This window comes from Phragmites australis, chromosome 14, assembly GCF_958298935.1.
Source record: "Phragmites australis chromosome 14, lpPhrAust1.1, whole genome shotgun sequence".
NCBI classification, from domain to species: Eukaryota; Viridiplantae; Streptophyta; class Magnoliopsida; order Poales; family Poaceae; genus Phragmites; species Phragmites australis.
In genome coordinates, this window is record NC_084934.1 from 18746819 (window position 1) to 18807766 (window position 60948).

Below are 60948 nucleotides of genomic sequence, written 5' to 3' on the forward strand. Positions count from 1 at the left end.
GGGCGCAAGATTCGGTGCTATGTGGCTGTCTATTGCACCAGCCATCATGGTGGTACCACCTACCACACACATAGCCTGATAATTTGTTCTTCTGGATTCATAGCTAAGAGGCAGTGGGGCATTCACAACATTTAGTCATAGAGATATGCCAGGCAACGAGCACATACAGGTTGTCTTTAGGTTTTACATTTTTTAAATTTATTTATCTCATTTACTTGACAAACATAATAACAAAATGAGGTTGATTTAGTTGATTTGGAGTCACTCTTTTCGTATCTTTTGCTCTAGGACTTATCTATCATCCACATTAAAGATGTCTATTTGGCACCATGTCAAATAAAAAAGCAATTTGAAGAAAAGCAACAGGAAACAAACAGAAAGGAAGAAAATTTTCCAAAATTTATTGGAACTTTTTGCCAAGTGACACCCTAAAGTTCATAGTTCAGAAAAAAACGCATTCAGGGTCTCATTAAGATGGGGCACAGGGCCCACTTGTCATACACATAGAAGATGAGATTCTTCTCAATCACAAATTTTGGGGTGGCATTCAACTAAAAATTCTGAAGTAAAACTATCGGAATGGTGTTTATTATATTTGCATATGATTTTCCTGAATTAACAGGACCAACAATGGTGCAAATAAACAACACGACCAAATTGCCAATGAATTGTGTTACATGGACACGGGTGCGGGTGTCGGAGTCCGACTTGTGTCGGGGCGTCCGATTCGGCAAAAAAATTTAGGACACGTCAAATACCACTTGGAATCCGACACGGGTGTCGGAATCCGACACGGATATGCGAGTGTCCGACTCGGCAAAAAATTTTGGACACGGGTGTCCGGGTAAGCAACAAACCAAAAGACATCAGAAGAACTCCATCTGATAAGTAATATCACACAAAACCAAGGGTTTCAAATGAATCTACTGTGGCTACAGTGCACTCATCATCATTCAACAGATACACAGGACAACAAATAAACCCTACAGAAAACAGGTGTGAATGTAAACGCCATCCACCTCTTGTCGACAAGGTCGGTTTTGTTCCCAACAAGCACAATGATAACATCACTTCCCCTCTCAGTGCGGACTTCCTCAATCCACTTTGAAGTATTTAAGAAAGATTGCCTGCCTACACCATGAAATAAATAAAGATAAGGTGCCATACATTTTCATCCTATTTAATAAAAAATAGTTAAGATGATGTTCCCAGAAAACTTTTCGCATCTGATATCATAAAGTTTTCTTAAGAAAATCACTATGTGCTGCATCCTTGAGAGTTTACAAGCACCGAGGAAGACAACATGGAGGGGGAGAGAGAGATATTACTTGCAACATCAAAAACGATGACAGCAACTGAAGAGTCTCTGATATAGCTTGGAATTAAACTCCTGAATCTTTCCTGACCAGCTGTATCCCTGCAAAGAAAAGAAAAAAGTGCTTATGGTCAGCAGTCAGTAGATCTAAAAGGAACATACCAACTAATTGATGCAGCAATTTTACCATACCAGAGTTGGAGTCTCACAGTTCTGTCTTCAAGGTACATTGTCTTCGACAGGAAGTCAATACCAATGGTAGCCTACATGCAAAAAGAACAAAACTTGAGCACCTCATACTTAACTGACCAAGATTACTATAACAAACCAAACACTTTGCTTCTGTAAAATGGGTCAGAAGAATAAATATCAGTAGAAAGCTCAAGAACATAATCACTCCAACAACCATATAACACAGCGAAACAACCCTCATCGGGAACAACATGGCCAGCCATTGATGATATATATGAAGCTATCAACATTGGTTCATACTAAGATTCTACACTGCCTTGAAGGCCTCAAGTCGTAACTCATAATAGCTTTGTGAAATCAGGCCTCATGCCACACTCACGCTTAGTACAAGGAGCTAAGCCTCAGGATATGGCAGAAGTAGCCTATCAAACAAGCATCCCAGAACAGAAAATTCAATTTGCCTTCCTTACATTCCAAGGACAAAATTCAGAGGCATGCCATTCACATCACAATTGCTATCCCAATACACTCATAAGCTCAGACCTTGGGCATCACTGAACAATGTTGAGAGCCTGCGATCCAATCATACCATCACCAGTGGATCACTTTATCACACTTTAAAGGCTGATGAGGCTCAGATTACTGGTGTTCTAAAAGGCCCTAGGTGCTATGAGGGTGGCAGGTTCAGCTAGAGCCTAATTGCTGCCTGGGCCAGGGCAGGAAGGTTGGGGCGCCTTCTAAAGTGGGAGATTTCAGTATATACCACTAAATTCGCGCCTTTCAGAATTTGCCACTCATATCACAATGAGTCGGAGACATGTGAGGTAGGATGGCAAATTCTAAAAGGCATGCAAATTTAGTGTTATATACTGAAATTTTCCCTTCTAAAGCAGTACAAATTGTGCCCCGCTTCTCATTGCAACAATCTACATGTACCCGCAACATACCAATTCATCCTATTCGATTAGGGATCACGAGCATTCCGCCGTTTTTCGCGAAACAACATCATCGCAAGCAAAAAAAAAAGTAACTCCGCCTAACGACCCAACTGGCACGATCCAATCCAGCGCAGAACAGATCCAATCACCCGTCCCCAGATCAGCCGACCGGCCGGTCCGCGCCGGATCTGGCCCGTCCTATCGGATCCGGCGCACTAACCCAGCCCCGGCGCGGCGAGATCAAATGGAACGAACAACACGCGCGGGGTCGGGAGGGAGGAGGGAAGGCTGGCGAAGCGGGGGAAGAAGGGGAGGCGGGCGGGCGTACCTGGTAGGTGTTGTCGAACTTGTCGTACATGAAGCGGGTGATGATGCTGGTCTTGCCGACGGACTGGTCGCCGAGGAAGACCAGCTTGTACTTGGCCAGCGCCGACACGGGAGCCATATCCTCTTCCTCTTCTCCCTTCTCCGGCCCGGGCGGCGGCGAGATCAGGTCAGATCGCGGTGGCTGGAGAGAGGGGGGAGGGGAGATCTCGCTCGCTCCCGCGGTCGGCGTGTGTGTGTCCGCTCCTTGTAGCTCTCGCTAGCGAGTGATGCGCTCGATCCCCCCTTCCCTTGCTCGTCTGGGCGTTGCCTCCGAGATTGGTGCCTGCGGGGAGGATTGCCGGAGGGCAAATGGCACCAAAGCCTTTTTGTTTTGTTTTCCAAATAAACATATGGTACGGGACCCAGTTTTTCTATTATTTAGCCTCATCTTCGAAGTACTCCTCTAATTACAAATTACAAATGTAGATCGTTTTAACCTTCTCAACTATTTTTTAAATATAAGTTATTCTCAAATTTTTATGTATTTTTTTCTCTTTTGTTACCTTCTTACTCTTGTTTAATAAATGTTATCACTCTCACAAATAAATGAGTTATCTTTCCCAATACAGAATAAATAAGAGACAATAAGGTCATTTGATCTAGTTTCTTAATCCTTATGTATAAATCTAAAACGACCTACATTTGCAATCAGAGGGAGTATAAATCTATACACAATTTAAAATTTACAACCTAATACTAACATCCATGCACCTACTTTGAAGAGATATCTCAAACGTCAGTACCTAGCGCGTGATGAGGCAGCGAAAATTATTTAAGAGCATGCCCTTGTGAGACCTGAGAGCTGATCAGGGATCGATCCCGATGGGTAGCATGCTAACTAGAAACGCTACCATCGAGCCATCAGCTCGTTCTTGGATCCGGTGTTTCTTGGGACAGGCTGGTCATACTGGTCCATACGGCTGTGCGCACGGTGCCGGTAATTTTTCAGCCAAGAGATGCACAATCTGTACCGTACATTCTTTAGCTAGATTAAACGGTTGAATGGTTTGAAACAAGCATGTTGCAGCGAGAAAAGGAATGCTAGGTCAGGTGAATCATCAATGGCTTCACGCTGAGAGACGCCGTCACCAGAGCTTTGGCTTGTCGTCTCCGCTCATCCATCACAACAAGTCTTACAAATTCATAATTGATCTAACTCTGTTATTCTATATCCATCACTTTTTGTGTTACCAACAATCACACCAAATAATAAACAACGATCTCATAAGATAATATAGCGGGCGCTAGGTGGTGGCCATGAGGGAAGCAAATTGGCAGTGCTATATCAACGCAGAGCAGTTTTTGTTGATAATTGGTATTGGATGTTGTCAATAGAGCTAGAAATGAGAGAATGCTAAATAGATTCGGTGATAAATTCAAGCGTAGATGTTGAAGCCATAGAGAGTGGTTGTGTAGATAGGTGGTGAACGGTGAAGTAGTGCATTACTATGCTGAGCGAGTATTTCGGTCCTTAAGATGTATGTTTACTCTAAATTCGTTATCATTAGTATCCCGAACTTCGATATCAAAATATTGGGTAGCAGGGACTAGGAAAATGTTACTGATCGAAAGAGGTGGTGGTCGTGGCTGAATCAAAATTGTAAAGCTATGTCATATGTGAGAAGAGTAGTTCTTGGAGAAGGGCCTTTTTCAGTAGACAAAGAAACAAGAGAGCACTGAAAATTTTTGTAGTTAGCTTCAACATCGACGCTGGAAACAATGACTATAAACGGAAGAGGGATGGAGTGGTTCGGTATGTGACGACTACCCATCAGTATAGCCAGATAGCTCTTTTTTAATGTGAAAATGGTATAGCTAGATGGTCTCGAAAATAGTTTTATAAGATTACAATTTTGCTATATTTTACATATATTTTATACTAATAGTTAATGATTGAACTTTTGAAAATGCTATAGCTAGATGGTCTTGAAAATTAGTTTTATAAGATTACAGTTTTGATATATTTACATATATTTTATACTAATAATTACGAAGTAGTGTATTGGTCAATGTGTCAATGTCCGAAACAACATTTTTCGCGTCTGGAGAGAGTATTACGAGACATTTATTATTATTAGTACTCTTGATAGGCTATCTTATTAACTCACAGAGATCTCGAAAGTCGAAACTTACTATTGGAAACTACTGCTATTGAATAGAGTGATGGGTCTTCGGATCTCAGAGAGATCCAAAGGCTAGAGGGGAAGGTGCACAAAGTGATGAAGCCTTTGTTGAAATTAATGTTACTCGTCCTGTCACTTATAGTTACGGCTTATTTATAGGTCGTACCAACTGCTTGCTGCTACAGTTTATAAGATTACCCAATTGTCATATTTTTGATATATTAATGGGTAATACAGTACTATTCTAAGCACATCCAGATTATTTATAATCTTGTCCTTCATGGATTTCAGTTGCCAACAACGGTCTTCCCTTCACTTGGACCCTAGAGGTCTCTGCTCCGCAGAACCTTTGGCATCACTTTAGTTGACTCCCTTGAGAAGCCAAGTGAAGTCCCTGGGCCAATCTTCGAAGGCCCGATGAAGGCTTCACTCGTCCTAGCTGTTGAAACCGCTCATGCGGCGCCGAGTGTCCGAATGGTATCTTTGGTTTGCTGAAGGGTTCCTGTAACACAACAAATTCACGACAATTATAAGATTTGTTAGTTTGTGGTGGCTGCAGAGGTCTTCAACTCAATGTCTGAAGGGGGTCTGTGAGACCATTCCCTAACAGCAGCCCCCACGGGCAAGGTTCCTCCTCGATGGGTCGAGCTCATGAATTAGATGGTATCATCAAATGTCGTCCCCTTCGGCCTGTCAAAAGCCTCATGCTATATATTTTACCTTCGGTGAATTTAGCCCCCTTTGCATACCCGAAGGATATAACCTTTCTAAAATTGATGGTGTCTAACGAGACGGTTCGATTTCTAAAACATCAGTTACTATTTGTTTGTCTTAGCTGCCATTAATGCAACAGTTTGATTCCCAACACACGTCTTTTCGAGTACCCTTGAGCTAGCGTTCTGACCGCTATATAAGTGTTACCCTGCGATTCATTCCTTTTACTGTAAACATGCTGCCTTCAAGACCCATAATCTGCTTCCATCGCTCTGCCCGAAGCCACTTGACAACCTTCGCACCTTTAACCAAAGATGAGGCATCCTGAGTCGATGGCCCCAAAAAGCAAAACCGTGAAGCCGAAGGCCTACTGGGTTCGGCAGTCTAAGGTTGACGAAGGGGTCCTAGCCGAGCTGAAGAAAGAAGGCCTAATAAGCGATATTTCGAAAGTCTGGCTTCTGAAGGACTAGGAGATCCTGAGCCTAGAAGACGATGAAGCCATTATTTTTGTGGATTACTTCCTTGCGAGACTTTGCCTACCCTACGATGAGATGGTGGCGAAAGTCCTTAAATTGTATAAAGTCTTTCTTCATTAGCTGACATTGAACGCCATTGTCCAGCTCAGCCTTTTTGCATGGGCGACAATGTCAGAAGGAGCAAAGGCCTCCGCCAAAGTTTTCGTTGTCGCTCACCAGCTCCACCACCAATTGAAGCCAATTTTCATGGATAACGTGTAGTGCGAAGCCCACGGCTGCGTTAATTTATCTTACCATGTAGGCTTGGCTACGCCTGCCGCTATCGCAAATGGAACTGGTAGACAAAAAACACGAAAGATAAACTAGCAGAAACTCAATACTTGACCGACACAAAATAAATTGTTGAAGGACTAGACACAGCGGTGATTCTACCATAAAGTAGATAAGAAAGAGTGCCTTGTGTTTAAATGCCAAGATTACAAAGCAATCATACCCCGAATGTGATGCTGAAGCACTCCCAGTGGGCCACCTTCGAGGCATTTATGAGGTGTGCAAAGAACCTGAGAACTCGCGATCTCATCGAAGAGTTCATCGCTGCAGGGATTTGGCCACTGAGCAAAGGGTGGTCTATTCCATCCTTTGGGTTGAAGGGGCTAGAGGGGTTATGCCGCCCACAGCTTATTTTAGGGAAAAGCCTGGTATGTCTATGTCCTAACTCTCATTATACTTCATTTTTCTTGCTATTTTCTTAAGTTTTTCGTACTTTGGAACATCTGTGATGGTCGATGATGCAAAGGCCATTCTACACGCGTAGGAATTGGAGGAGGTAGGCACCCTTCATCAATGTGTAGAGGCGTCCGAAGCACACATGTCAAAACTTGGTGATCTTGAAAAGGACAATTAGGAACTCCATACCGCTTTTGTAGCTGATAAACTTGAAAATCAACGCCTAGTCGAAGCGTTACGCAAGGCAAAGCAACTTGCCCAGGATGTGGTCCAAAAACGTGTTGAAGTTTTGGAGCCAAAGGTGCTGAGGGCCAGTGAAGCTATTGACAAAACTCTTCAAGAGCTAGGTGCTTCGGCCTCAACTCCAGCCTTTGAACACGGCGACCTCGATGGTCATCTTAGATGGATTGCAGAATCATATGAGGGCCTTCGGCAAGCAACCCACTTGTATGATGATTTTTGCGCTATGATTCCTGGCCGCAGCCTTATACAATATTTAGAGATGACAGGTTGTGATCACCACAAGGCGCGTAGCCCTTCGTTCTGCTACCCCCCCCCCCCCCCCCGGAAATGTCGACCAGGGCGGGGTCGAAGGAGTTGAAGGCCGCCACCAAAGCTTTCACCAACAACTATTGGCGCCAGTACAGGTGCGACCTTTCCCTTCAAGAGGTGGAGAAAAACCACCGAAGAGTATGTAACTTTTTTATTTGCTATGCATTATCATTGTTTTATTATTCTCTCTTTCACTTTTTTTCTTGAATGGTTTTGGTTGTAGGCTGTCGCGAAGACTAGGGATGCTTTAGCTACTAAAGGACCCTCTATCCTGCCTACTTCACCGCATGCCCCTTTGCAAAATGTTGACGACGCACGAAATGTGACTGGAGGTTCAGAGCAAGTGTGCGCGTGGAGCAATACATTGTCACTACCTTTTGGAACTGAAACACTTGATGTTACTCAAAATTTTTGTAATATGTTTTTGGCAATCTTTTCTTCCTGCTCAGGTCCTCCCTTTCAGACTCTACGTAGGTAGTCGAAGATGTTGCCCCCATAATTACGATGCAAGATAACTTTTTTGTGTCATAGACTTGCTGGGACTCATTCCATCACCACCACCTTGACATGGAATTTGATAAATATTGGCGATTGAAGGCTAGGGTCTATGACGCTAGAAATGTTAAGTCAAAAGAATTTTGGGAGTCATTTCGCCCTTTAGACTTGGAGCTTTGAAGGGCCGAGTTGAAAATCCATAGGATAGAAGGAGAAGACTCTGACCCTCTATTAGGGCTCCTTGCGTCGAAGCTTGAGTTGATTGACAAAGAGTATATCCCAACCTCTCTATTGCACTTTTATTTATCGGTGACAACCTTAGCCTTTTCAAGGAGCACCATTTGTTGAAGGTCATGGTGACCCGACGGAGCCTTTTCCCGCAAGACGAGATATCGCTTTCCAACTTGGTCGTAGTCAAATGTATAAAAATTTTGTTGCATTTTTTCGTTGAGCCTTCCGCCACCAACTTTTTAGTCGTAGGGACCTTTGGTAGAAATGTGTGCGAATCATCGATAAAAAAAAAACACCACCCCAAACTTTTAAACCATAAGGATCTTCGGTAGCAACTTGCATGAAGCATCGATAAAAAAAATGCCACCCCCCCCCCAATTTTTAAGTTGTATAGACCTTCGGTAGCAATGTGTGCAAAGCATCGATCGAAAAACACCGTCGTCCCTGACTTTTAAGCCGTAGGAACCTTTGGCAGCAATGTATAGGAATCGTCAATCGAAAAAATGCCACCCCGACTTTTAAGTCATAGGGACCTTCCGCATGGGCCATCTAGTCGAGTGTTGCTTCGATAAATTCTTAGTGCATTTGCTCATATATTTTGATTTGAAGACCAATTGTATATTGGATGAAAGGTGTGTTCATCTTTGTTTTTGCGATCAAAGTTGAATTTTTTCTTTTGTCATGTGCATTATTATCATTTCTAATTCGAGTAATGCTTTAATTTCGTTCATACCAAAGTGTGTAGCCCCCACCTAGGTTTGGCGACATAAGTTATTTCTTCTTCGAAGCCGGAGGTTTGCTACCTTTGATTCAAGGCTGAGCAAGACTTCGGCCTTTTCCTTTTAAGTCAAGCGGTGTGCTATCTTTATTTTAAGATTTAACAATAATTAGGTTTTTTTCTTTTTAAGTCGAGAGGTGTGATGCCTTTGTTTTACGGTTTAGCAACACTTTGACCTTTTCCTTTTAAGTCAAGAGGTGTCCTGCCTTTGTTTTAAGGTTTAGCAACACTTCGGCTTTTCATGCGGGTGTGTACCCATCTTTAAGTCGAAGGGTAAGGTGTCAGACACACTTTGAAATTCCTTACATCGACTTTTTTCTGGCTGGCTTCGGCCCATCTTATTTTGTCGATTGGTGTGCATCCTTCAAGCGAAGGCTTGCATCACTCTGACGATGAATCATGCATGAATTCCATAGAAGCACATGCTTTCTTGGGGGTAATTTCATATAGTCATAAGGGTTTACAAAGGTGGCTACCTTGTTAAAAACCTAACGCCCTAATATGGGGTTCCCCCTATCAGGAAAAGAGTACAACACATCTGCATTTCTTGAATTGAAATGCTAAACTTAAAATTGCATAAAAGTAAATCTATTGCAGGTGCATTGCCGATTACTACGAAGCCCCCTTTTGACTTATTCGATTACACATAATACTTGCGAAGGTTGTCTACATTCCAAGTGTGTAGAAGCTCTTCTCCTTCAAGAGTAGCCAAGTGATAAGACCCATGCCTCTTTGAACTCTTCACCAAAAAAGGTCTACCTCATTTGCTTTGTAGTTTTCCCACAGTCGAAGTATTGGGAAGCCTTCGAAGCCCAAGGTCCTCCAAAGTGAACTCCTTCGGAGACACAATCTTGTCCCTCCATCTTTTTGTTTTCTCTTGGTACTTCGCCAAGTTTTCAATGGCCTAAACTCTGATTTCTTCCAGTGCATCTTTCGTTACTAGCTCTTCCTTCTGAGTTGTCTCAATGTGACACAAAAGTACAGGTTTTTACATTCCTCTAGAGTCATAACCTCTTTACCGAAGAGTAATCGAAACAAAGTGAAACCCGTTGGTCTGGTTGTAGTTGTCCTGAGTGACCACATGACTTTTGGCAACTCTTTGACCCACTTTCCTTTTAGGAAACCTTGCAGTTGCCTTGCCACACCAACCAAGATGTTGTCATTCGCCCTCCTCACAGCTCCATTGAATTGAGGATGGTATACCAAAGCAAAACGAATTTTGATTCCCATATCTTCACAAATTTTTTTGAAGCATTCGCTGTTAAATTGTGTGCCATTGTCAACTATTACTTCATGTGGAACGCCGAAGTGATAGATGATGTTTTGCCACAAAAACTTTTGAACATTTTTTGACATGATCTTCGCCATTGGAATTGTCTCCACCCATTTAGGGAAGTATTCAACTACCACTACAACATAGCAAAGGTCTTCCAGAGTGGTTGGCAACTGTCCTATAATGTCAATCCCCCACCGAGTTAAGGGCCAAATTAGTGGGATAAGTTGTATCACTGATGAAGGCATGTTAGAGTTCTTGGCCATGCACTAGCATTTCATGTAGCTACGGACTATGGCCTTCACATCGGGGATGGCCTTCGGCCAATAGAATCCTTGTCTGAATGCTTTTTCGATGAGTGCTTAAGTGCCAATGTGCGAGCCACACAACCCTTCGTGTATTTCTTTAAGCAATCTTTGCCCTTGTATCTAGGATATGCATCGAAGCATCGGTGCACAAACTCCCATCTTGTACAAATCAACCGCCACAATATTGTAGTTTCTTGCTCTTTGCACCATATGCTTTTCCTCTACTTGGTCTTCGAGCTCGTAATGGCCCCGAATGTAGGCCATTATGGAAGATCGCCAGTCGTTGCTCTTAACTATGGTGACATGACGAGCCACCTGCTGTGGGGCTTTGACAGCTAATATTTCATATTCTGATAAAAAAAACATCCGGAGGCATCATTAGTTATTGTGCCGTAGCTTTTGTGAGGTCATCAACCTTAGAATTGTTGTTTCTTGAGATTCTCTTGACAAGGAAACTCAAAAAATCTTTTCCCCTGCTTCACACGACTTGCATGTACTTAGCCAGCTCCGACTCTTTCGCCTGAAATGTCTTGTCAATCTAGCCTACGACTACCTGGGAATTTGTCTTGACTAGCACCCTTCATGCACCAGGCTCATGTCTTATGAAGGCCGAGGAGGACTGCTTCATATTCTGCAATATTGTTGGTTGATCGAAAATTGAGTCTGGCCGCGTATCACAATTTAATGCCCGAGGGCGAAGATATAACTACTGCGACACTAGCCCTTGAAGCCCCCCAAGCTCCATCATAATATATGATCCACACTGGGTCTAATGATACTTCTTCTTAGCCTTCGACCTGTGATGTTCAATCTGCCAAAAATTTTGCCAAGGCTTGAGATTTTATCACCATCTACGCGATGAAGGACAATATAAACGGTGCTATCTTCGTGTCCCATTTTCCAATTCTTTGCATCGCCTTGCGGTTTTCAAAACACCGTGAAGGGGAAAGAAAGTTGGTACCGTTATCTTGTGTGCCATGAAATAATGCCGAAGCTTTTGCGAGGCTATCACCACTGCATATGCCATTTTTTACATCTCAGAATAGAACCTCTTCAGACCCACCAATGCCTCTGAAACATAATATACTGAAAATTGTTGCAATTTTTTGTTGGTTTGCATTTGTTGCACAAGTACTGCACTTACTGCCGAAGGAGAAACCGCAGTGTACAATAATAACTTGGCCTTCAAACTTGGGCTAGTCAATGTTATGAGCTTTGTCAAATACTTTTTCAACTCATCAAAAGCATTTTGTTGCTCTGTGCTCCACCTAAACGGGTAGGAGCCTTTCAGAGTTTTGAAGAAGGGCAAGCTTCTCTCAGCTAACCTGGCAACGAATCGGCTCTGAGTCGCCAATCTTCCAGCCAATCATTGTATCTCTTTCCTATTCTACGGAGGCCTCATATCAAGTATTGGTTGTATCTTTTCTTGATTTACTTCGATGCCCCTTTTTGACACCAAGATTCCTAACAACCTCCCGGAGCACATACCGAATACACACTTTTTTGGATTCAACTTTAAACCCACACTTTAGAGTTTACCGAAAATCTCATGAAGGTCATCCTGATGATTGCCTTCTTTGATGCTCTTAATGACTCTGTCATCGATGTATGCAGATATGTTCCTTCCCAACTGCGACTGCATTCTAATCTGGATCAATCTAGAGAAGGTGGCCCCAGCATTCTGAAGGCCAAAGGCCATTCGTATAAAAACAGTATATTCCGAAATAGGTTTTGAAGCTTGTTTTCACCTCCTCCCCCCTTGCCATCCAAACTTGATGGTATCCCGAGTATGTGTCCAGAAAGCTTAACATTTCACAGCCAACTATAGAGTATACTAACTAGTCAATGTGCGGCAAAGGGAAGTCATCCTTCGGACATGCTATGTTCAAGTCTATGAAATCAACATATATTCTCCACTTGCCATTACTTTTCTTGAATAACACCAGGTTGGCCAGCCATTTCAGAGTGTAATGCTTCACGTATGACCCTAGCTTCGAGCAATTTGTGCACCTCACACTTCGCTATGTCTTCTCTTTCTTTTGACGTTTTTTGAAGCCTTTGTTTCTTTGGCTTTGCCTTCGTATCAAAAATCAGAGTGTGTTTGATGACATCTCTGCTAACCCCATGCAAATCCTTCGACAACCATGCGAAGACATCTTCGTTGTTGCGAAGGAATTCCATCATTCTTCGCTCATCTTCTTGTGTCATTTCAGCTCCTATGATCATAGCTCTTTCTGGTCTATCCTGACACAACAACACTTTCTTGGCTTGACCTTCGGGTGTAGCCTTCAGTACTCGCTGTGTCTAGAGTAGATTTTCGGCTTCTAAAGGCTTCGACAAAGGTCCTGTCATGGCATGAACGTTGCGCTGGCCTGGAGTAGTTCCCACTTCAATTATTCGCGCTATTTTTTGAACTCCCAACACCGAGATGACGCCTCCGAGGAAGTGCATTTTTCATGCACAAATAATCGTGGTGTGGTATTATCCCAAACTTGTTTAGTACCCCTCTTCCGAAGATGACATTATATGGGTAGTGTTGGTGTATCAGGAACCGGGGGTCCCTGAGGTCTGAGACCAGGCCAGCTGTCTGCCACGTGTCACCATCCCGCGAGGTCCTTCCCGCGGGATGAGGAAAATCTAAGTTCCGGGAGAAGGTGCTCGGGGCCACAGCCTCTGGTCCCCGAGCACCCCAGTCCCCCGACGACTCGCAAAATCTAAGTTTCGCGAGAAGGCGCTCGGGGCCACAGTCTCTGGTCCCCGAGCACCCCAGTTCCCCGAGGACCGGCAGAGTCCAAGTACCGGGAAGAAAGTGCTCGGGGAGGTGCCCGGTCACCCCGAGCACCCTAGTCCCCTGACGATCAGAAGAGCCAAGTTCCGGGAGAGAGTGCTCAGGGGGCTACGTGCGGCAGCCCCCGAGCGCCCGGTTCCCCGAGGGTCAGTGCAAAAGTGCTCGGGAGAGAGTGCTCGGGGTTGCACGTGGCAGCCCCCGAGCACTCGGTTCCCCGAAGGTTCGTGCAAGAGTTCTCGGGAGAGGGCGCTCGGGGAGGTGAATAGTACCCCCGAGCACTCGGTGCCCCGACGACCCAGAAGGGCCCCCGAGGGGCCCACCGATGAGGTGTCAACCAGTCAGAGGTCCGAGGCCGCATTTAATGGGCGTGCGCGGCCTGACATCCCCAACTGCTCCCGCCGCAGTGTCAGTCCCTGCCATGTTTTGGCAGAAAAGCGTGGGGCCATTAATTGCACGGGTCCCGTCCCGTATCATCCGGTGTGTCTCGGGATAACGTCGCCAGGATCAAGGCGTTCCGCCTGCCGCCCTACCGTGGCAGCGGAACAAGACAGGGCGGGCACGCCGGGTGCCTCTGTGGCTGCCCGGTGGGCCCTCTCAACGGCGCCCGTCGCCAGGGCGTCCACAGTGACGAGTGACCGGACGCGGGCCGCGTTTTTCCACCGCCCCTGTCACTTCGCCCAGAGGAAATGATGACGCCTTTCTCAGTCGTGGCGTCTTGGAACTTGTGCCCCTTCCTTCCCATTCGGGGTATGTCGCGGCAGGCGAGTGCATAAAAGGATCGGCATACAAAGAGAAGAAAAGAATCATAGAACAATTGAATTGAACACAAGCCCAAGCAGTCGACCGGGCCACACTCAGACGAAGAAGACGAACCCCACAACGAACCAAGCCAACAGACGAAAACATTGCAAGCAAGCCTGAGCAGAGCTCATGCCGAAGAACAAGGAGCCTCAAGCTCTTAGTTAGACACTATATTCTTGTAACCAGATATATCCCTGAGGGATCCCCCTCAGGATAAGTTATTGCATCCATACAGGAGTAGGGTATTATGCCCCCGTGCGGCCCGAACCTGTCTAAACTCCGGTGCATTTGCTTCCCTTTGCACTAGGTCGATCATCCCCCACCACCGGCCGTTGCATTTACTTTCACTTCCATTTATTTCTCCGGCGAACTTATTCAGGATCATCCCCCCGGCTGAATCTCTAAAAAGAGGTCTCTCGGGATCCCTGCGATAGGAGTTAATCCTCCGACAGCTGGCGCGCCAGGTTGGGGGGAACATCCCTGAATCTGTTCGTTTGTTTTCTTCCGTAGGAAAAATGGCCGGTGGACACCATCTCCAGCGTTCCGGCTCCACTTCCAGTGAGGAAATGCTGCCCGACGTCCAGGAGGCCCCAGTCGCTGCTGCGTATCAGCAGCAGCCACTATCTGCACGCACGGCTTTCCCCTCCCAAGGGGACCAGGGTGCTGGGCCCAGCAGGGCCGCCGCCGCCGCCGCGGGTGCACCGTCCGACCCCCAGCAGGTGGTCGAAACCCCGGCCGCCAGGTCCGCCTCTGGGCAGCGCTGGGTGCCTCTACGGCGTAGGCTTGCCTTCGGCGAGGCTGGCCCCAGAAGTGCGCTACTTGCGGCGCACGCTCTCCTCAGGCATCCGCCTGTCCAGGCAACGCCGAACACTCCGGAAGGCCGGTGTTTCCAAGACGTCGTCGCCCTGGTCGGCACTGCTCGCCGCCAGGTGCTGGCCGGGAGTTCTCGCGCCACCACCCCGCGTGGCGCTGCCAGAACTGGCTCATCAACGGGCAACGTTCGCCCGGGCCGGGGGGCCTCCAGGCGGAGCGCCACCCCCCTGGCCGCGTCCGAAGCCCAGGACCTCCGCTTGCGTCTCAACGAGCGGAGGGGCCACGAAGATGCGTGCGTCACTCTCGAGCGCCAGCGGGAAACCCGGCAGGAGGCCGAGGCAGAGGATCAGGCTTCCTCTTTCCCGGCCCACGATCGCCAGGAATCCCCGGCTCACCGGCATTCGCCACCAAGGACTACCGCCCGCGCCACGGGGTACGGCACCGGTTGCCGTGCCTTTACCACTCAGCTCCGTCGGGTCAAATGGCCCTCCAAGTTCCGCCCTGAGCTACTGGAGAAGTACGACGGGTCCATCGACCCCGTCGAGTTCCTCCAGATCTACACTACGGCCGTCCAAGCGGCCGGGGCAGTGAAAAGGTAATGGCAAATTATTTCCATGTTGCCTTGAGGGGCTCTGCCCGTTCTTGGCTCATGAACTTACCCCCAGGGTCTATTAGCTCCTGGGATGACCTCTGCCACCAGTTTGTGGCTAATTTTCAGGGCACATTCACGCGCCCCGGTTTGGAGTGCGACCTCCACGCCGTCAAGCAACAGGAGGGGGAGACGCTGCGGCGCTTTATTCAGCGCTTCAGCCAGGTCCGCAACACCATCCCGCGGGTAGCCCCCCACACTGTCATCGTCGCCTTCCGGCAGGGCATCCGCGATGAGCGGATGCTCGAAAAGCTAGGTACGCACGAAATTGAAACCACTGCGGAGCTCTTCGCACTGGCCGATAAGTGCGCCAAAGCGGCGGAGGCCCGGGCATGGCATGCTCCGCGCCCCACCGCCGACCAGCCAAGTTCTTCCCGTTCCGACAGGCGGGAAAAGAAGAAGAGAAGAAAACGCGAAGCCGCTCCTGTCGAACCGACCCAGGGCCCCCCATAGGCCGGCCCAAGAGCCCGACCGCCGGCAAGAACGCCGGGCGGCCGTCGACAGACGGCCCGCGCCCGCAAGGGCCCCTGCCAGGGCCCCGGCCCCCGCGAGGGCCCCGGCACCAGCTAGGGCATCGGCTCCCGCAAGAGCCCCGGCACCTGGCCTGGCTCCTGCTCCAGCGAGGGTCCCCGCTCCCGTGGGGCCCGAGCTAGGCAAATGGTGCCCCATACACCAGACCAGATGGCACGATCTCACAGAGTGTCGTACGGTCAAAGGTCTCGTCGAGCAATGCCAGAGGGAGCATGACGAGTCTCGCGGGGGAGGCGATGCTGAGGCCGCCCCCGGCAACACCGAGCTCGGCTTCCAGGAGCCCGAGCATACTGTCGCCTTCATCGACGGAGGCTCCTACACGCCTTCCTCGCGACGTGGCATCAAGGTCATGCGGCGCGAGATGTGCTCGGCAACCCCGAGCGAGGAAACCGCTAGGCCCCTAAGGTGGTCGGATGCCCCGATCACGTTCAGCATGGCTGACCACCCCGCGAGTACTATAGCCCTGGGGCGACTGCCCCTGGTAGTGTCCCCCACCATCTACAATGTCAAGATCGACAGGGTGCTGATTGATGCTGGTGCAGGCCTCAACCTCCTCTCCAAGGAGGCTTTTGAAAAGCTGCAGGTGTCCTCCAGGTGCCTAAGGCCGTCGCTCCCATTCTGCGGAGTGACACCCGGGCACTCCCTGCCCCTCGGGCAGGTCGAGCTACCCGTGACCTTTGGGAGTCGGGACAACTTCCGCACGGAGAACGTCCTCTTCGACGTCGCGGAGCTCCCCCTCCCCTACAACGCCATCCTCGGGCGTCCGGCGCTCGCCAAATTCATGATGGCCGCGCATTATGTGTATCTCACGGTTAAGATGCCGGGCCCAGCAGGCCCCATCTCCGTGATTGCCGACTCCGGCGGCGCCGTCTCTTGCGCCGAGCAGTATTACATGGCTCTGGTTTCAGCACGGGCCGAAGTTGAAGGCTGCACAGGGGGCCCGGGACCCTCTTCATCCAAACCCCGACTCGCCGCCGACGCCTCTGTTCCTACGAAGGAGGTCGTGGTGGGCGAAGGCGCTACCCAGGTCGTCCGGATCGGCGGTGACCTGGGTAGCAAATAGGAAAGCGCGCTCGTCACCTTCCTTCGGGCCAACGCAGACGTGTTTGCATGGCAACCGTTCGACATGCCCGGGATCCCCAGGGAGGTGATCGAGCATCACTTGGCGGTGCGCCCGGACGCCCGCCCGGTGAAGCAGAAGATCCGGCGGCAGGCGCCTGGGCGCCAGGAGTTCATCCGGGAGCAGGTCAGCAAGCTCCTTGATGCCAGATTTATCTGAGAGGTCCTCCACCCCGACTGGCTGGCAAATCCAGTCATCGTCCCGAAGGCCAACGGCAAGCTCCGCATGTGTGTGGACTACACCAACCTAAATAAGGCTTGCCCTAAAGATCCTTTTCCCTTGCTCCGCATTGATCAAATTGTAGATGCAACCGCAGGATGCGATCTTTTATGTTTTTTAGATGCGAACTCCGGGTATCACCAGATTCGCATGGCTGTTGAGGACGAAGAAAAAACTACTTTTACCACTCCGGTGGGGACTTACTGTTATATGTCAATGCCTTTTGGTTTGCGCAATGCTGGGTCTTCTTTCCAGCGCGCCATTCGCATTACCCTTGATTCGTAGGTTGGCCGCAACGTCGAGGCCTACATCGACGATCTCGTGGTCAAGTCCCGAGACCGCGCCACCCTGCTCGAGGACCTTGCCGAGACTTTCAACAGTCTCCGCACCACCCGCCTCAAGCTCAACCCCGAGAAGTGTGTCTTCAGGGTGCCGGCGGGCAAGCTCCTCGATTTCTTGGTTTCCGGCTGAGGAATCGAGGCCAATCCAGAGAAGATCCGGGCCATCGAGCAGATGCAACCCCCGGCTTGACTCAAAGAGGTCCAGCGTCTCGCCAGCTGCATGGCAGCCCTCGGGCGCTTCATCTCCAAGCTCGGGGAGCGAGGGCTCCCCCTCTTCAAGCTTCTGAAGAAGACCGGTCGTTTCGACTGGACGCCGGAGGCCGAACAGGCCCTCCGCGATCTGAAGAAGTACCTCACCTCACCACCCGTGCTGGTGGCTCCCTCCGAAGGCGAAACCCTACTGCTCTACGTATCGGCCACTCCTCAGGTCATAAGCATGGTGTTGGTGGTGGAGCGCAACGAGTGCGCGGGGCCAGGTGCTGGGTCCCAGCTCCCGGCCGCCCCCAGGCACTCCCTAGTCCTCGCGGCTCCCCCCGGGCTGGGGGTCGAGCCCGAGCACTTGGCTCCCCCCCCCGGGCAGGGGGTCGAGCCCGAGCACTTGGCTCCCCCTGAGCAAGGGGTCGAGTCCGAGCACTCTACTCCTCCCGACCAGGGAGTCGAGCCCGGGCACCCGGCCAACCCCGACCACGCCGCCGAGCCTGGGGGCTGTAACAGCCCCTCGGGTAAAGCCACCGCGAGGTCCCATCGGGTACAACGACCGGTGTATTTCGTCAGTGAAGTCCTCCGGGAGGCCAAAGCAAGGTATCCCCAGGCTCAGAAGCTGCTCTACGCCGTGCTCATCGCTTCCCGGAAGCTGCGCCATTACTTTCAAGCGCACAAGGTCTCGGTGGTTACCGCGTATCCGCTGGGACCCATCCTCCGGAACCGAGAAGGCACCGGGCGAGTTGTCAAGTGGGCGGTGAAGCTGGCGGAGTTCGACCTGCACTTTGTCAGTCGCCAGGCGATCAAAAGCCAGGCGCTCTCCGACTTCGTGGCAGAGTGGACACCCGTCCCCGAGGTCATCCCAGAAGAGATTTCTGCGTATCCCGGGCACGGCGCGCCCGGATACTGGGTCATGCACTTCGACGGTTCCCTCACGCTGAAAGGCGCGGGGGCCGGAGTGGTTCTCACCTCCCCAACGGGTGAAGAACTCCAGTACGTTGTGCAGCTGCAGTTCCGCGCATCCAACAACATGGCGGAATATGAAGGCCTCATCGCCGGCCTCCGAGCTGCAGTGGGGCTCGGGATTCGTCGCCTCCTGGTCAAAGGAGACTCCCAGCTGGTGATCAACCAGGTGTCCAAAGAGTACCAGTGCACGAATCCTCATATGGCGGCGTACGTGGCAGCAGTCAGGAAGCTGGAGAGGCGCTTCGATGGCCTTGAGTTGCGGTACATCCCTCGCCGCGACAACGCTCTGGCCGACGAGCTCTCCCGCCTGGCCTCCTCCCGTGCGCGCGTCCCTGTCAGAGTCTTTGAAGAAAGACTCGCACGGCCTTCCGTCCTGCCTGCTGAACAGGATGAAGGGGAAACCTCGAACCCAATTCAAGGGACCCCGGCGGTGCCTTCAGTGGGAAGCCCCGTCAGGGTGCCGCCGTCCGGCGAGTGTGCTGCACTCGCTGAATGTTCTAAAGATGCCTCGTGGATGTCCGACATCCGAGGGTACTTGAAGGAAAAGTCCCTCCCCGGGGATGAGGTGTCTGCCGAAAGAGTTGCTCGGCAGTCCAGACGCTATGCCATAGTAGATATGGATCTCTACCGGCGTAGCGCAGGAGGTGTCCTCTTGAAATGCATCTCCCGGGCAGAAGGCGGTGAGCTTCTCGCTGAGATCCATGAGGGCGAGTGCGGTGGCCATTCATCATTCCGCACGCTGGTCGGGAAGGCCTTCCGGCAAGGTTTCTACTAGCCTACAGCTCTCCAGGATGCTTCCGAGCTGGTTCGGCGCTACAGGGCGTGCCAGTTCCACGCAAAGCAGATTCACTAGCTAGTTCAGGCTCTTCACACCATCCCCCTGTCATGGCCTTTCGCGGTCTGGGGGTTGGACATTCTGGGTCCATTCCCCCGAGCAATCGGGGGCTATGAGTACCTCTACGTCACCATCAACAAGTTCACCAAGTGGCCGGAGGCGGTCCCAATCATCAACGTGACCAAGAACACGGCGCTCCAGTTTATCCACGGCATCACCAGCCGCGCCACCGGGGAGACTCCATTCTTCTTAGTGTACGGCACTGAGGCAGTCCTCCCCTCTAAGCTCACTCTAGGCTTCCCTCGGGTGCATGCATATTTTGAGGGTAAGCAAGAGCAGCAAAGGCGCGACGATGTCGACTACCTGGAAGAGCACCGGCGGCGTGCCGCCGTCCGGGCGACTCGGTACTAGCAAAGCTTGCGGTGCTACCACCAATGCCATGTCCGGGCACGGTCCTTTGAGGTGGGGGATCTAGTTCTCTGATGCGTCTAGTCGCGCGAAGGAAAGAATAAGCTATCCCCTGTGTGGGAGGGTCCCTTCACCGTGATCGGGGTCCCGCGAGAAGGTTCTTTCAGGCTGGCGGCAGAAGACTGGCGACCGCTTCCCAACCCGTGGAACATCGAGCACCTGCGCAGGTTCTACCCGTAGATGGCTATGCTCACGGCTCAGGTCAACCAAGTCGGGGGCTCCCCCCCCCCCGCCCAAGTTGACCAGGGGCTACCGCTAGCTGGGTAGGTAAGTCACCCAACCTTGTAAAATTTGTCAATTCAATGTAAATATTAATGTGCAGTCGTATGTCAGTTTCTTTTTTCCGGATTCCATATGTTTAAGCTGTCTGGTGAGGTGCTCGGTTGTGCGAGAAAAGTTCGCTCTCTTATTTTCCCCGCTGATAAAAGAATCCCGATCGGTATGCGCGCGGGCAGCTGCCACTGACTTACGTCCGATGTGGTAGGCTGTGGTGTTCGGTATCGTGGCTGATCTCCGGGCACTACCGAGTCCCTGGGTGCTCTGAGTAATCCTATCGCCCGAGCCGCTCGGGTAGTCCGAAGCTCAGGCCCCAGGGGCGGGCTGTCGGTGCTCGGTCTGGTCTGTCATACCCGGGCGCCACCGAACCATAGGACCTCTGGGTTATGCCTCTGCCTGCTCTTGCCCACCGGTCTGGGTATTCGAGAGGTCTCGGGTCAAAAACGAGAGCAGTCTATAATAAGTACCGCACTGATAGAGCGCACCAAGCAAAGAAATTCCCTATTCTCTCTTAAGTCACGGGTCGACAATCAAAGCAAAAGCAGCTCGACCACGGGGGCCTCGATGCCCAGGTCGCTAATCGGCCCCAAGGGTCCTTGGGTGGTCCTACCGCTTAGGCATGAGTGGTCGAGATCACCCGACCCCGGGATCCTCGGGTGCCCCTTGACGCTCGGGCACCCCGGCTGAAGGAACCAAGCCCCCGGGCACCCCGAGAAGGAGCGCACGCTCCTCCTGGATCGGCCGGCCGAAAGGCCGACAGCTGTCCGGTGAGTGATTAAATTAAGATAAATTTACGTTCAATAGTATTCTGTTCCCGAGTCATCCTCGGGGGCTCTCGTATTCTAATCTGCTCGGTGAGATGATCTCCTCGCGCACAAAACCCTACCGTGTGTCTACTTTTTTCTAGAACGACAGAACGGTCCGTAGAAAGGTGTACCGTATGTGCGGTAATGTCCGACCGAAGTCCTTCGTGGTGGTCGTGGTGTTCGGTCTGCTTTTAAGGGCCCCGAGCACTACCGAGTCCCTGGGTGCCCTGGGTAATCCTATCGCTCGAGCCACTTGAGTAGTCCGGAGCCTAGGCCTCAGGGGCAGGCTGTCGGTGCTCGGTTCGGTCCGTCTTAAGCCCGGGCACCACCAAACCATGGGGACTCTTGGTCGCATTCCCGCCCGTGCGTGTCTCCGGTCTGCTGACTGAGTGGTCGCGAGGTGAAAAAGTATTCACTGGTCATGGCGTGTTCCGTGCTGGATCGATCCATCTCCCGAGCAAGGAAGTTCGTGTCTTTGTCTCTTGACTCAGTCGATGCGGACTCGCGAGGGCTCGGGGGCTGAACGCACCAAGAAAGACAATCGGGACGACTTCGTTCTCGGGGATGGAAAGGTGGGGAACAGTCCGACTGAGTACTCCCCGGGGCTTCAAGGCAAAACATCGGAAGAAACACTAAGTACTCAAGAACACTGGAGTTGCAAGCCCAAAGAAAAACGCAAATTATATTCACAAGGAAAATACAAGCATTTCTAAGGGATCGCTCCCATATTTACATCCAGCCAAGACAAAAATAAAGAAGAGGAAACTACTACAAAAGCCTAATCGGAGGCAGAGTCGGCATCGGAGTCGTCTTGGCCATCCCCGGGGGCTGGCGGCGGCGGCACTTCCCGCCTGAAGCCGGCCGCCACCTCGGCAACGGTGCTCCGAACTGCTTCCCGGGCGGCCTCTCCCTCAGCTTCGACCACTCCTTCCCGCGCTGGCTCCAACGGGAAGTTCGAGTCTCTGCTCCGGTAGCAGGCCAGGACGTGCTCGGCCACTGCTTGGGCCAAGCCGCGTCCTTCCCGGGCGGTGAGCTCCTGGACGGCCCAGGGCAGCGCCTCCAGGCGCTCGCAGACTTGTTGAAGCCCCAGGACTTGTCGTGCGGGGCCATTGCTCTTCTTGTCCGCGACGAGTCGCCCAAGGCCGGCCCTCTCCACGGCCCGCCGCATCCACCCGAGTACGTCCTCCAACATCTACTGCAAGTTGACCCGCGAGACAAAGGCAGCCTCGAGCTTCTCCTTCGCGGCCCGCAGCTGCTCCTCGAGTCCCTGGCCCTCGGCCACGCCAGAAGAGCCGGCGTCGGTTGCCGGGCCAGCGGCTTGCTTCGTCCGCGCCACCAGTTCGGACAAAGCGCGCTCATGGGCGGTTAGCTCCACCTCGTGGTTAGCGTTCTCCTCCTCCCTGGCGGCAATGGTCGCCGCCGCCGCTGCAGCCTCCCCCTCCCGGCGGGTCAGCGAGTCTTCCCGGGCGCCCAGCTCCGCCGCCGTAATCTCGTTGTCGACCTCCCGGATGGAGACGTCCTCCTCCCACCGTCGGACATCTCCGTCCGTTCTCTGGAGCTCCTCCTTCCAACGTTGGAGGCACGCGCGCGTCCGCTCGGCCTCGCCCTCTCGTCGGGTTAGCTTAGCCCGGAGGTCATCCGCCGCCTTCTCGCGGCCGGCGACCGCCTCCTCCTGTTCCCAAGCCCGCGCCTCCCTGGCAAGGGCCTCGGCAGCCTGCTGCCGTGACGCCTCAGCCAGGCGGGCGGCGTCTTCTTGCTCCCGCGCGAATTCGGCGCAGGCGGTCTTCAAAATCTCCCGTTCCCGCACGACCTCCGCGCGGGTATCTTCCAACAGCTTCTGCTCTCGCCCAGCCGCTGCGCGGGCCTCTTCCTGGGCGTTCGCAAGCTGCGCCCTCTCCAAGTCCAGCCGGGCGCGCTCCGCTTCGAGCTGCCCCTCCTTCGCGTCCACCGCCGCGCTCAGCCGCTCGACCGCCACCTGGACGCCCTCGATCGCGGCCAGGAAGGGGTCGGCAGGCCGGCCGAGCGCCGGTGGAGCGCTGGTTTCCCCGTGATCCGCCTCCGAGGGGTTCGGGGTCCCCAAGGGTTGCCACACGATCATCCTTCCCGGGCTCGGCACGCCCGGGGTAGGTTGGACCGGCGCCGGGCGCTCGGGCGACGGCCGCGTTCCTGCCTCGGCCGCCGCATCCGCCCGCCCCGACAAGGCCGCTGCTTCCGCCACCATCCGCCCCGGGCTCTGCACGCCCGGGGTAGGTTCCACCGGCGCCGAGGGTTCGGGCGACTTCTCCATCCTCCCCTCGGCCGCCGCATCCGCTGGCCCCCCTGCCATCGCTGCGTCCGCCTGCCTCGGCTCGGCTGGCGGGCTTGGCTCTGGTGCCAGCGCCGGTGTTCCTTCGCCCTGGGCGGCGCCCGTGGGTGGCCTGCAGGAGATAGGCGAAGGTCAAAACTGAAGTCTAGTTCGGGTGAAGAGCGCCCAAGAAAAAGCAAAGAATGAAACTTACGCAGTCGTAGTTCCCCGATACTGCCATTTGGCCGCCAAGAGCCTGAACTCCGGGTCCAGCAGTGCCGGCCCGGAATCCTCCCGCCGCCTCTTTCACCGGGGGCTCGGCGGGCCGCTGCGCGGTCTCCAGGTGCCGAGTCAGGCCCCATCCTCACAAGGCGTGGCTCTAGGGCCGGGAACGCCGCCACCGCAGATGGCGACGGCGGGGAATCCGGCACGGGGATGTAGATTCGGGGGCGCTTCCCCCGGTCTCCCGGCGCCACCGTCGCTGCGATTTCGGTGGTGCCCTCTTCTCTGGTGCGGCGGCTGCTCCCCGCAGCGGCTCTACCGCTGGCTTGCGGCTCGCTGCACCCGGCACCCAGGCCACCGGCCCGCACCGGGCTGCTCGCAGCCTCCTCGATGGCCACCTCGTCCAACCCAGGGAGCTCGGGGGCCTCGGGGCTCCGGCTCCTCGGCTGGTCGACGAGCCCCTAGGCGTCGAACTCCGGAAACTTCGCCAAGATCGCCGCGCGCTCGGGGTTAGCGCAGAGCGCCATCTCCGGCCACGGGAGCACCGCCCGGCTCATGTCCTCCACGCCGGTCACCACTCGGGTCATGCCCCTCAGCTCTGCTGGGCCCAGATCCCAGCTTGCGCCGATTTGGGTCCGGGTGATATCTTCGGGCGCGGTGTAGAGCCACCACGGTCGGGCCCGCTCCCGCAGGGGCGCCAGGCGACGGCGCAAGAAGTCCGCCACCACCATTACCGAGGTTAGCCCGGAGTCGCGCAGGAATCTGATGCGCTCGAACACCGGCTCCAACCTCGCGTCCTCCGGCGGCGGCACCTCCCATGTCGACTTCCGGGGCTCCGCCGCCACTTCCGGTAGAGCGAGACGATCATGGGGGTCGACGTCGACGAAGAACCAGTCCCGCCACCACTTCTCCCATTTGCTGCGCAGCACCTGGCGGATGTACTGCTCCTCCAAGCCGTCTCGCAGCCGAAGATTGCAGCACCCTGCGACGTCCGCCATGCTTTGGCAGAGAAGCGTGGGGCCATTAATTGCACGGGTCCCGTCCCGTATCATCCGGTGTGTCTCGGGATAACATCGCCAGGATCAAGGCATTCCGCCTGCCGCCCTGCCGTGGCAGCGGAACAAGACAGGGCGGGCACGCCGGGTGCCTCTGTGGCTGCCCGGTGGGCCCTCTCAACGGCGCCCATCGCCAGGGCGTCCACAGTGACGAGTGACCAGACGCGCGCTGCGTTTTTCCACTGCCCCTGTCACTTCGCCCAGAGGAAATGATGACGCCTTTCTCAGTCGTGGCGTCTTGGAACTTGTGCCCCTTCCTTCCCATTCGGGGTATGTCGCGGCAGGCGAGTGCATAAAAGGATCGGCATAAAGAGAGAAGAAAAGAATCATAGAACAATTGGATTGAACACAAGCCCAAGCAGTCGACCGGGCCACACTCAGACGAAGAAGACGAACCCCACAACGAACCAAGCCAACAGACGAAAACATTGCAAGCAAGCCTGAGCAGAGCTCCTGTCGAAGAACAAGGAGCCTCAAGCTCTTAGTTAGACACTATATTCTTGTAACCAGATATATCCCTGAGGGATGCCCCTCAGGATAAGTTATTGCATCCATACAGGAGTAGGGTATTACGCCCCCGTGCGGCCCGAACCTGTCTAAACTCCGGTGCATTTGCTTCCCTTTGCACTAGGTCGATCATCCCCCACCACCGATCGTTGCATTTACTTCCACTTCCATTTATTTCTCCGGCGAACTTATTCAGGATCATCCCCCCGGCCGAATCTCTAAAAAGGGGTCTCTCGGGATCCCTGCGACAGGAGTTAGTCCTCCAACAGGTAGGGTATATCAACAACATCGAAGACAATATTTTCAGTCCGAAAATTTGACCCTTCGCCAAAAGAGACCGATATTTCCATCTTGCCCAAAGCAGTGGTTTCTTTGCTGTAGGGATCGGTGGCGTCCTAAGAGGGGGGGGGGGTGAATTAAGACATCTAAATCTAATTGCCTCCAATAAAGACACTTTCCACCAGAATTGAAGCTTTCATATCATAAATGAGGTATAATTGCATCTACATTGTCTCAAAACATCATGGTCATAGATTCATCTCCATCATTTCAAAATCTAGAGCAATTTAGCAAATAAAATTCAAATAGAAATGGATTGGAGAGCAAGTTATACACCTTGGAACACCTAGGGCATGAGGATTCCTCAAAATTTTGAAGCTACCAATATCCTAGTGAGCAAAAATGGCCACCACCGAGCAAGAACAGAGCTCCTCTCTATTGTGCTCGAGCTTGCGGAAGGAGAGGGCGACTTTTATATAGCTGGGACATCAGTGCTGGCTCATTTAACCAGCCAACAGTGATGTTATGCTATCACTACCGGTTGGTGGATTAAGCCGGCAATGATGAGGGAGCAAGGCATCACTGCCGGCTCAATCCATCAACCGGCAGTGATGCCCCTTATCACTGCCGGTTCATAAGTCATGATGATTGATTCTTCCCGCGCGGCTTATGAACCGGCAGTGATACCCCATCACTGCCGACCCATTAGAAACCGGTAGTGATGGGCTGGCATATAAGGCCAGTTCTGTAGTAGTGAATGGACGTGTGTTAAGTGTCTTGCACACCGCTGACGTGTGTTAAGTGTCTTGCAAATATGGTAACGTGTAAATCACGACTCATGGAGAAAGTTGGACAACCTCTGCAGAGTATAAAATCTAATATATCAGTCGTGCTCACGATCATGAGAGATTTGGATCCTCACATAATTAGTTGGTTTGGGTTATGGTGATGGATATGGTTTTGGTGACAGTATAGTCATGGTTATGGTTTGCAAGATGGTTAGCCTTAGGTGATGTTTAATGGTTAGATTAATTGAGTCACATTCACTTAATGAGAAACCAAGTTAAAATGTGATTTGGTTTATACGTGATGAGTGATTGACAAGGTTGTCGATTTGGTTTGTTGCATTTTGGATTGTTTGAGCTTGGTTTGAGAATTTTGATTATGGACTAACTGGAGTTGGAGTTGGACAAATGTGTTTGCTTGTCTCATGGTGTGTAGGTGATGGATGCAACTTGACGGTTGATGGCGAGTGATTAGGGCTAAGCGGGTGTTTGGTGTCGGACGATCAAGGAGGCCGGGCAGAGTCAATGGTGATCTTAGTTGTACATGTAGAGGTCAAGAAAAGCATGAAACAGAGGATGAAGACGACGTGTTGATAAAGTCAAGAAAAAGGGATGCCGGTGCAAACAAGGTGGCCTGAGGGATCTGGAGTGGGAGAGACTTGCTAGCTGTTATGATCGCAAGATAGAGTACACGTGTCGATATCAGAGCACTTGCTTAAGGTGTAAGTAAATGGCGAGTCACGCTTTAAGAAGCATGTAGAAGGTTTCACAGTTGGGACTCAAAACTGTGGGAGGATTGGAGGAGTATGTGACACCATCGTGAAGCTTGCATCGATATGAAGCTAAGTTGTGAAGGCACCGAGGCCGTTCGATGGCCGGAACAAAAAATGGATCAAAATGCCCTCAGTGGTAGGTAGGAGTGTACTACAAGAGAGAGGTATTTTGGTAAGAAGCTAAGAAAACTTAGGGGTCAAATTTCCTAGGCCTAAAAATAGAGGGCTGGGCTATGGGAGAGTTTGAACTAGGCACTTGAACCCCTTGTGCCACCCATTTAAGAGCCTAGTGCTAGGGTTTTAGATGAGAGGAAGGATGAGTGTTTAGCCTATATAATAGGTGTGAGTTTCGAGAGGAAAATCATTGTTATTTTTCTAAAATAGGGCTGACCTCTTTGAGTAATAAAGTTTATGTTTTTGCATATGCTTGAATTTCCTTCTTTCTAGTTTCCCTCTATTAGTTCCTCTTTTTTTTGCAACTTTTCAATCTCGGTTGTGATTTTTGTTTTTGTGCTTGAGCTGAATTTTGTCATCTTGTTGGAGTTAATCTTCTATTTGCTAGAGGCACAAAATTCACGTACAAAAGTACACAATTGGGTATTGAATCCTTTGCCTCTAATCCATCAACTTGGAGGTTTTCTTCACCCGGTGATTATCTCCTTGAGTTTTTGGTGTTTCTCCTAAAGATCTAATTTTTGTGTGAGGTTGAGTCATAGATTAGTTTGCTGTGGAACCTAGGGTATGATTCTAACCATGAGACCCACCTTTTGTTAGATTTTTAATTTTGGTTTTTGAATCAGAACCTCCAGGTTGAGCCTAAAATTCTGCTGCGTTGCTCTTTGAGGTGGTTTCTTCTTGAGACGCGTTGGGTGAACAATGAGTAGGCCATATATTTTGCAAGAAATTTATAAGGCACATATTCACCTCTCTCTAGTCACCTATCTTGGTCCTATAATTGGTATCAGAGCTGATTTGATCACTTGTTTACTTTGACCAACTTTGTGATCATTAGGCGACAATGGGGAGAAGTGGGAAAATTCTGTTCTTCGATAATTGAGATTTTTTGTACTGGAAGGTGTGCATGGAGGCTTATCTCCTAAGCCAAGGAAGTGCAATATGGGATATTATAGACTCCAACTATTTTATTCTTATTGCTCGGTCTTCTCCGGCTCAGATTGAACAATATGAGGCCAGCAACAAGGCTCGTAATATATTGTTCACTAGCCTAAGTCGTAATGAGTTTGACAGAGTTCAGCACCTCCGTACTGCTCGCGAGATCAGGCCGACTCTTAGTGTCTTTCATGAGAGCACTAACCAGATCAAGGCCAGACGCCAGAGTATGTACAGCCAGGAATACCAGATGTTCGTATAGAACCCTGGAAGTATTTGGATGTTATATTTGCTCATTTTGATGGAATTGTTAGCAACCTTAGATCTACTGGTATTTTTCCCTATTCTGACCATGATAGTGATCAAGCTTCTCTATGCTCTTGACCATAGCATATGGGAAGTTAAGATCTCGAGCATTGAAGAGTCACCAAGTGATGACAAGTTAACTTGTGATAAACTCTTCAGCAAGCTCAAGTCCACTGAGATAGCCAATGTGGCTCAGATCGGTCTCGAAAACTCCCTATCTCAGAACATGGCGTTGGTTTCTGAACCTAGTGGTGGCAATCAGACTAGAGCTAGTTTTTCTTGTGCTAACACTTCACAGAGTGGATTTGCATTGTCTTCTTTGGTTTCTATCATAAAGGAGTAGGTGGTCGCACTGGATGATGAGGACCTTACACTCATTGTGAAGAAGTTCACTCATTTCTACAACAATATAAAAGACCAAAGGAGAGAGGGTTCTCACACTTGTTTTGAGTGTGGTGAAACCAATCACTTCAAGGCAGAGTACCCTAATCACAAGAACAAAGAGGACAACGACCACAACTACAACAAGAACAAGAAGCCCTTCTTCAAAAAGAACCGTGACAAGATGGCCAAGAAGGTGGCTAAGATGGCTTCTAGGGCGTTCGTGGTGGCTCTCAACGATATTGACACCTCTTCAAGCGAGGAGGAGAGCTCCGAGGAGGAGGAACCACAAGTGAAGAGCAAGAAGAAGGCCAAGAACTTCACCGGCCTTTGTTTCATGGCGGATGACAACGACAACGACAACGACCCCGAGCTTGATCCTTCCAAGGTATTGCCTTCCTACGACCAGTTTTTCATCCAAGTTGATACCTTGAATAATGCTCTTGTTAGCCAAGATAGGTTACTTAAGAAAGCTATGCGTGAATTGAAGGATCTTATATCTAAGTATGAGTCTGTGTCTACTGAACTTGCATTGGTTAGGTCTAGGCCTGATGTTAAGGAGTGTTAGAGTTGTTTGATTGTCACGACTGAATTTACCGAGCTTCAAAAGGTGCATACTCAAGTTGTCAGTCGTCTTGAGAGTGCCGAGAAGAAGCTCCTTAAGGAGGACTCTAGGTCTACTCTCTTAGTTGCTTGCAAGAATTTCCCTTTGCTTGCAAAGGATGTTGAACTTAAAGACAAGCGTCTTAAGAAGCTAGAATCTAGATTGGAGAGTGTTGGGTGTTCAAATGATGTGCAGCCGAACTATTTCACCTACATAGTCTTTCAAGACAAGCTCAGCTAGGTTAGAGGGCAAGTTCAAAAAGTTTTTGACGGAGAATGAGTACCTCCTTTCTCCAGTGGAGAAGTGCTTAGAGGGTAAGGGAAAAATGAATTTGATCTTAGCCAAGACCAAGATGTGTGCTGACAAGACGAGTTTGACTCTTAGGTTGGGTTTGAGAGAATGGCTTACAATGGGGAGAGTAAGACTGTGTTCACCACACATACTACCCTAGAAGCTGAAAAGTCCAAGATTGCTACTACACCACCACCTATCAAGAAGAAACACACATCACAATCCATCAAGAAGAAACTCGCACCATAGCCCAAGAAGGCTCCACAACCTAAGGTGAGAGCCCACATGAGAGAGACGAGAGTGACCAGCAGTCGAGCTCCCGAGAGACTTTACCATTGCACCTACTGTCAAAGGAAGGGTCACTTGGTTAGGTTTCACTTTCGCCGTAGGAGAGATGAGCGGTGTGGGTGCGAGTGGAATACCTAGGACATGTACCACCCCTACGTCGGTGTATATGAGTCTTTTCTCCGCTCCTACCCACAAGTCTCTAGCGATTTTCAGTCTTTTCCTAGAGACATTGCTCAGTGTGGATTTTACCATAACTCATATGGTTTTGGTCCACGTGTAAGAGGCTTTAAGTCCCAATGCTTTAGCGAACCACATGTCCCCCATAGTGGTACTCGTCCCCAGCGTGTTGGTATTGAGTTGCATGCTCCTACTATTTCAGCTTCAAGGCGGATGACCCAGTACTGGATTTCCATGAGGTTTTTGACTAACCCCAGTACCAAGCTATCCACCTTCTATTCTCCTTCTATGTAGGTGGAAGATGGAGGCCTAGAGAACAAGTGGCTTATTGACTCTAGTTGTTCGCGCCACATGACCGGAGATTTATCATGGTTCTCCAACCTCACCCTGATAAAGCATCATGAGTATATCACTTTCGAGGATGCTCGGAAAGGTAGAGTGAAGGCCAAAGGAACGATAAAGGTAAATGAGAGTTTTACTCTCAAAGATGTGGCTTTGGTTGAGCATATGGGATACAACTTGCTTTCTGTATCTCAGTTGCTACATGAGGACTTGGAAGTGCGCTCTAAGCGCGATATTTCTCGAGTTCTTGATTCTTCTAGCGCTTTGATTTGCAAGATTTCTCGAGTTGGAGAGTTTTTGAAGCCAATTTTTCTGAGGTTTCTGTTTTTTCTCGTTGTTTACTTGCTCAACCTTCTTCTGAGCTTTGGATGTGTCATAGGATATTAGGGCATATAAGCTTTAATTTGCTTACTCGTTTGAGTGCCCTAGGCTTGATCCGAGGATTGCCTAAGCTCAAGTTTGAGAAGGACCTTATTTATGCTCCTTGTCGGCATGGTAAGATAGTTTTCGCTCCTCACCTAGCAGTCAATCTGGTGATGACTGAACAACCGGGAGAACTTCTCCATATGGACATTGTTCGTCCTTCCTGAGTTCGTTCGGTAGGTGAAAAGTGGTATGCACTTGTTATTATTGACAATTACTCTCGCAACTCTTGGATCTTCTTTCTTGTAAGTAAGGATGAAGTGTTCTCATACTTTCAGAGCTTAGCTTTGAGATTGTTCAAAGAACTCTGGGGAGCATTAAAAGCAATTCACAGTGATAATGGCACCGAGTTAAAGAACTATCTCTTTGATGTTTTCTATCTTGAACATGGTATTAAGCATCAATTTTCTGCCCCACTCATTCCTCACCAGAATGGTGTGGTTGAAAGAAAGAACAGGACTTTAGTGGAGATGGCTACGACGATGCTTGATGAGCATAGGACTCCTTGGAAGTTTTGGGCTGAGGCCATTAGCACAACGTGCTATATCTCAAATCGGATTTTCTTGCACTCAATCTTGAATTTGACTTATTATGAGTTGCTCTTTGGGAGGAAACCAAAAGTTTTACATTTAAGAATTTTTGGTTGCCAATGCTTCATCCTAAAGCGTGGTAATCTTGACAAGTTCGAGTCGCGCTCTTTTGATGGTATTTTCTTGAGGTATTCTCTTCATAGTCATGCTTACAGGGTTTACGATCTTGACACTAACACCATCATGGAATCATATGATGTGACTTTTGATGAGTCAACCCCCTGTGCTAGTTCTATCTCTAAGTATGCAGGTGATCAGGAGATAAGCGAGAGCATCTTTATAGATGTCAACCTTCTAGCTCTTGGTGATGACGAGGATGATCTGCTACTTCCCTCGACCACACCTGCTCCAGAGCTAGCTCCTGCTTTTTCTACTCCAGTAGAGGGTCCTACAACCTCTACTTCCACTTTCAGCTGCTCTCGAGCCTACACCAGCTGTGTTTGAGGGTGAGGTTCTCTCAAGGCGTGAAGGCCCTCAACACATTCAGCGGTGACACCCTACACAGAAGATGATCGATGACATCAATGAGAGGAAACTATGAGTAGGGAGCTTGAGATGTCGATAATGGGTGAGCTCAACTTCTTCCTTGGACTTCAAATCAAGCAATGCAAGCAGGGTACATTCGTCCACCAGACAAAGTACACCAAGAAGTTACTGAAGAAGTTTGACATGAGCGACGCAAAGCCCTTAGCGATACCGATGACTATCTCGATTGTGTTTGATTCGGATGAAGATGGCGAAGCGGTGGACCAGCGGGAGTTTAGGGGAATGATTGGCTCACTCCTATACCTAACGAAGACAAGACCGCACATCCACTTCGCCGTCTTCCTCTGCGTGTGCTTCCAAGCTTCATCGAGGACGTCTCACCGCCAAGCGGTGAAACACATTCTAAGGTAGCTTAAGCACACTCTCGAGTATGGACTCAGGTTTTCTGCTACCTCTTCGTTTTCTTTTTGAGGTTTTTCCAATACGAATTTTGCTGGTTGTAGAATTGACAAGAAGAGTACCTCTGGTACTTGTCATTTCTTGGGTAATTCTGTTATGTGTTGGTCTTCTCACAAGCAGTCTAGTGTTGCGCAGTCTACTGCTGAAGCTGAATATGTAGCTGCTGCTAGTTGTTGCTCACATATTCTATGGATGGTTGCTACCTTAAGGGACTTTGGATTATATTTCAAGAGTATACCACTTTTATATGACAACACTAGTGCCATAAGTCTAGCCAATAATCCAGTACATCACTCCAGAACCAAACACATAGATATGAGATTCCACTTTCTGAGAGACCACAATGAGAAAGGGGACATAGACTTGAAATACATTAATACCCAACACCAGCTAGCTGATATCTTCACAAAACCTCTAGGTGCTACTAGATTTGCCTATTTGAGGGGAGAGCTTGGTGTGTGCCATTCTTATGGCATTGTGTGAGGGGAGTTGCCTTTGTATATACTCTATTTTACTTTTGTTGCATTTTCATTGCACCGCATCATGTAAAATAATCATAGTAGTTGAGCTTTGACTTATATGTCTTTAGCATTTTGGTTTGCTAGAATTGAATATAGACTAGGTTGAGTAGTTGTGCAGAGTAAGCTTTTAATCTTATGCTCTTCTTGATGTTTTGACATGAAATATTTCAAGCAAGCTAGCTTTCCTTAAGATAAAATTTAGCAATTTTATGAATCGTGTAGACTATAAAATGTTGCATTCTTGATTACCATGTTTGTAATTATTTTGGCTTAGTCAATGCTTATGTTAAGGCTAGTTTGATGAATACCTTGCTCCAGGCTTCTTGGTTCAAGTCAGTTGATTAGGAAATATTGCACTATATTTTCTATCTTTGTCAAATATTTAGTTCATGATGGAACCTTAAGGGAACATTTGTTCCTTGTATCGTAAGACACTACTTGACTTGATCTTATGAAAACTTGATAACTTGTGACATTTGAATAATCTTGTGAAAATGAAGTTTCTTGCACAAAAATGTGATCCAATACGGTTGTCTTGAAACGTCGAGATGTTTGTCGTACCCAGTCGCACGATATTTCACTTTGATAAGAGGCAACTTGAGGATAAAAATATAAGAAATATAGCTAAAAGATCAATTTTGTTTTAATCACTTGATCTAACTAAGTCTTGGTTTCATGTACAAGCGTTTGTAAAGTCTACTGTCAGGAATGCTTGTTTGCCTAGTTTGAGATTGAAGTTGGCTAGTTCTTAATGCTTGTATTACCTCGGCATGAGTGGATGCTTATGTGGTGATCGCTTTGAACATGATTCGGCTATGTGAAATTAAATTCGTCAACTAATTCTTTGGGTTTAGCTTGTACAGCTTCATGTTCTTGTGTCACTGTTTCTTTTTGAGCCTTTGTGCATTTGTGAGCTCCATCTTCTACTTTCCATAGCCTTTTGATGTTTCTAGCTTTTGCAAATACTTTGTGGTATACTTGTGAAATCTCATTAGGATTATATGTTCATACATTGCATAATATATTGTCCTTGATGTTTGTGTTGCCAAAGGGGGAGAAATGAATGAAAATGGGGAGAAATGGAAAATTTTGCACCAAATCAAAGACAAATCTTGCATAAATGAAAAATATGCATTCATCAAGAAGGAGCATTTGATTTTATGTTTTTGAGTTGTTATTGCTCTTTTGAAGTTTTTGGATTGTCTTTGTTTCTCTTATGCCTTATGCAACCTTTCTTATGTCAAGTGACATATTTTTGCTCTTTCTTAAGTTTTTGTCACTTGGATGAGCCTATCTTCTTCAAACTAATATCTTTGTGCTTTGAGGTGTTGTCAATACACTCATCAAGGGGGAGATTGAGAAACCAAGTTGAAATGTTCCTTGGTTTATATGTGATGAGTGATCGACAAGGTTATTGATTTGGTTTGTCGAGTTTTGGATTGCTTGCTTGGTTTGAGCATTTTGATTATGGACTAACTAGAGTTGGAGTTGGAGAAATTTGTTTGCTTGTCTCATGGTGTGCAGGTGATGAATGCAACTTGGCGGTCGACGACGGGTGATCAGGGTTAAGCGGGTGCTTAGTGTTGGATGATGAAGGAGGTTGAGCGGAGTCAAAAGGGATCCTAGTTGTACACATGGAGGTCAAGCAAAGTATAAAACGGATGATGAAGACAATGTGTTGACAAAGTCAAGCGAAAGGGATGCCGGTGCAAGTGACAAGGTGGCCTGAGGGATCGGGAGCGGGAGAGACTTGCCAGCGGTCAGGATCTCAAGACGAAGTACACGTGTTGATATCAGAGCGCTTACTTAAGGTGTAAGCAAGTGGAGAGTCACGCTTTGAAAAGCGTGAAGAGGGTTTCATGGTTGGGTCTCAAAACTGTGGGATGATTGGAGGAGTATGTGGCACAATCGTGAAGCTTGCATCATGCTTTGAGAAGTGTGAAGAGGGTTTCACGGTTGGGCCTCAAAGCCGTGGGAGGATTGGAGTAATATGTGGTACAATCGTGAAGCTTGCGTCGAGGCGAAGCTAAGTCGTGAAGGCATCACGACCGTTCGATGGACGGAGTAAGAAATAAACCAAAATACCCTCGATGGTAGGTAGGACTGTACTACAAGAGAGGTATTTTGGTAACAAGCTAGGAAACTTAGCGATCAAGTTTCCTAGACCTATAAATAGATGGGTAGGGCTATAAGAGAGTTTGAACCAACCACTTGAACCCCTTGTGCCACCCATTTGAGAGCCTAGAGCTATGGTTTTAGAGAAGATGAGTGCTGAGTGCTTAACCTATGTAATAGGTGTGAGTTTTGAGAGGAAAATATTTATAATTTGCCTAAAATATGGCTGACCTCTTTGAGTAATGAAGTTTATGTTTTTGCATATGCTTAAATTCCCCTCTTTCTAATTTCCCCCTATTGGTTCCTTTTTTTTTTTTTGCAAGTTTTTGATCTCGGTTGAGATTTTTGTTTTCTTACTTGAACTAAAATTTTTCACCTTGTTGGAGTTAATCTTTGTTTCTAGAGGCATAAAATTCACGTACAAAAGTGCACAGTTGGGTATTGAATTTTGTTACCTCTAATCCATCAACTTGGAGGTTTTCTTCACCTGGTGATCATCTCCTTGAGTTTTTGGTGTTTCTCCTAAAGATCCAATTTTTGTATGGGGTTGAGTCATGGATTGGTTTGCTGTGGAACCTAGAGTTTGATTGCAACATGAGACCCACCTATTGTTGGATTTTCAAATATGGTTTTTGAATTGGAACTTCCGGGTTGAGCCTGAATTTTTGCCACGTTGCTCTTTGTGGTGATTTCTTCTTGAGATGTGTTGGGTGAATGAGGAGTAGGCTATCTATTTTGCAAGAAATTTGTAAGACGCATATTCACTCTCTTCTAGTTGCCTATCTTGGTCCTACACTTAACAATTGCTTAATCTTTTCAATTATATTACTGTTTTCTTTACTCACCTTTACACAAATATGCCATGTGTTAGCCTATCATTGATATAAGCCTGCATATCATTATTTTCCTATACACTTGTTGAGTGCATCATAGCCCACACTTGCTATTTTTCCTATACCATACGACATGTGTGGTGCTGCTCGGTAAGTGAGGATGTTGAAGACTATCAAGACAAGGTTATGACGTTCTAGGCGCGTGTCTCCTGGTCAGTTGCCTATGGTGTTGTTAGTTACTAGTGTTTCTGTTCCGCTGTAGATATCTTCTTAGAAGATAATATATGTTAATTACTGTAAGAGTTAAACATTTATTTCTATAAAAGTATTGCTTTTGTTACTTTACCTGTGACGTCCTTATATGTGTTGAACATCCAAGGGATACATAACCCACATCTGGTTTTGTCCATTAAAATTGGGTGTGATAAGAATATATCGACACTGGTAGTAAGGCGGAGTACCAAGATCTTGCTACTTCTTTTGCTGCCAACACAAAGGCCTTCATCAGTGGTATGTCATCCTCACCAGCAAATTTGATTGCTACTTCAAAGCTCATAACAAACTCCCTTGGATCTAATTGTCCATCAAATATCACCACTCTCGGCATTTTTAAAGCCGAAGACCAAGGCCGATTCTACGAGCCAGAGGAGAGCGGGGAGTCTGGATCACTTGCACGCGACTTGGGCTGAAGATCCTGCACAACCCGTGTTGCAAATGCTAATGAAGGGGTGAAGGTGTACCATGTCTCATCGCCCTCGCGCTGCAGCATGTTATTTGGCCTTGTAGTTGTTCATGCATTCTTTTGGCTTCATCAGCTCATCGACGGTATTTAGCTGCCTTCCGATTCACTAATAATCTCTCTAGCATACGCTTCTTTTGTGCTATTTACCGTTCTAGGTCTTTGGCTTCTAGCTATGCAGTTTTTTTTGCTTCAGTTTCTTCTTCCTCTTCGTCTTCATAATCTTCAAGATGATCAAAGTCTTCATGCTCTTCAAAACGAGGGGTCTTTTCCTTAGCTGTTGCCGAAGCTTCAAAATGAGCGCGAAGCCTATTCCCTATCCTTCGCATCAAGGCATTTGCATCTTCCTGGTGAGTTGGTTGTTCGTGAACTCAAATGTCCTCAATGCTTAGCACGGCCACATCATTTTGTTCTTCTTAGCCCTCTTATACTGCCTCGGTTGAAGTGGTGACCAGCTCCGCTAGGGCCAGAGGGGCAGTAGTGGTTGCATCCCCCCAAAAGATGTTATGTCTGCTGTGCTGCTGATATATCATTGTCCTTTGGCTTATTTTTTGGTGGCATGACTTCAAAATGTGTCAGTCCCCACGTACGGTGCCAACTGTTGAAAACTACTGTTACCGAATAGAATTATGGGCCTTTGGACCTCAGAGAGATCTGAAGGTTAGAGGGGAAGGTTTACAAAGTGATGAAGCCTTTGTTGAAATTAATGTCATCCCTCATGTCAGTTAGAGTTACGCCCTATTTATAGGGTATAACTAACCGTTCACTATTATAGTTTACAAGATTATCCATTCAACTGCCACATTCCCGATATATTTGTGAGTAATACGGTACTATTCTAAGCGCATCTAGATTATTTACAGTCTTGCCTTCGTGGACTTCAGTTGCCAGCAAAGGTCCTCCCTTCGCTTGGACCCTCGAAGGTCTCTACCCGGCAGCACCTTGCGTCCCTTCAGTTGACTCACTCGCAATGCTGAGCAAAGTCCTTCGACCAATCTCCGAAGGCCCGACAAAGGCTTCGCCTGTCTGAGCTATTGGAACCGCTCCTATGGTGCTGAGTATATGAAGGGTACCTTCGGCTTGCCAAAGGGTTCCCGTAGCACGATAGATCCACTTCAATTGTAAACTTTGTTAGTTTGCGATGGATACAGATATCTTCAACTCGTGTTTGAAGGGGGCCATCATTTCCCTACACTTACTAACTTTGCTTGGTAAGTGGAGAGACAGAGCTTTGTGCCTAGAAATTTAATGATTTGGTTATCCTTAAAAGTCACAATGTTCGGTAAATATGGCAAATGACACACTCGTCCAAACACAACTCTTATGTGGCCAATATCAACAAACGCATGTAAACAATCTTGGAAGTACAATTTTCTTGGGACACATTACGTGTGGAATACTAGAGTCTTTGTTGGCTTAACTCGCCTAAAAATGTAATTCTCGATTCAGATATACTATAAATCTTTGTGCAATGATACATACCAACATGAAAATGAGCTTCCTTTTGCCAAAAAGATGAAATACTCTCCCTAATCAACGATTCAAATTGGGTCAAGCAAGATCATTTATACTTTGTTTCCTGGGGCTAGGTTGAGTTTAGAGATAGAGTAAGTGCAGCTAATGCTCCAATTGATTAGGATCAAGATGAGAAGGGTGCTAATGTCCTATGAATGTATAGAGAGGCTGAGATATCTTATCTATGCTCAAATCTCTCTATAAACTAGGGACAAAAAAAAGCTTCCCTAAAAGTTGCAATGGTATCTTATCACTGGAAAGCTCAAGTCCAGAAGTTGCACGTTCTTATTCACAACAAGAGGAGATTCATCATAGATTGGTGCTATGTTAGCTGGGCTGATAACCCCGTAAGCCATTTGGGAAAAGTACCATTACAGAAAGTAGATTGTAACCGTGTTTGGTAAATTTACTCAATTATAATTTACTTTGGTTATAGTGCTTGATCTGAAATGGCTGCAAAAATATGCGAGAGATGGGCCGTCTGATACTTACCCATTAGCAAAGTGGCGCATCCTCAACAGATTGCATGACAGAAATGAAACAATGTACCACAAGGTGTGTACCTTCACAGCCCACACATTCATCTAGGTACAACCTTATTTCTGTTGGTCATGTACATTCTCTCAAGGGCATTTGATATGCCTAACATCTTGAGTTACACTTACAATGTATGGTGTGCACCTTATGTGTTAACTTTGTTGCTACTGCAATATCAAACATAGGTGATTAAGACTGGTTGAAATCTATTTTTTCAAAGTGGTTTCCTTATTTCATCCCATTTGTCATTTGGTAGGTCTTAATAGATAACATTGAGGAGTATGCGCCTCTCGTCTACACACCAACCGTTGGACTTGTTTGCCAAAACTACAGTGGTTTGTTTCAACGGCCTCGGGGAATGTATTTTAGTGCAGAAGATCGTGGGGGGATGATGTCCATGGTGTACAATTGGCAAGCTGATCAAGTATGCATCTGTGCCTATCCAGTGTCCACTTACTAAATTGATCTTCCGTAGTTAAGTTATTTCATTACCTTTAAGGTATAGTGAAGTTGGGTTAAGGCATTCTACCTTTTGATCCTTTTCCTTTTGTAGATCTAAAAGAAAAGAATTTTGCTGAAGTTTTCCTTACACTTTCAAACAAATGAAATTGGTAAATTGGTCAATCTGTTTCAGGTTGACATGATAGTGGTGACTGATGGAAGTAGGATACTAGGCCTAGGTGATCTGGGGGTGCATGGTATTGGCATTGCTATTAGAAAATTGGATTTATATGTTGCTGCTGCTGGAATAAATCCTCAGAGGGTATGTTCAATGGTTTTTTAGAGTCTATTTATTATTTTGGACTCTTCCAACTCTGTTCCATCTTCCATTCAAATCTACTGTAAAGTGTCCAACTTTTTAACAATGCAAATAACAAAATAGTAACATGATATAACGTTCCAAGGATTGGAAGTGTTCTTCTATTGCTTTGGACTTGTTATTTGGCCCTAGTTAATCAGATAAATTAAGAAATTTCTCATTGTTGACATCTGAATGGTTTCTTCTAGATGAGGAGGAACAATATTCTTGTTAATGAAGCGACAATAGCTTGTGAAGTTTTACTAGTTTTGTTCAAACAAAACTCTCTCAAGTGCTCTGCTATTATTTGCGTTCTTATTGTTTAATTGCGTATTATGGGTTTTCTTGTAGACGAAAGAGTTCTCTTCTATCTCTTTGATTGTGTTCTTACTTTTTCTAGGTTCTTCCGGTTATGATTGATGTTGGAAGGAACAATGAGAAGCTCCTTAAAGATCCTCTTTATAAGATCTTGATTGAATATTTCTATGTTGGATTTACAATACTAATAGTATTTATTTTGTCTGTCAAACACTTTGTTGTCTTCACATGTGTCATATAAAACACACAGCCACTAGGTGGTAAAGGAAAACAGAAATAGACATCAAAGTCACACCTATTGTTATGATTGTAGATTGAATTGCTTTAGATCTTTCACAAGATGTATTCATCACTCTACTCTTTGCTAGCTCATGAGAATGGTCTAGCCTCTTCTTTTTTGGTTCTTAATGCCACCTAGTAAATGCTATAGTTTTCCATGTTATTCAATTCAGATAATGGCACTTATTCAAAATTGTAGGTGCACTAGACACTCAGCTAGATATTGAGCAATTTTTTTCTTGTTATTCTAAATTTTCTTAATTCTGTATGATACAAATATGGAAAGAAAACCGGTAGAAGAGAAAAAAAAAAGGCAGCAGGCCACTAAGCATGAATTAAAAAACTCGATCACAGGAAGAAAACGTCCCCTGGCTCTGTCATAAGAGAGAGAAGTACCAAACTATTTAGGGAGGTACTCACACAACCTGTGAGTACCCGGGTTCAAGTTCAGGTGGGCGACCTCTCAACTGGTGGCTCTACCAACCGAGCTATTGCTTAGTTCTTCTAAGCATGAATTAGTACTATAGCATTAGAGTAAATGCTTTTGAATCGGTACTAAAACAGAAAATCGCATGCAACTAATTTTACCTCCTTTGAGAACAATCCACCAACAGCAGATAATCCAAGTATGACATCAGGCTTCACCTTTTTAACCTCTGAATCGACAAGGTATCATACAAAATATTCAGCATCATTCTACTCTTATTCTTTCATGAGCTGAAGATCACTTTGTTAATCCGTCAAAAAAAAGTTCACATTGTTAAGTCAAATTTTAATTTTCAATAGACACACATACATAAAGAAATGAACTATTTCATAAAATTTAATCTTCAAAAGGGAACCTTACATAAGTTTATGTCAGACGAGAAAAGCCAGAAGTAACAGAAATTCCCAAGTGGGTCTTTGTGATCTGAACCATCTAACACCACATGAAATGGCACTAGCACTAGTCCACATAATAATCAGTTTTAAAAGTCTCGACCTAATGTGATTTTGTATGCGGTGTTGCAACACAACAGCCAACACTGAATTCTCTTTAGTATTAGCTGTGGAGGGGGATTCAGTTTATTCTCCAAACTTTCCAAGCCTAGATTAATACTTCAATCTCATTGGAAAGAGCTTAATGATAAAGAAAAGCAAATGTTGCAGTAATGAATTGGCTCCAAATAAGAAACTTCTTTAGGGAACGCATATCCCTTCACAAAATGTGGCGCATCATCCTTAAGAATTAGTAAACTACCATGCCACGGGAACACTGATATGCAGTTAAATGTATAAGATTAGACAGTACCACTTCAACTAAGCTTGCCCCCACACTTAAGCCTTGGTGACTGAGCTCACTCTTTCTCCTAGCAAAAGGACGTGCATCTGGGTCGATGTCTGCACGGTCCTCTGTTATTAGACCCTGCACAAAAGTAAATGCAAATCAGGTTATGAGTTCATAAGAGTATGGATAAGACACTGGGTCACATTTGAATTGATTGGGCTTAGCTATTCATTCTGGCATGGGCAAGGAAGCACTCTCACTGACATGATGGATACAACAGCGTTGATCCAATTTATTTTCTTAGAGCATAAGACTATAAGAGTACTCATGCTCCTCTTTCTATTTAAATTATCGATCCAAAAATACAAGTGATAAAGGAGCGGATACCGAAAATATTAAAAGCACTGATGAAAAAATAAGACAACCCTGCAAATGCATTCATTGTTAAATGGTTCTAAGTTATCCGACTTAGACCATCTCCAGCAGCTACCTTAAATTTTCATCCTCTAAAACACTATTACAGCATCCCATATCACTATTACAGTATCCTTTATTTTTTCATCTCCAGCAGCTACCCTATTTTCTACCTTCTACTCCTCTTTTTCTCTATGGGACCCGCTGTCAGCTTCTATGAACAGTACTGCTACAGTGTTGCTACAGTAACAGGCATTGTTTTCCCCCCCGGTCCCCTGTCAGTCTCTTCTACAGTGTTGCTGGGTGCTACAGTAGCTCCGCAGATTCGCAGTACTGTAGCACCACTGTAGCAACGGGTGCCGATTCTGCTGGAGTTGTTACAGTACATGAACAGTCTACCGCAAATCACTGTAGCGCCCGAATCTGCAAAAGTACCTCCTCTGCTGGAGATGGCGTTACATGAGCATCAACTATCCAGAATTGACTCCTGGCACTCTCAAAAGCAACCTTGTTGTTCCCCAACATCCTTGCCATGGTCCTGCTTGCGCATTCACCACTCCAATACCAGCACTGTAAAAAGTGTAATGCAGTAGAGGTAATACTTTTTTTATGAACCTAGCCAAAGGTGTTGATGACGTTTTGACTCGTAACTAAACAGAAATAGGTTCCAGTAATACCATGAGCAATATGAAAATTAAAACAGCATATAAAGAGAAAACCAAGAAAAGCAATGCCATCAAATTTTTTTTCTCGAGGAATAAGACTCAAGAGAACAAACTAAAAGGCAACAGCTGTACTGATGAAAAAATTACAAACTGCACGTCTTACCTGCAAAGGTACGTTTCACGTAATTCATGTGAACTGTCCAAAGCAAAAAGTCAAATACATTTGATCTTTTCTCCACTCTTATATGATAATAACTTCCTGATATATTTTTTAAAGGTGGTACACTGGCTTATCTTCCAAAAGTCAAATACAAAACATGTTGTCCAACAAGAATGACCAAACTAGTCAGGAAAGGAAAAATCTCACAATGTGTTCAGATTACACAGTTGTTCAGGAACAGCTCAGAATTAATTTTACTCATATTACCTAAATTCTTTCTGAACTGAATATATTAACTAATAAATTATTAGTAATAACTGCAGATGTTGACCCGAACCACTTAGTTAGCATGTATAATCTAATTTTGTACTGAGTTAAAAAGGACTGAGAACATTCCGAACCAGCCAGCACCCGCAACAACAATCCTTTGCTTCGGGAAATCTAGCATTGGCCTTCCTTGTGCCCGTACAGCTCCTAAAAGGCCAGCTATTGCAACACCAGCAGTTCCCTTTGTACACAAAGAACAGTCATTTCAAGAGCAATACATCGACTCTTCTAGATAAAGATGGAATACACTAACTAGAACAAAATGTTCGTGTAACCAGCAATAGCAATGTTCCAAAGTCAAAATCTTGAACTTTGTTTAAATTTTAAAGGCTTCGATGTTGAAGAATATTGTAATGAAAACTAGAACAGGCATTGCTTAATGCAGAGCATATGTTTCCTGTGAGGATAGACAATATTGCCCAATGTTTGACAGTGATTACTACAGTCTACAGTGTGTTTCGGCATGCTCAATCCCGTATGAAATATAATATGCAATGGTATCCTCAAAAACCAGGGCATGTTTGGTTACCAGCCACATATTTCTGCAAATGGCAAAGTGTGGCACGCCACATATTCTCTGTTCGCCACAACTGTGGCAACATTTGGCTGCAAAATATGTGTATGATGAGTGGGTCGTGTGCCTAAAAAAGTGTGGTGTACCAGTTGTAAACATGAAGTAAACACTAGCCACGCTTTAATCAAATTTGCTAACTTTGATGTGGTGAAGTATGCCTCAAATACTGCTTAGATATTCACAGATTATTCATGACTTGAAATGACCAACAAAATGCATGTGTTACAGATACTGTTTAAGTAATTAGGCAGCAAATCTCAAGGAGAGTATATATATCACAGGGACGAAGAAACATAGTGAAAATCTTAGGAACAAATTTGCATAAACAAACTAGGTCTAACCTGGACATCGTCATTAAACATGCGATAAGTCTTTCTGTAATGCTGCAACAGCCTAAAGGCCCACTTACTTTGGAAATCTTCAAACTACAAAAATATAAGAGAAGTATTTGTGATTGTTCCAGACAAGGCCACATGTAAGGAAAGAGGTTAGTCAAAAGAAGCATACGGAGCGCCCCGGGTTATCCCCGGTTCTTAAAACCATTATTATACCAGTCCCTGGATCAGTCGCTGGTAAATAAGAGTCTTACAACAGATGATATCTCAGTCAAACACGCGGGGAGTGGTGATTAAGACCCACCATCCCAGAAATACGTAAAGGATTCCAGCGATTAACAGAATCTATGTTATCAGAGAACACAACAGGAACAGCATGGTGACACGCTACTTCATAGGCAACTCGGGTGCGGACGTGACCGAGATCTATTCGTCAGCCTCACCGTCTGCTTCGGTGAAGTCCGAATCGTCCTCTGAAAGTATAAGCAAGGGTGAATACAAAAGTACTCAGCAAGTCTCAACCCTTGCCTTATGGTAGGGATGGAAGATACATGCCTATGATATTATCAAGGAATAAGCTGTAAGGTTAACTTTGCAGAAATGCCAAGTATACACATGCAAGGGTTTATTTTCATAAGGCAAGTTTGTGAAAACAACATATCATCGTTAGTAAATGAAGGGGATTTCAGCCATGGTGGAAGGTCACCAGTGCCCAAATTTTAGGGTTGCCAGACACCACATCCACGACAACTCACGGCACACTACCGATCCTATTTCCAAAAACGGGCATACCTTGCTCACTCATTTTCCAAGGAAACGCACACAACCTATGCTAGTTGCTGTGACCGAACCATAGTTTGTTCGTGATCGCAAACACGACTATTCGAATAGGTTAACCTCTGCAGAGTAGTACACTTTACCCATAAGTTGAGTTTGGTAACATACCACCGGCATGGCAGTGCGACTCAACAAGGTCATTACCTACCACAACATCATCTCACTAGCCGCCTACGGGAGCTAACCAGGGGTTCTTGACCTTTAACTAGGCCTCCAACCGGGTTGCCAAGCCTGCACTTCTTGCACCTGCTCCGTGGTTTCCCGTTGCACACCTACTTCCAGACGACAGTAGACTAGCTGACGGGGTTTAGACTAAGTCCTACCCATACAGGGTCATGTGGCTATACTATGAAGACTAAGTAGGATATCACATCAACTCAGTCTTTATGCAAACCATGTCAAACATCTCCACATGGAGCCTGCCACACAGGCAGTACTCCTCACGAAGTCTGCCGCACAAGGCAACACTTCTACTCCCAAGGCATCCCCAACGGAACCCTGATTTGCCCCAGCTCTAACTAGTTCTCATTTGTTATCATCATCCGACAAGTTATTCTATCCCACAACTCACGCAACCCAATCACCAAGTTTTACACAGTTCGCAAAACTAAACTTGTTTAAGCATGAAATAACAGTAGTGATTACCATCCTAAGCATACTAGTAACAAGGTAATCATCTTAGCATAATTACCATAGCTGAGACGAAAATCCTAGGGTTACCAAGATTGTATTCAGGGTATTCACAAGCAGGTCGGCTAATCTATAATAGGACATAACTAACTTCAATAGTTTAAATTATGCCTTTAAGTAATATATCATGCAATTGAATCTGTGGAAAATGACGGCTACGGGAGGTGGTGATAAAACTGGGTTCAACATGATCAAAGGGAAACAGATTGATACTGCCTCCGCTGAAGTCCTCGAGAGGGTCCTGCTCGAAGCCTTGCGTTCCTGGCTCCTCCTCCTCGAACTCTCTGGTTACTAAAGCACGGCACACAAACAGCAGCACAACACACAAATAAATACAAATAAAATATAAATAAATTTGGAATAAATATGAAACTGGTATGAATATATAGGATTTGAATTTATATGAATATATGTGGAAGAATCGTCGAAATCGGAGTTGAAACGGAGGGGTTATGTGCTTCGGAAGTTGGTCGGGAGTTTAATTCGGCAAAATAAAAAGGAGAGAATATTCCCAGAATATTCTCTAAAATCCGGTTTTTGGGAAATTGTGAAATGGTACTGTTCATTTAGGCTGTTAACTGTGTAACTGGGCTATCAGGCTTTGCTGGGCTAGGCTATCGGGTTACGTGGATCGCTTGGACTGCCGGCCATTGACCATGGCAATCCAGCCTGGCCCAAGGGAGCACGACGCTCGGTCGAATCGGCATCGAGGGACACCACTGCTCGGTCGCCGACTCACAGCGACGGGTTCACCGGAGACTCACCGGAACGCGTCTCCCGGCCACCATTTGGAAGAGAGAGAGAGAGAGAGAGAGAGAGAGAGAGAGAGAGAGAGAGAAGGAAGCGGCGCTTGCCTTGATGAGCTCGACGAGCGATGGTGAGAGGTGAGGGAGGGGTTGGCCGGTTTTTATAGGCAGCGGAAGAATGGCAGAGCCGGTAGCTGGGTCTACGGCGAAGCTCGCGCGTGCGGCACGACGCGGTGATTCGTCAAAGGGGCGTTATTGCCGGTGTTGTAGAAGTTTTGACGTGAGTGGCGCGCGGCGAGGAAGAAGTCTGGCTTGGCAGTCGAGGTGGCGCTCGATTTCTTTGCGTGTGCATCTAGTCCCTCTATGTGAGTTTTAGCTAATTGATGACAAACGATTAAGGGACTAATAGGTTTGCTGAAGTTATGAACATGTTTTAAGTCTCATTGAATAAGTTAAGAGATGTTGGCGTCCCTCAAAAAGAAAAGAGAAGGGGCGTGTAGTTACTCTATAGGCTTTAATTCATTTTATTTTGAATTTGAGTTAAGTATAGCCGTACTATCAAGATGGATGCATGTTGATAGTCTTGAAGGTGCCTTAGTGCTCAAAATATTCTTTTAGAACCAAAAGCTGAGAGACACAATCACCCACGGATACCGGAAAAAAAATATTTTAGTTGTCTGAGCATGGAGTCTCCAGATTAACCCGGATACTCTGGACTCTGATCAGTTGGTCGGAGTCTCCAGGTGAGACTCCGGCAGAGAGTCTCGGTTTGAGTTTGAGTGCTCAACCCGGAGTCTCCGGATTAGTTTGGATACTCTGATGTCTAGTATGTGGTCGGAGCCTCCGAGTGAGACTCCAGCAGAGAGTCCCGGTTTGAGCGTGAGAGCTCAACCCAGAGTCTCTGGGTTAGCCCGGATACTTCGGAGTCCAGTTTGTGGTTGGATTCTTCGAGTGAGACTCCGCGAGAGAGTCTCGGGTAGGCCTTAAGTGCTTAACCCGGAGCCTCTAGGTTGGCCTAGATACTCTGAGTTCTGGTGTCACCGGACCCTCCGGAGAGACTCCGGTCAGTGTTTTTGCCTGCGTTCCCATGTGTTACCCGGACGTTCCCATGTGTTACCCAGAGTCTCCGGGTGAACCCGGATACTCCGGGTCAGTTTAAAATACACAGTAATGACTAGTTTTTTGAAGTGGGCTATAAATACCCCACACCCTCTTTTTGAATAGCTGCTGAACCAACTCGTGGACAAACTCATTCAAAGTCATTCAATAGCCCTCCTAACTCCTCTACAGTTTTAATTCTTGCAAGATTTGGAGATTAGGGTTTGGGAAGTGAGATTGAGTGCTAGAAAGCAAAAATCCATTTTTGAGCACTTGAGGTCATCGCCAAGCTTTCGATTCGTATTCTTTACTCTTGGAGTTTTGAGCTCCTAGACGGCAAAGCGTCACCCGGAGAGCACCCAAGCTTGTGGAGTGCATTGAAAAGTTTGTATTACCCTCTCGATTTGAGTAAGAATCTTAGCTTGATCTTTGTGGTCGCTTTAGTGAGGAAAGGGTTGAAAAAGATCTGGCTGTTTGTGAGCTCCTCAGCGGAGATGTAGGCACCTTTTTGTGAGGTGGTCGAATTTTGGGAACAAATTCTTGTCTCATTTACTTTTTGTACATTTACTTGTTCTAGTTGATATTTGGGGATCTTCCCGATCTACTTGTTTGTGTGCGTGTGACTGCAGGTTATTCGTGATAAGGTATTTAGGCATCCTTTAGAACCTATGGTAACTTATAGACTCATTTAGATTTATTTGAAAGTTCATAAGTTTCAATTTTCTGTATAATCCGGATTATCCGGATAAGCCCGGAGTATCCGAGTTCTGTATAACCCGGAGTATCTGGATTTAGTAATCCACTGCAAAGTTTTAAATTTCAGAAAACGCCTATTCACCCCCTGTCTAGGTGATATCTCGTACATTTCAGGGGTTCGCAGTGCTCGGCGGCTGCGAGAGAGGGTCGGCATGGGATTGCGGTGTGAACCGGCGACTCGGGAGTGGTATGGTGAGGCGGTGGCGGAGTGATGTGGCCGGTGGTTGGCGGTTGGGTGGGTGGCGGATTCCGGCGGCAGTGGCTCAGGAGAGAGCAGCGGGTGCAGCGCGGCGCATGAGGAAGGAGAAAGAGGGTGGGCGCCAGGCTGACGCGCGAGAGAGAAAGGGAAGATGGGCCGGGGTGAGCTGGACTGCCAGAGGAAAGGAAGGAGAGGGAAAGAGAGTAGGCCGGCGGTAGAGAAAGAGAAATGAAGAATGGGTTGGGCTGGAAGAGAGTGGGTTGAAATGAGCCCAAGGAGAGAGAGAAGGAGAGAAAAGATTTGAACATTTTTGTTTGGATTTTGAAATTGTTTTGAACTGATTTTGAAATAAATTTGAATTCGAATTTTGGCCGAAAATTGGGATGTTACAGCATAGAACGCCAAAATAACACCTGTACAATAACATTGGGCCAACGAGTAAAAACAGCTTCCATGAATTCATCAATAGCTGAGACATATTCATCTCCCTCAAGACGGTGCTCTTGTAGCCCAAGTCAATAGTTGCAATTTTTTTTATGAGAACAGTAGGTGAGAGCTTAACTGAAAATTCTATTAGTATAGTGATGTACAAATGTGAGTACATAAGCGAGCAACAGAAAATCTCCAGTTAAGAGCCAGACTCGAAAATGAACTTGGAATTACAAGATTACAAAAACTATACAAATCTGCAAAAAGTCGTATTTTCTATCTATATTATTGGGAGGAATTCTTTCAAACAAACAAGTCAGCAAATCTGTAGATATTAAGTAGTTGCAACTTACAAAACAAGTCAGCAAACCTACAGATATTAAATATTTAGAGAGTATTGAATGAATAATTTTCTGTACAGACTGTGATTGTTATACTGTTAAATAGAGTAAAGTGCACTGTAGATCCCTAAAGTTGCACATGTGTGTCACTTAAGTCGATAAACTATAGAGTTGCACATTTAGGTCCCTTAACTCGTACAAGTGGTCAGGTCAACTAAGGTCCAACTCTTACAAAATTGCTAATTAGAGATTATATAACGTCTTTGGCTTAACCTAAATTGTTGTTTGACCACATGATCTTCAAGTAAATTAAATGGAAACTGATGTCTTTATATTTCGAAGAGAAATATTTATGTCTTTCAAAAAGTTACCTTCCCTTAGCTATTACTTAGCAAGTATGCCTTCAAACTTTAGTCTACAAAGTTTGAATCTGCTGTGTCCCCAACATTTGCTAATTAAGTCAGATCCGGGCCTGATTTGACACCCTTATACAAGTTTGAGGACTGAAATGTGCAGTTCTCAAGGTTAGAGGTCAAAGCAATACATCCGTGCAAGTTTAGGGTACAAGGATGCACCTTACTCTGTCAAATAATACAAATGAGTTCTAGTAATAGATAGCAAATTTTCTTTCTAAAGGCCTCCTGCGAATCCTATGCTTGTCTCAAGTTATAGACTTTGTACCATGAGAAGATTGGTACATGTAGTTTAGACTAGTTGCAGCCACCATTTTCAGTTTTTGAAAAGTGATAAAAGATTCAAGTGAATGCTCATCATGAGATACTTGCGCCTTCAGGTTCTAGAAGCACTCAAAGATTCATCCTCTTCGAGACCAGCAATTTTTGCAATGTCCAATCCTACTAAAAATGGTCTGTTCTGTGTAATTTTACTCTCAAGTTTATTATTTGTCACTTATCTAATTCTGTGCCGATTCCATTTGTAGCTGAGTGTACACCTGGAGAAGCATTTTCAATTCTTGGTGAAAAGGTCATCTTTGCTAGTGGAAGCCCATTTGATGATGTGGATCTTGGTACCACTTTCCATTCCTAGTTGTTGCGACTCATTTTTTATGCGTCTTTCATTTTAAGTAGGAGGATTTCATTTTTTTTCTTATACTAGACTCAGCCATTAATGCTTCTTACAGGTAATGGGAAGATTGGCCACTCCAATCAAGGGAACAACATGTATCTCTTTCCTGGGTTAGACCGTTACCATTATACACTACGCAATTGGGTTTTGTTCTTGTAAAAATTATGGTTTCACTTTTTTTCTTTGCTTCACCGATGTGCAGAATAGGGCTTGGAACCCTTCTGCCTGGTGCTCGGGTTATCTCCGATGGAATGCTGCAGGCTGAAGCTGAACGGTGACTCCCTTGACCTCTGAGCATGAGACCCTGTAACCACTACCGGAATCCCCATGTTTGCCGAGTGTCTAAAACATTGCCGAGTGTATTTTATCGTGCACTCGGCAAACCACCCTATACGCCGAGTGCCAAAAAAAAACACTCGGCAAACAAGTAGACACTCGGCAAACCAAGAGAAAAGCACTCGGCAAAAAATAGCACTCGGCAAACTCGAGAAAATACACTCGGCAAAGTAAGGCACTCGGCAAACACTGCGCCACGTGTCCCTCCTCACGGACTCTGGCGGCGCGTCCGTCCTTTGCCGAGTGTCGTCTAACGGACACTCGGCAAAAAACTTGTTTGCCGAGTGTCCTCTATTTGACACTCGGCAAATAGTGAAATATTTTCCTTACCGCCCAAAAATTTCGGATTTTTTTGAATTTACACCCGCGCAGACTGTGCCTTCTACGAGTGGCTCGGCCCACAGCCCAAACCCCAGCACCCACCTCCAACCCTAGCTCTTCCAATCCCCAATTCCCCATCTCCCGTCCCGCTCCACTCACATGCGCCGGCGCCGACGCCTTTTCCGCCTGGCCGCCGCCCCTCACGTCCCCTACGCAGTCAGCCACAGCGGCTCACGGCCCCTACACAGTCGGCCGCCGCCCCTCACGTGCCAAGCTCGGGCGGGCAGCGGCGGGCGCGGCCGTGCGGGCTACAGCTGCGGCGCGTGCCGTGCTTGGTCGAGCGGAGGGCCGGAGCTGTGCCTGGTCGCGTCAGCGGAAGACGCCAGCCATCGGCAAGCCACAGCCTCTCAGCACGCCAGCAGCTCGGCGCCTCGGCCAGCACGTCGGCGGAAGACACTCGGGCGACCAGCAGGCAGCAGCACGCCAGCTGCAGACCTCTCAGGTGGTTTCCCTTAACTGCATCCTTGCAAACATCGGCTTCATTTGTCCATTTGCGTGCGTACTGTGGTGTAAAATTTTGATGTGCCAAATTAAGGAAGAGTTAATTTGCAGAGAGATGGAAAGTGGGATATGTACATGTACTGTAGTTAATTTGTTTGGCAGTTCAAGTGCTGAATTGCTCGCTACCTTCTGTGATAACATTCTAAAGAAAGGCTGCAGTGAAAAGCTCAGTGATGAAGCCATTGAAGATGCCCTTGAGAAGGTACATCTTGTCTTTTCTTTTGCTGCTTTTATTAAATTATGAATGTGAACTTTTACATTTGCTATTGGCTATTTTTCAGGTGGTAAGATTGCTTGCATACATCAGTGATAAAGACCTCTTTGCTGAGCTATCTTCCAGGAAGAAACTTGCAAGAAGATTGCTTTTCGACAAAAGTGCTAATGCTGAGCTATCAGTGATAAGATTGCTCCTGTGGTGGCTTTTTTTTTCCTCTTTTTTTAATGGTTTGCCGAGTGTATTTTAAGGGCACTCGGCAAACCCTCCACTTTTTGCCGAGTGTATTCCCTCGACACTCGGCAAACTGGCGCTTTTTTTTGCCGAGTGTCGGATTTCACTCTCGGCAAAATAGTTTGCCGAGTGCGCGATAGAAAACAGTCGGCAAACAATTGTTTGCCGGTACGTTGTACGCCGACTGCTGTTTGCCGAGTGTTACATTCGGCAAACCATTTGCCGAGTGTTTTTAAGCCTTCGCCGTGTGCCCTAGGCACACGGCAAAGTCACGAAATCCGGTAGTGAACATAATCAAACTACTTATTTACATCTTTCCTGTTTCCTTTACCATGAAAAAAAAATTCTGTAGCTTGGCTTCATACATGAAAGAAGAGGTTCTCCAAGGGATAATTTATCCTCCAATCTCCAGTTTTATAATTCTAAAACTGATCTTCCAGTTTGTGTTGTATGTACTCCTAATATGTACTACATGCAGAATACGTGACATCACTAAGGAGGTGGCAGCAGCAATTGTGAGGGAGGCAGTAGCTGAGGATCTAGCTGAGGGATACCGTGACATGGATTCATGTGAGCTTGCAAGACTCAGCGAGGTGATTAATCTCTTCACTGCCCAAGAAAAGTACCATGGTTTTATTACGGTTTACTTTGTTGACCTCAAACTCATTGTGATACAGGAAGAAACTGTTGAATATATCAAGACGAACATGTGGAGTCCAGTCTATCCAACAATAGTGTACAAGAAAGACTAGAGAGCTCTATTTTGCTGTTTTACATATGCTCAACAATCATGTACAGTTTACATCAGGATACGTTCTGGATGTTACTTCAGAAATGTAGGTCCAATAGTTACGAGCAAGCAGACTTGATTGTTTTTACTCATCTGCCATGTGATAGCGCAAAGACATTGACCATGGGGGTATAACATAGGCCCAATTTCCCGACATACTTCAATATGCTGAACTTTTTCTATATTAAATATCAGCTGTACGACAGCTAAGACTTCACGCCATTTTTTTCAGAAATGTTAATATCCTTTGTGTATGTTTGAACACAGATCAAGTAACAAAGGGGCCATAAGTTTACCAGTCTATTCTGGCTAGCTGCTTGTCTAAAATCATTTGATCGTTATCCCTTTCTTTATAATTTGGTGTTTTTACAATGTTGAGCCTTTTTTGAGTATCAGAACATTACTTATGTTTATTGTCGTATGAGTATGACTACACCAGCTATATGGCGATCCATGTCTCAACAGTATTTGCAATTTGCAGCTATGGCTTGCCTGCTGTCCACAGTGGCCATCCTAGTTGATGGTGAATGGAGACATCCTGTTACTGCTGGCCATTGTTGATGTCCTGTTTGTCGAACTGCATATGTTCATCCAATGGTGTGAGCTACAGGTAATCCTTTCAAGTACGCTGCTTTGTCAGATCTTTCCCTCTCAAGATAGAAATTGTTCTGGATCTCCACTCAGTTACCTCATGTTACTCCATGTACACATTGCCATTTGCTCCTGGAGTCCTGGGTGTGGTGGCTGAAAGTTAGTGCTATCCATGTCAGCTATGGTGAGATCAAGATGAAGAAAGCCTTGTGGTTCAACGGGGAAATCCATTTTGGAAGCGTAGTCTCTCGTTGCAGCCAGCATGGTTTCGTCTTGCCTACCTTTGTTGATCATACCGTCGATGTGCGCATGTCAAAATTTTGATGTGGTTCATTCATGGGTTGTTTGTTCATGGGGACTTATGATTACGATGGTTATTTAGTTCAAGTGAATTTGTTTGCATGCTAAAATTTGAACCTGATAAGATGATTAACATAAAACAGAAATTAAATAAAGTGTCATTTATCGTCAAACGACTATGGGACTAAAGCTTTGATTATTTTCTTTTGGGAGAGCAATGTTGATATATTCCATTTGGGTGTCTGTTGCGTTCGTGTGTTGTGTGTGTTCAGTTTTTTTCCTTTTTTGTTTGGTGTGGACCTGTTTAGTGTTGCATTTCTTTCTTTCTTCTTTAATGGAATGACACGCATTTGTCCTGCGCATTCGAGAAAAAGGTTACGATGGATATTGCTTGTCCATGTCTTGACTCAATCGTGTGCAGAAATGGTTTGCTCCTGGTTCTTTCATCATCTTGCTGGTAGGAAAGCACTTAAGCCTTTCCAAAAGGGAGGGATGGCTTGCTATCTAGTTCCTTCAGTTCGCCGAACTTGGTCAATGTTCTTCCTCTATGTGAAGCCTCTCGCTTCTTCGTTGTTTTTTCGTTGACGCAGTTGTCAATGTTGAGCTGCAGCATTCCTGATTGCAACTTCTATGGTAGTCAACTGTTGATTTTATTTATTTCTGTTTTAATGCTTTGAGAGAAGATTTTGTTTATTGTGATGTTGAACAGTCGGCACTACAATAAAACGAAATGACTGATGGTAATGTGAAAAATAACTTGATTTTTATTTCCTGTAATTGGAGGACTTCATGAACTGAAAGTTACCACGAGCTCCACTAACTCTTCTGGGATAATTCGACGTCAAACGGTGTCCTTTCTTTCTTCCCGTGCCTGAATATATGTGGGTAAACCATGCAAGAGTTGCGCTTATTTCTGCAGCGTACAAACAGAATTGCACAGTCGTTGTGAGCCTACGACAGCACAGGATGGCTGAAAAACCACGTTGACTTTGGTAGTTCTTCATCCGTGTCAAACCAAGGACTTACCGGTAGGAAATAATTGTTTTCTCATGACAGTACGTAATTGAGGTTTGTCTAGGACACATGAATTTTCAAGATCTCACAAGTGTTGTAAAAGTGGATTACAATCCCAGGAAAAAAAAAACATATTGCAATGATCCTCCATGTTTCATGAGCTAAAAAGATTTGCAGGACCTGCGAGCAAATTGGTAACCTACGGCAACAAAAGAATACCGTTTGCATGAAAGCTAGATACCAGGCTTAGACATGAAAATATCCCGGCACAGTAAGTAGCGTAAAGTTCTCTTTACCAGTTGAATAAAAGTGAAAGTCCAAAACTAAATCCTCTAAACTTGGTACGATATATTTTTTTTAATCGACGAGATACTGAAAATGGAGCCCCAAGAATGCGCCCAGTTGCTAAAGAAAGTGAAAAAAAAGGTTGACAAAAACTTGGGTTACATACACAGAGAGAAGCATTGTCAACATGGCACTAGCATCCCCATCCATCGAAACCACAAGTTTCCAATTCGTAACTCGTGAGCAACCTAAGGGTGCCCGTGGCACCTCAAGATGATCACTATAAATATATGGCTCCGTCGCTCATCTTGTATGCACAATCGTTAGCCTTGTTAATTGGCCACTCACTTCGTCTCCATACCACCAATGGCTCTTCCACTTCATCGTCATCTCCCAGCTCTGCTTTATCTCCTCGTGCTCATCTCTAAGGCTACTGCAGATGCAAACTTCACTGTGTCAAAAGCAGTATATTACCCCAACTCCGATACAAAAGGGACAGATAGTAAGTACATTTACAAAAAAAAGATAGAAAAGTTATGCTAACAACTAAAGATCACTGATGTTACTAGGCTGAAATATCTAAGCAAAATATACAGTGTCAAAAGAATTCGTGTTTCTAACAATGATTTTCAGGTGGAGCATGTGAATATGGCGCATTTGGGGCTACACTCAACAATGGTGATGTTTCGGCAGCAGGAAGTCTTTACAGGAATGGGGTAGGCTGTGGTGCATGCTACCAGGTAAATTCATCTCTGACAGTAGTAGTTATGTATATCATGAAACAACACTCTTTCGTTCGCACTGAAATTGTTATTAACTGTCAACAGGTCAAGTGCACAAATCCTTACTACTGCTCTCCAAATGGTGTGAAAATTGTGATTACCGACTCTGGGGCCGGCGGTGGGATTGACTTCATACTCAGTCAGCATGCCTTTGCCGGGATGGGGCAGAACAAGGATGCTGGTGCAACACTGCTGAACCTTGGCTATGCTGGAATTGAGTACAGGAGGTGCATGCATATAATAAACCTGGCTAAAACTCTTACTTGAACCATATACCTAGTTGCTTCCTTCAGATGGAAAAAAAAAAACTGAAAACCACAACAGAAATAATATTTGCATAATGAGCTCATGACACAATTGACATGTTAATTTTTTTCATGGTTTCACCCCACTTCAGGGTTTCTTGTATCTACCCAGGCAAGAATATTGTCCTCAAGATTACTGGAAGCAGCAATTTCCCCAACTACCTTGAATTTGAGATATGGTACCAACAAGGCAACCAGGATATCATTGCAGTCCAGCTCTGTGAGGTAAAATTATTCCGAAAGATTTCCATAAGTACAAACTTAAGGCGAAAGTATTAGTTTTAAATACCTGTTGATGGTTGAATGCAGACTGTGAAACTGACATGCCAGCTTCTGAGCCGAACTCATGGTGCAGTATGGGCAGCTGTCTCCCCACCAAGTGGCCCTCTGTCCATAAGGATGCTGTTTAGCAGCGGAGCTCCACATGGTGGTGACCAGAAATGGCTAGTTCCCACAACCACAATACCACAGAACTGGACTGCAGGGGCCACGTATGATTCTGGGGTCCAAGTCCAGCTACAGTAGCTATAAACACAGATACAACAGGATTCTATAGCTACTTCCCTTGTCTTCTGATCATGTATACTCTTGCAAGGCATTTATTTTAATTTGTGAAGGTTGTGCTTGCCTGTATATCAATAAATTTTCTCAAGGAAGAATATATAGGCTTCCGTGAACAATTGATAAGCTCTCTAACCATTTCAATTAGAACCATCTTTTTTAAAAAAAGCTAGTCCTTATTTGCTAGGCACAGACCAAGAATCATCACTATATGCATGTAAAAATGCTATTAGATGCAGTGAAGGCACATCCTCATCAGAATTGAATATAATTAACAACAGCAATTGCTTACATCAACTTGGCCACAGATAAAAATACTGTACATAGCCATATTTAAACTAAGGTTCAACTCAATTTACATAGACTGACTGACCCATTCAATTGTCCACTGGAGTATACCACTTCTGGACCATCAGAAATCCCCCATAATCATATCAGTCCTGAAGTTCATCAAAGAAATAAACCAATTATCATTAACCTTTCAGAGAATCATAATAAAAAAGCTTGCCAACAAGGTTTCCTATTTCATTTTATACTTGAGAAATTTAACATTAGTTACAAGCAAAAAAGCCTAACACCCAATATTTTTAATCTTGTGGACAAACACAACTTGAATTTAAATTAATTGTAACTGAAAATAGTTGGACAAGCAAATATTAAGAAGGGAATCACCATGTGCTCAGGAAATCTACTTAGAAGTGAAGTAAAACAATAGATTAGTTGAAAACATTCCCGTACATGTCGTGTCACATCAATGGCAGAGCATCTATTTAGCCAAGTATAGAAACTGCTTAATTGACAAAATTCACTATTTCTTGTCGCAGAACAGTTGATGGCAGCTATTCAGGGTCAGAAATTAAAAGGGAACACCTTTCACACAGGCATTCCTCTGATGCCAAACAGCTGAAAGCCTACACATTAACATGGCACGTGCAATGGGTACAGACATTAAGCAAACACACACATCCCATAATATTTTGTGTATTATTCCACCACCATTTTGGTCTATTCAATATGCATACTTAGAAAATCCAGAAATTTCCAAACTCATGAAACTAGATATAATATACAATTCTAAGGCCTACAGTGCTAGCGCCAACTCTAAGGTTCGAGTGTTCAACTACTGAAGCATGGCACACAAATTTGCAGTTCAAGTTATGTACACTGCTACACAGTGAAATCATTTGATGTTTGCGATGGACAATAAAATTACCCCTCTTGAATGAATAAAGACAAGTACACAGCTACTTACCAATGTTGCTAGTATGGTCTGAACTATGGACTGCAAATGTGGCATCAAAGCCCCATCAGACCTGCATTACCCATGTGATTCCTTTCATCAAAACAGTACTAGCAACATTGTACCATTTGTTGGAAATGCTAAAACATTATACCATTTGTTGTATGTGCAACTGCTCTTGCTTGTGTTGTAAGGTCAGGATGTTGGTTGCCTACAAAGGAAATCGCTTGACTACTTGAAGCAACGGTATGATTTCCCATCTCAGGATAGCCTGTCTGTAGAATATCATCGAGATGTTTCAGAAGAGCACTTGATTGACTTTCAATGTACGACATTGCCTCCTCAGATTTGGCAGCCCTTGAAACAATCAAGCTAGCCAACCGGCACATGTTACTGAATCGGGCTTCTGAGGCTGACCGCATGACACTACCAGATCCACAGGTAGGCTCTTCTCCAATTTGAACAGAACGGGCATCTTTTCTCCATCTCTTCAAAATATATTGTTCTGGGAGTTCTTTGATATTCTTGAGATCAAGTACCTTCAGTACATGACAGCATTGGATTCCAACAGTTTCAAACTTCTTGCAGCTGCAAGTAGCTGAGCCATCTAGTGCATCAAATTTGACAATGCTCTCTGATGGCTTCTCATCAAGCACAATTTTGTACTCTGAGATTGTTCCAACCACACCACAGGGGAAGGACATGCAATTCATGTAAGCCTCAAACTCACACTGGAACATCTTGAATGCTTCAGGTGTATAAGCATTTGACGCTTGTTTTAGCATTCGCAGCGACGGGATAGGCAAAGTCACCTGGCTTCCATCAACATCAGTGTGCAATTTCTTTGATCGATGATCTTCCAGAATGGCCTCATAACGCCTGAAGAACTGCAGAATATCTTCTTGCTCACTGAGCTCTCGTTTCAGTTCATTAATCATGTTATCCTTCCGAAGAGTGGTGAGTATATCAGCAGAAAAAATGGTTCTCTGATAAGGCAAAACCCAATTTTCTTTCTCCAGGAAAAGCCTGCTGAGCCACTCACTCTCGCCTACGTCATGTTTCTCAATTAGCTTTTCCCATGCTGACAAGAACTCCATCTCATCCTCACAGTCAAAGAGACAATGGCTCAAAGCATTGCTGAAACTCTTTGAGCTTTCAAACACCTGCTTCAAGTGTCTCTTTGAATTATGGTAGATATGCCACACATTTGTGCAGTGGCTGCTTCCAGGCCATACCTCTGCTGCTGCAATGGCACACTCAGGACGTTCGTCAAGCAAAATAGTCTGTGGCTGCCTAGCACGCATGGCATCAGCAAACACCTCAAATACCCATTTCAATGACTGAACACTCTCATCATAGAGCAATGCTGCACCAAATACAAGCAACTGCTTGTGGTTGTCAACACCAACAAACAATGCAAATGGCCGTCCATACCCATTCAAACCATATGTCGTATCAAATAAAACAACATCACCGAAGCTCCTGAAGTCAATTATTGATTTCGCATCAGCCCAGAAGAAATTTACAGTGGATTTTCCATCAGGATCCACTCCTACTGCATAATACACTGAAGGATTCTCTACCTGCAACTCCTCCAAGTATTGCAATGCTGCACCAGCATCCCCGAGTTGCACACCCTTCCCTTGCTTCCTTCGATGCAGTTCCCCTGCCCCAAGCTCATGTGCCCGAGCCCTCATCTTATGTGATCGCAGCTTATGCACGCTCTCCGGATTGGCAAGCGGGTGGTTATGCTCTGGGAAGAACTTCGCCACACGGTATGTCCGACACGGGGTGATCTTGATCACCATTCTCGCCTGGCATCCTGTCCGTGTTGGTGGTGGACCCGGCCTAGGTGTGCCTGCCGACCCTGCACCACCATTTGCATTGACTGTGGCTAGGCCCTCTTGCTTGGCGCGGTCGCTGACGCCCTCACGGGAACAAACAAAGATCCGCGACACTATCACCCCACGCTTGCGCTTCTTGTACGAGCGGCGGACACTGAAGCCCACGTGCTCAGCATACCGGTTGTAGAAGACATATGCATCTTCCTCAGTCTCGAAGTGCATGTCAGAGTGCGGGCCACCCCTCGGGTCCGGCAAGCTCGCCGTGGCGGCAATGATGTGGTGTGACGAGCTTGGCGGCAGCAAGGCCAGAGACACGGCGGGCGCGGCAGAGGCAAGCGGGTGGTTGTGCTCGGCGACGAAGTCGGTGACACGGAAGGCGTTGGCGGAAGGGACGAGCTTGATGGTGAGTGACGCCAGGCAGCCGGTGCGCGAATTCGGGCATCGAGGCGGTGGAGGCGAGGAGGAGGTGCCGGCGCCGGCGGTGGTCTCGTCTTGGGGCTTCTTGGGTACCTGGCGGAAGCCCTGCTTGGAGCAGACGAACAGGCGGCGGGTGACGGTATGCCGCGAGTTCTTGGACTTGTTGGACTTGCGGACGACGAAGCCGAGGCGAGCGGCGTAGGCCTTGTAGAACTCGTACGAGTCGTCCTCCGTCTCGAAGTACATCCCCTTGCGCGGGGACGTGGGGGCCTCGGCTAGGATGGCGGCGGCGGAGGTCGAGGTGGCCTCGGCGAGGATGGCGGCGGCGGCAGTGGAGGAGGGGGAGGAAGAGCCGGAGGAGGTGGGGGACAACGGCGAGGACTCGCCGGAGAGGCGAGAGGGGTCCGTGGCGGCGGACATTAGGGTTTGCACCAGGGTTTGGAGGAAGGAGTAGGGGGACGAGGAAGACGAAGAAGGGGACCAAGCGGGTGGAGGGATCGATTGCGGAGGCGGCGGGTGTGTGGCCATGTGTGCGGCTGAGCCTCCCTCGATAGGGGAGGAGTCGTGCTGCGACGTGTTTGTTGGTCTTGGCTGAATCCCTTCAGGCATTTCCAATGGATTTTTTGTTTGAGAGATGCCTCTCTATTGGTGTTGGCATAAAAATATGAATTTTCGTATCAACACATAAGTATCTCATGTGCAATCCGTAGCACCACGCGTAGGGCATTCAGTAACTGAGATAACTATTGCGTTTTCACAGCAACGAGCGACCGATTTACGAGCAAACTGACAAAGGATAGCTAACCCAGCGAGAAACACCTGGGAAGCCCAATCTGGCACTGCGGCGACGGATCTTCGTCAGTAAATTGCACCTAGGAGGGATCTTGTCAGGGCATGGTTAGCCAGTGGC

At 46.7% G+C, this 60948-nt stretch overlaps 4 protein-coding genes across 7 annotated transcripts in view; 2 read left to right on the forward strand and 2 right to left on the reverse strand.

Moving 5' to 3' along the window:
• Positions 1–3153, reverse strand: part of LOC133890922 (ras-related protein RABH1b-like) — a 4385-nt gene extending 1232 nt beyond the window's left edge. The window contains exons 1-4 of the mRNA XM_062331563.1: positions 2774–3153; positions 1508–1578; positions 1329–1417; positions 1020–1131 (exon numbers count right to left, since the gene is read on the reverse strand). Of these exons, the coding sequence (XP_062187547.1) occupies positions 1020–1131; positions 1329–1417; positions 1508–1578; positions 2774–2890 (389 nt within the window). The 5' untranslated portion in view covers positions 2891–3153. The remainder of the gene's footprint in view (positions 1–1019; positions 1132–1328; positions 1418–1507; positions 1579–2773) is intronic.
• A 4267-nt stretch (positions 3154–7420) lies between these two features.
• On the forward strand, positions 7421–40527 carry LOC133890292 (NAD-dependent malic enzyme 1, mitochondrial-like). Its single transcript, XM_062330706.1, has 7 exons — positions 7421–7540; positions 7626–7815; positions 38823–38941; positions 39180–39347; positions 39558–39686; positions 40123–40209; positions 40519–40527. Exons 1-7 carry the CDS (start codon positions 7421–7423, stop codon positions 40525–40527), a joined length of 822 nt encoding a protein of 273 aa, XP_062186690.1.
• A 9312-nt stretch (positions 40528–49839) lies between these two features.
• LOC133890293 (NAD-dependent malic enzyme 65 kDa isoform, mitochondrial-like) lies at positions 49840–52661 on the forward strand. Its single transcript, XM_062330707.1, has 7 exons — positions 49840–49851; positions 49951–50023; positions 50098–50184; positions 50299–50353; positions 50446–50517; positions 52262–52502; positions 52587–52661. The coding sequence occupies exons 1-7, from the start codon at positions 49840–49842 to the stop codon at positions 52659–52661; spliced, it is 615 nt and encodes a 204-aa protein (XP_062186691.1).
• A 2219-nt stretch (positions 52662–54880) lies between these two features.
• LOC133890730 (protein FAR1-RELATED SEQUENCE 5-like) lies at positions 54881–60604 on the reverse strand. 4 transcript variants are annotated; one of them, XR_009904096.1, is made up of 5 exons: positions 57932–60604; positions 57790–57850; positions 56911–56977; positions 56266–56363; positions 54881–55322 (listed from the first exon to the last, which is right to left on the reverse strand). XR_009904096.1 is itself a non-coding variant. In XM_062331247.1 (3 exons), exons 1-2 carry the CDS (start codon positions 60564–60566, stop codon positions 57834–57836), a joined length of 2652 nt encoding a protein of 883 aa, XP_062187231.1. In that variant the 5' UTR covers positions 60567–60604; the 3' UTR covers positions 56790–56977; positions 57790–57833. The 4 variants fall into 4 exon arrangements, 1 of the variants encoding a protein (XP_062187231.1); XR_009904097.1 differs by lacking the exon at positions 56266–56363; XR_009904098.1 differs by lacking the exons at positions 54881–55322; positions 56266–56363 and adding an exon at positions 56377–56604.
• Between the last annotated feature and the right edge of the window lie 344 nt (positions 60605–60948).

Bases quoted from the DNA above. Each gene is read 5' to 3' on its own strand.
- LOC133890292 (XM_062330706.1), top strand. From the start codon at position 7,421: ATGTCGACCAGGGCGGGGTCGAAGGAGTTGAAGGCCGCCACCAAAGCT. The intron at 7,541-7,625 runs GTATGTAACTTT...TTTTGGTTGTAG, and splicing joins TGGAGAAAAACCACCGAAGA to GCTGTCGCGAAGACTAGGGA. The intron at 38,942-39,179 runs GTGTGTACCTTC...GTCATTTGGTAG, and splicing joins ATGAAACAATGTACCACAAG to GTCTTAATAGATAACATTGA.
- LOC133890293 (XM_062330707.1), top strand. The intron at 50,024-50,097 runs GTCTGTTCTGTG...TTCCATTTGTAG, and splicing joins GTCCAATCCTACTAAAAATG to CTGAGTGTACACCTGGAGAA. The intron at 50,354-50,445 runs GTTAGACCGTTA...ACCGATGTGCAG, and splicing joins AACATGTATCTCTTTCCTGG to AATAGGGCTTGGAACCCTTC.
- LOC133890730 (XM_062331247.1), bottom strand. From the start codon at position 60,566: ATGGCCACACACCCGCCGCCTCCGCAATCGATCCCTCCACCCGCTTGG.